This window comes from Bufo gargarizans, chromosome 10 (assembly GCF_014858855.1).
Source record: "Bufo gargarizans isolate SCDJY-AF-19 chromosome 10, ASM1485885v1, whole genome shotgun sequence".
In the NCBI taxonomy this organism is placed as follows: domain Eukaryota; kingdom Metazoa; phylum Chordata; class Amphibia; order Anura; family Bufonidae; genus Bufo; species Bufo gargarizans.
In genome coordinates, this window is record NC_058089.1 from 51506727 (window position 1) to 51578815 (window position 72089).

Sequence of the window (72089 nt, forward strand, 5' to 3'; positions counted from 1 at the left end):
TTTGGATTATAAATACTCCCCCCCTCCGTGAGGGAAAATGGCAGTGCGTCTTAATGCAGCATGGCCCAGAAAAAGACCAGGAAGCGGTGAGTGAGTGGCAGCGTCGTCCGGAGCAAGCGAGGGTTTGATCGGAGTCTGATGGGGGTCTGATCGGACTCTGATGGGGGGTCTGATCTGAGGTTGATGGAGGCTGGGGGTCTGATAGGTGGCTGATGGAGGTTGAGGGGTCTAATCTGAGGATGATAGAGCTTGGGTGTCTAATGGGGGTCTAATGAGGGTCTGATCTGAAGCATGATAAAAAATATTTTGTTTCCTATTTTCCTCCTCCAAATTCTAGGTGCGTCTTATAGTCCAGTGCATCTTATACAGTGCTGCCTATAATTATTTATACCCCTGGCAAATTTTGACTTAAAGTTACTTTTATTCAACCAGCAAGGAATTTTTTGATGGGAAATGACATAGGTTTCTCCCAAAAGATAATAAGACGATGTACAAGAGGTATTATTGTGGGAAAAAAACATTTCTCAGCTTTTATTTACATTTGAGCAAAAAATACAAGATGTTCCACACTGTGGAAAATCTCAGAGGACGTGGTCGGAAGCCAAAAGTGACACCTGTGCTGGCCAGGAGGATAGTTAGAGAGGTGAAAAGGAATCCAAGGATCACCACCAAGGCCATCCTGGTGAATCTGGGCTCTGCTGGTGGCAATGTCTCAAGGCAGATAATCCGACGCACACTGCACACTGCAGACCAAGGAGGACGCCACTTATCCAGATAAGGCACACAAAAGCTCGCTTGACCTTTGCAAAAGCTCATCTGGACAAAGAAGAAGACTTCTGGTCTTCTGTGTTATGGTCAGATGAAACAAAAATTGAATTGTTTGGTCACAATGATGTTTCCTTCATTTGATGTAAAACAAGGAGAAGCCTTCAACCCAAAGAACACCATCCCCACTGTCAAACATGGTGGTGGGAACCTAATGCTTTGGGGGTGTTTTTCAGCCAATGGACCAGAGAACCTAATCACAGTAAACGGCACCATGAAAAAAGAGCAATACATGAGGATTCTCAACGACAACATCAGGCAGTCTGCAGAGAAACTTGGCCTTGGGCACCAGTGGACATTTCAGCATGACAATGACCCAAAACACAGTAAAAGTGGTGAAGAAATGGTTAGCAGACAACAACATTAACGTTTTGGAGTGGCCCAGCCAGAGTCCAGACTTGAATCCAATTGAGAATCTGTGGAGGGAGCTAAAGATCAGGGTGATGGCAAGAAGACCCTCCAACCTAAAAGATTTGGAGCTCATTGCTAAACATATATGGGCAAAAATACCTGTGGAGACCTGCAGAAAGCTGGTCTGCAATTATAGGAAGTGTTTGATTGCTGTAATAGCCAATAAAGGCTTTTCTATTGATTATTGAGAAGGGTATAAATAATTTTGGACTGGACACTTTGGGCTAAAATGTAACTAAAAGCTGAGAAATGTTTTTTTTCCGCAATAATGCCTCTTGTACATCGTCTTGTTATCTTTTGGGAGACACCTATGTCATTTCCCGTCCAAAAATTACTTGCTGGTTGAAAAAAAGTTACTTTAAGTCAACATTTGCCAGGGGTATGAATATGGGCAGCACTGTAGTCTGTAAAATATAGTATATTCACTGAAAAAGTGAGCTTCCTTCTGCATCAAAGGTAGATTCCGAGCTTGGTCTCTGCACTCACTCACTGATCTTTCTACAGTCAGACATATTCACAGAAGTGAGTTTCCGGCTGCATCAAAATTCAGATTCCATGCTTAGACTCCGCATTCACCACTGGACTTGACATTCACTGGACTTTTCACAGTCAGACGTATTCACTGAAGAAGTGAGTTTACTGCTGCACTAAAGGCAGATTCCAGGCTTGGTCTCTGCATTCACCACTGGACTTAAATTACTGCATAGCCAGCAGATGTATTCACCTAGGAAGTGGGCTTCCTGCTGTATCAAAGTCAATCTGACTCGACCTGTCTCGGTCTTTGCGCTGACCGATGGCTTTGACATTCAGTGGACTTTCCACAGTCAGACATATTCACAGAAGAAGTGATTTTCTTGCTGCATCAAAATGGAGATACCAGGCTTGGCCTCTGCATTCACCACTGAACTTGACATTCACCAGATCTTCTGCAGTCAGACCTATTCACAGAAGAGGGGAGTTTCCTGCTGCATCAAAAGGCAGATTCCAGGCTTGGTCTCTGCATTTGCTAATGTCTTCTGCCGTCCTCTATGACAACTGCCTCCCATTTTACTCTACCGACCAGGGGAAGGACAGTCCTTTAGCCATGGTTCCTTAGAGGTTACCTCCACCTGTTTTTTATCCCGAGTGCTGAAGGTGCTGAGTCAATGGCCCATCACCATCAGGACCACATTTAAGACTAGTGCCTTGACTTCTAATGAGAACATCTAAAATTAACACCTTGCAGGTAAAAAAGTCAGTGCACAGTACATGAAGTAGCAGTGTGTCTGAGCCACCATGTAGATCTTCACGTTACTTAAAATGGTATTGCAGCTTCATATTGATGGCCTGCCCTCAGGACATCATCAGTGGGGGTCCAACTTACAGAAACCCTGCTGATCAGCAGTTTGAAGAGGTCATATTCGTCCTATTCACTGGAATAGGAGGAAGCTATCATTACCCACTGCTACTATGTTGTTACGATACATTGAAGAGGAGCAGCAGACCCTTCAAACAGTTGATCAGCAAGGGTGCTGAGAGTTGGACCCACATGGATATCATATTGACAGCCTATTCTGAGGATAGGCTATCAATATTGTGAAGCCAGAATATGCCTTTAATAGAGAAAAGGTGGTGAACCTCAGGTTTATAGTTACAGGCGGTGCAATATTGTAATAATAAAATTGCGTAATTTGTCTATCATAATTTATCATAAGTTTATAATATGTATTAATCAAAACTGTGCATTGACATGCCTGTAATTAGTGTCTGGTAAAGCCATGTGCCATGTGCTGGCCTATCGTACCTCCTCATGGCTCTGCAATAGTGATGAGCAAATCGCTCCGTCTCATCAGTAAGAGTTCTTCACCTGTGAGGGGTTGTCCCCGCTGGAGAAGAAGCTTCCCCTGCCACTTGATTGACAGGGTCTTACCCAGCCCTGACAATCTTCCGTCAGAAGAGGATGCATCCCTGGACAGCTAAAAAAAAGTTCCCTTTAAGACCGTATAAGGGCTCATGCACACAAACGTATTTTCTTTGCGTGTCTGTTCCGTTTTTTTTGCAGAACTATTCATTTCAATAGGTCCGCAAAAAAAATAAACGAAGGTACTCCGTGTGCATTCCAATGTCCATATTTCCGTTCCGCAAAAAAAAAAAGAACATGTCCTATTATTGTCCGCGTTATGGACAAGGATAGGACTGTTCTATTAGGGGCCAGCTGTTCCGTTCCACAAAATACAGAATGCACACGGACGTCATCTGTATTTTTTGCGGACCGCAAAATGCATACGGTCGTGTGAACAAGCCCTAAGTCTGTACTAGACCATGTTCACAAGTGGAATTTCAGAGCATACTCCACACTAAACTCTGTCCCATTGATGTCCGTGAGGACCCACTCTGCTTCACTTTTGGGGGCCCCTATCTATCTATCTATCTATCTATCTATCTATCTAATAGCTATGTATCTAGGGGTGGGATTCAAATTTTTTACAACAGGCTCCCTACTCAATGGTGGACACGTGGCGTCACCACACATGTTTACATATAAATACACCATATATACCCTACACACACATACCACCCAACTTTCAAAAAGCCTAAGGAGCTAAACTATGGAACAGAAGCGCTCATCTTCCGCTGCCACTGTAATTTTAACAACCGGATCGGGGGAACCTGAGGGAATTGTCTGAATCCCATGCCTGTATCTATCTATCTATCTATCTATCTATCTATCTATCCATCCATATAAACAGCATGCCTTTGGTTTCAATAGGAAATATGCGCCATAGTTCACACAGCATGTATTTTCAAATACACATCAAGAGTTGCCAACTCTTCCAAATTTTCAGAGCCAGTCCAGGCAAATTCGGGTTGTCCAGCCACAATGATGGGCATTCCTGGGCAGGTTTGGAGAACTCCTAAGGCAGGGCTTACGTGCCCTGAATTTACCAACCAAAATGTTGGTAAGTTTGCGTGTCAAGTTCCAAAAACCTTCTTGGTAGTATTGTAGAGGCTGAGAATTGTGATATCCGGCATTCAAGAGAAATCCACTTTCATTTTTACTTTTTTCAGTTTCATTTCTTTTTTAAAATGTTTTTAGTCACATGCTTTCACGTGTACTGTATTTTCAACCTCCCATTCAATGGGAAAATTAGCGCATCTTACATCTGCCGGCATTAGGTAGGCTTAGGAAAGCTAATTTGAATATCTTTCCCAGAAATCCAGAGGAGCATTGCCTGGCCTACAATACTCTGCACACATACTAGTCACTGTAATGAGAAAGAGTACCCCCCAGGCAACACTTATCTATTGCCCAGAAACCATGAGTAGCATACTATACTCTCTCTCATCTATCAAGGGGTTTTCTGAGATTTTTTAACTGATTACCTATCCTCTGGATAGTTCATCAGTACCTGATCGTGGGGGTCCAACGGCAATCAGCTGTTAGAGAAGGCACCAGCGCTCACGGTCTTCTAGCAGCTTTGGCTAGGCCATGTGACGTCACAGTCAATGGTCCCGTGGCCTAGGTAAGGGATGCACAGTGTTTTCTGGTTGGGGGCCACATTGTCAGACTGAACCAACGACAAAGGGCCAAACCCTGGCCTAGGCGCAGCTCGGGCCCATTCAGCTATCCATAGGATAGCTCATCAGTAGGAATGAGCGAACTTCCTTTTTCAAGTTCGGCGTACAAGGGTCGGGTTATCCAAGAGTTACGTTCTGGATTCCGCTACCATGGACCATAACTTAACCTTAACGGAATTCTTAAGTAACCCGAACCTTTAAAGGGGGTTGTCTCATTATGGACAATGGGGGAATATCGCTAGGATCGACCGCTGGGACCCGCATCTATATTGAGAACGGACCCCCGCAAGTGAAGGAGGGCGCACTGCGCAGCCGCCCTCCATTCATTTTCTATGGGGCCGGAGAAAATTGATGAGCGCTGGCTCAGCTATTTCCATCAGCCCCAAAGAAATGAATGGGAGCGGGGGCCGCATTCACTTCTATGGGGAGCCGGCTCGGTGGTGGCCGGACTGGAACCACCACCTTGCGGGGCCCCGTTCTCGATATAAGTGCGGGTCCCAGTGGTGGGACCTGCACCTAGAATACAATGGGGGCATATCCTAGGGATATGCCCTATTGTCTATGGTGAGACAACCCCTTTAACGCCAAACTTGAAAACAGAAGTTCGCTCAACACTTCTCATCAGTAGCGTTGAGCGAACTTGTGTTTTAGGTTCGGCGTCTAAAGTTCGGGTTATCGAAGAATCGCGTTATGGATTCTAAATTCCGTGATGGTCAGTGGTAGCGGAATCCATAACGCGATTCTTCAATAACCCGAACTTTAGACGCCGAACTTAGAACACAAGTTCGCTCAACACAAGTTATGGATTCTAAATTCCGTTATGGTCCGTGGTAGCGGAATCCATAACGTGAATCCATGATAATCCGAACTTTAGACGCCGAACTTAGAACACAAGTTCGCTCAACACTACTCATTAGTTAAAAAAATAAAACATTTTTTTAGAAAACCCTTTTCATTAGCATACGTCTTTGGTGAGGCTTTTTGTTGTGGAGCGCGCGCGCCAAAAAAACCCCAAAAAACTGTAGGAGCGTTTTAGGCTCTTGGAATAGGTTTCAAACTTAGCCGCGCGACCATTGACGTCAATAGCAGGTGGAAAATAGACATGAAATACACAAAAAAAAAAAAATATTTATTTGGCAGAGATTTCTGGGTGGCTAGAATGAGTAGAAGCCACCATAGGTGAACATCCCCTGTAAGATATGTGCAGACACTGGCAGGCAGACAGCATCCAGGCTGAATACATAAGGAGGGCTGTGGTGGAGGGCAGCACAATGCAGCATTTCAGCAGAGGTCCCCTGACTGGTGGGAGGGTTCCCCGGGCCTATAGGGTGATCCCCCGGCCCCTGGCAGTGACGTGGCGCCGGCCACATTCATATGCAGAGCTCCATTGTGGAGGAGCAGCAGCCAGCCTCCCGCTCATCGCATGGGGGAGGGTCTGCAGCCAGCCTCATTCTTCCTGGCAGAGGCCAGCAGACATGCTGAGGTGAGGGAGGCTGCAGCCAGGGAGGCTCATCCTGTGCAGCACGGCCTCGCTCCCCCTGGATGCATGCATGCCCCGGCCCTGCCTCCTCTGCAGCATCCCCTGCCCGTCTGGATCCCGGGCTTGGTGTGCCTTCACACGGCAATGTCTTCACTGCAGCAGCTCTGGCAGCACAGGGACATCCTCATCACTTTCGTGCTGCCTCTTCTGCTCCTGCCCCTGCCACTGGTAGCCCAGACCAAGGTAAAGTGACTGTGGGGGAGGGGTGCTGGGTGGATGCTGCTGTCTCCTCAGCTGAACCCTGGGCTACTATCATTAAAGTTTCCCAGCTGATGGGGGGAGGGGAACACAATGTAGCCTGGCAGGTAGCAACTGTGTCCCCATGTAACAAAGGGTCCTGCTGGGACTTGATGTAAAATGGTATTTTCAGGCCTGGAATATGGGGGGGGGGGGGGGATTTATTACCCATGATGTGTAGTCCCCCAGCACGGTGCCCGCTGCTGCGCATCGCCGGGTCGCTCAGCGTTAGAGAAGTGGTGGAAAAGTTGGATACAATGGAGGTGTACGGCACGAGCAGAAGGCCAGGCTTCCTTTTACTTACGCTTGTTAAATATGGCGCTGTTTTATACGCGGAGGCGCAAGTAAATGGCAAGCGTGGGTATGACCGATAGCGAGGGTGGCCTGAATGGCACACCGGCAACTCGTACCTTGGCGCACGCTGAAGGGATCATTTTTACGAACAGTTTTATGCCTATTATTGGCGTAAGGACTCGTACATGTACTTTTTTTTTTTTTTTTTTTTTTTTAATGTCCATTCTGTGTGTTTTTTTTTCTTGTTTTTTTGCTATGGGTCCGCAAAAAATACGGAATCACGTGTGCATTACGTTTCTGTGTGTCGACAAAAAAAAGATAGAACTTGTCCGTTTTGTGGACAAGGATACTGTGGGTACGCCAAAAAAAACGGGTGTAATAAGGATGTCACATGGATGTCCTCTGTATTTTTTGAGGACCGCAAAATACATACGGTTGTGTGCATGAGCCCTAAAATTGTCACTGACCTTTTAATTGCCCACGCGACCATTCGTGGCACAGTGGTTTTTACGCCATGTTCGTCACACAGGAGCGTTAGAAAGGAATAGCAACAGCCAGGCTGGGGCCGGAAGTCCGGCTCTGGCAAATGGCTACTCCAGGGAAAAAAAAGTGTCAAAATTGCAGAAAAAACGAGATTTTCCGGCATGCCCACAGACTACCGAAGATGCGTCTAATTTCTGACGAGGCGCACGACCCGCATCGTCTATGAGCCGCGCTGTCATAAAAGGAAAGTGAAAGACTGTGAAAAAAAATAAAAATTACTTAGCACGTCCGCCTGTAGCTTCCCCCCAGGAGGATGTCCGCTCTTTAAAAATGAGCCCCCATTTGGAAAAGTGATTTGTCCTGATGATCAATGTTAAGGGTGGGTTCACACATGGCGGATATGGTGCGGATTCCCCACCGTGGATTCTCGTGGGGCAAATCCGCAGTGTTTTACAGTACCAGCAAAGTGGTCAAGACTTTTTAAAAATCTCATACACTGCGTAAAAAAATTAATAAATCTGCACCGTAAATTGATTTGCGGATCGCCATCTTGGATTTCACCTTTTGCAACAATGGGAGAGGGGGATATCCAATACAGCAAAAAAAAATAAAAACGCATGTAATTCAAGTCGCAGATTTTGCTGTTGTATTTTATGTTCCATGTGGATGTTTGTGTTCCCCCCCCCCCCCCATAATAAATAAATAAATATATATATATATATATATATATATATATATATAATAAAAGAATTCCGCAGCACATCCACGTAGTAAAGAAAATGAAAAAACTTTATTCACCAAGCATGCTTGGTGAATAAAGTTTTTTCATTTTCTTTACTACGTGGATGTGCTGCGGAATTCTTTTATTTTATATCGTTGGAGGTGGATCGCCTACTCAGCCGCTGGCACTCCGAGTATACTACACAGACAGTGGTGCTGCCCACATTCCTTTTTTATATATATATATATTAGGCCTGCACAAATATATCGCCAATTGCAAATAATCGCCATATCGCAATCGCCAATTGGACGACCCCAAAATGCTGCAATTATATTACCATATTTTTCGCTTTATAAGACAAACTCCACCCCCCCCCCCCCAAAAGTGGGGGGGAGGGGGAATGGCAGTGCGCCTTATAAAGCGATGGTTGACTTTTTACGTGGTTGACACGGATGTATCGCCGGCCGCTATGCTGCACAGCGTGGCTGGTGATACATCAGTTACAGTGCGGGGAGGGAGGAGGGGCTGGAGGCAAGTCGTTATTTTAATGAACAAATGTTTTTTTATTTATTCTATTTTATTTATCTGTTCTGTGCAGCGCTATTAAGAAAATGGCAAGTTTTGTATTTTGTACTTTTGCAGTAATGCAAATATGTTATTTAATTTAGTAAAAGATGTTTTATTTTGAAAAACACTGTACATTTTAGTTCTTGAGTTAAGCATAAGTACATTTCAGCATTATCGGTAATTTGTGTGTGCTTTTGCCTTGAAAATCCAAGCAAATAGACCTCTAGCACAATTCCCTTTAAAATATCGCATACCGTTATCGCAATTTTTAGGGCCCTAATCGCACAAAATTCCCATATCGTGCAGCCCTAATATATATATTTATTTTTTCTAGGGGATGGGGGGGGGGGTAACGGTACGGATTTGAAATCAGTGTCATTTCAGATTTGGTCATACAAAAATTGCTGAACGCAACGATTTTTATCCGGCCGAAACCCGGCAACATCCTGTTAAGGCCTCTTGCACACAACCGTGTCCCCCCCCCCCCGTGGCCGTATTGCATCCCGCATACAGCGGGTCCGCAATACACAGGACACTGGCATTCTGCATCACGGATGCAGACCCATTCACTTCAATGGGTCCGCATATCCAGAGATACGGAACGGAAGTACTACGGAGTGCTTCTGTGGTGGTCCTTTCCGCAAAAAGATAGAACTTGTCCTATCTTTTTGTGGAACGGACGGATCGCGGACCCCATTCAAGTGAATGAGTTCGTGATCCGCATCACGAACTCATTCGTGATCTGCCAGATTTCTGACGCCTGTGTAAATGTAGCCTTAGGCCTCATGCACACGACAGTTTTTTTTCACGGCCCGCAAAAACTGGGTCCGTGATCCGTGACCGTTTTTTCATCCGTGGGTCTTCCTTGATTTTTGGAGGATCCACGGACATGAAAAAAAAGTCGTTTTGGCGTCCGCCTGGCCGTGCGGAGCCAAACGGATCCGTCCTGAATTACAATGCAAGTCAATGGGGACGGATCCGTTTGATGTTGACACAATATGGTGCCATTTCAAACGGATCCGTCCCCATTGACTTTCAATGTAAAGTCTGGAGTTCTTTTATACCATCGGATTGGAGTTTTCTCCAATCCGATGGTATATTTTAACTTGAAGCGTCCCCATCACCATGGGAACGCCTCTATGTTAGAATATACTGTCGGATATGAGCTACTTCGTGAACCTCAGATCCGACAGTATATTCTAACACAGAGGCGTTCCCATGGTGATGGGGACGCTTCAGGTTAGAATACACTACAAACTTTGTACAAGACTGCCCCCTGCTGCCTGGCAGCACCCGATCTCTTACTGGGGGATATGATAGCACAATTAACCCCTTTAGGTGCGGCACCTAAAGGGGTTAATTGTACTATCATATTCCCCTGTAGGAGATCAGGGCTGCCAGGCAGCAGGGGGCAGCCCCCCCCCCCCCAGTTTGAATATCGTTGGTGGCACAGTGTGCCAACCACCATCGGCCCCCCTCCCTCCCTCTATTGTATTAAATCGTTGGTGGCACAGTGTGCCAACCACCATCGGCCCCCCTCCCTCCCTCTATTGTATTAAATCGTTGGTGGCACAGTGTGCCAACCACCATCGGCCCCCCTCCCTCCCTCTATTGTATTAAATCGTTGGTGGCACAGTGTGCCAACCACCATCGCCCCCCCCCCTCCCTCTATAGCAGTAACATTGGTGGCAGTGTGCGGTCTCAACAGTAGAAGATTCATACTTACCTGCTTGCTGCTGCGATGTCTGTGTCCGGCCGGGAGCTCCTCCTACTGGTAAGTGAAAGGTCTGTGTGGCGCATTGCTAAAGAACTGTCACTTACCAGTAGGAGGAGCTCCCGGCCGTTCACAGACATCGCAGCAGCAAGCAGGTAAGTATGAATCTTCTACTGTTGAGACCGCACACTGCCACCAATGTTACTGCTATAGAGGGAGAGGGGGGTGGCGGGGGGGGGCCGATGGTGGTTGGCACACTGTGCCACCAACGACTTAATACAATAGAGGGAGGGAGGGGGGCCGATGGTGGTTGGCACACTGTGCCACCAACGATTTAATACAATAGAGGGAGGGAGGGGGGGGGGCGATGGTGGTTGGCACACTGTGCCACCAACGATATTCAAACTGGGGAGGGGGGGGGTCTGCCCCCTGCTGCCTGGCAGCCCTGATCTCTTACAGGGGAATATGATAGTAAAATTAACCCCTTTAGGTGCCACACCTGAAGGGGTTAATTGTGCTATCATATCCCCCTGTAAGAGATCGGGTGCTGCCAGGCAGCAGGGGGCAGTCTTGTACAAAGTTTGCAGTGTATTCTAACTAGAAGCGTCCCCATCACCATGGGAACGCTTCTGTGTTAGAATATACTGTCGGATCTGAGTTTTCACGAAGTGAAAACTTAGATCAGAAAAAGCTTTTATGCAGACGGATCTTCGGATCCGTCTGTATGAAAGCAACCTACGGCCACGGATCACGGACACGGATGCCAATCTTGTGTGCATCCGTGTTCTTTCACGGACCCATTGACTTGAATGGGCCCGTGAACCGTTGGCCGTGAAAAAAATAGGACAGGTTATATTTTTTTCACGGCCTCGAAACACGGGTCACGGGCGCGGTGTAAAAACGGTGCACAAGCCGAGTTTTCTACGGCCCCATTGAAAGTCAATGGAGCCGCAGAAAAAAACGGAAAACGGCACAACGGCCACGGGTGCACACAACGGTCGTGTGCATGAGGCCTTACGTGCCTCATGACGCCGTGTTCTCCTGCCTCTGTGCTCCACTCTGTCCATGGATATAAACTTCCGGTTTAATGCAACTGCAGCCAATTGCTGGCTGCAGCGTTGATCTTCTCTACTTGTATCACATGATAGTTTGTCATGAGGCAGCTTCAGGAAGAGGGTGGCCAGGTTCACATCACTGTTTATATATATTTTTTTCACTTTTCTTAATAAATTACACCCAATGTGTTTTGCTGCTTTATTGCCAATCCTTATGAATGTGCCTTTAGGCTACCTCCACATGTTGCAGGTTTTTGTGTGGAAAAACTGCTGCATAAGACCTCATGCACTCGACTGTGCTCGTCTTGTGGTCTGCAATATATGCAGTTTTTTTTTTTGTTTGTTTTGGTGGACCCATTGACTTCAAAGTGTCTGTGGTCTGCATTTACAGACATATTCTATCTTTTTGTAAAACGGACATACGGATGCAGAAAGTACACGGATCATCCGTGTGTTTTTCGAATCCATGTGTCAGTTCCACATGTCCTATGCTTGGCCGCAAGATGCGGACTACGGACTTCTATGGGTGCGCAAAAAACAATGCGGATGCCACACGGACCGTATCTGTATTTTGTGGATCCGCAATTTACAATTGTGTGTTTGAGGCCTAATACAGTACATTAAATTAAATTAAATGCAAACTATTGTCCTTTTGTCGCAGTCGGCATAGAAAGTCAAGCGAGGCTGTCTGCCCTCCCAAAAGTCCAAACCAGGACAGGAAGTAGAACACGTAGAGCGACTTCAAAAGATTGAGGGTCTTTTTTACGCCAGTCTTAGTTTCCCTGCCTGAGGATTTGGCTAAAATCTAACGAGGCGTGTGCCTCATCATAAATTAGGCGTACCTCCTTGAGTCCATGTTCCCGGAGTGAAAACTACTCCAGCCCCTGACTGGCTTAGTTTTCAATTCTCTTTATGCCTGGCGTAAAAGCTGGTAAAAAAAATTGCTGCCCCCGCCACTCCAAAGTGGCAAGAATAAATATATATATATATATATATATATATATATATATATATATATATATATATATATATATATATAGAAAACCACCCACCCGTTTTCTTCTTCTCTTTTTTTTAAATTTTTTTTAAAGATCCATATTCTTACATCAAAAATGTTGATGGTAGCTTCCCTTAAAAATTAAATTCTCATGAATGAGAAGCCCTTTAAAGGGAACCTGTCATCAACTTTATGCTGAGCTCACTGACAGCAGCATAAAATAGTGACAGACATGCTGATCTCAGCGGTGTCACTCATGAGCTACATCATAATCATTGCAGCCCGGGCCTGGAAAAGAGTCCAGTCTACCTGAGAAGAGTCCTGGTTATTCCTGATCTCCCGCTCTCGCCCATCTGCTGATGATTGGCAGTTGTCTCCTAGAGGGAAAGAGAGAAATCTAGGTAGAAGACTGTCAGCCATCAGCAGGAGAGCAGGAATCCATGAATAACCAGGACTCTTCTCAGGTAGATTTGACTCTTTTCCAGGCCCAGTCTGCAATGATTATGATGCTGGTTCTCAGCAACCACTTACTGTTAGCTCGTAAGTGACACATCGCTGAAATGTGCATTTCTGTCACTACTCTATACTGCCCTCAGTACGGTCAGTATAAAGTTCATGACAGGTTCCCTTTTAATCTTTTATTGTTGAGAAACTAAACTAAAGGCCCCCATGCCTTTTGCAAAAATGAAGCAGGTTTTTATAAAATGAAGCAGAATTCTCTGCAAATGTAATGTAAAATTTAACTTTTATTTATTAAGTTATTTTGTCCGTGCAAAGTGGAATACATTATTTTGCGCTCGGTCACGTCGTACAGTCAGGCAGTACTCTGATGCAACGTGTACAGTCATCCCGTCTGGGCAGAAACCTTATACGCAGAAGGAACGTCTTCCTCCCCGGACACAATGAGGGGTCTGTTCTGGTCTCTATGACCCCAGTGTTCGGCGGCAGCTGAAGGGCCCACGTTCATGCGAGTACAGTGAAGGCCTCAGACTGGAGCAGGGTTAAAATTAGCGTGCGGAAAACATTAGAAATCCGTGGTGTGACTTTCAGGAAGTTCGCTCGCTCGTGGTTACTCATCGCTCAGTCAAGACTTACAGTCGGCGCTTGGTTTCACTGATCACTGAATCATTCATTCGCTTCGACAAATCAGTCTAGTATGAGATTATATATATATATATATATAATTTTTTCCCCCATAGCTATAAAAGTCTTTCTCACCTTCAGCTGACTCACAGCTGTGACATACGGAGCTCTGGTCATGTTCATTGTCTGGAGTTTTAAGGGAATACTATATCTCCTTAGGGAGAGTGCCTAAACGGCGTGAGGAGTCCTTAGTACATTTCTATGTAATTTTTTTTAAAGATTTTATATAAAAACTAGCACACGGACATCATTGGTTGTGCACAGAGTCAGTTGTATTAAAGACTTGTCCCCCGCCCCTCCCGAAACAGCGCCACTCTAATCCACAGGCTGCGTCTGGTATTGTACTTTGGCTTTAGGCCTCCTGCACACGACCGTTTTTTATTATTTTTTTTCCCCCCGTTTGCTGACCGTTTTTTGCGTTCTGTATACGGAACCATTCATTTCAATGGTTCCGCCAAAAAAACAGAATGTACTCCGTATTCATTCCGTATTTCAGTTTTTCCGTTGCGTTTAAAGATGGAACATGTCCTATTATTGCCCGCAAATCCCGTTCCGTGGCTCCATTCAAGTCAATGGGTCCGCAAAAAAAAAGGAACACATACGGAAATGCATCCGTATGTTTTTCGTTTCCGTTTTGTTTTTTGCGGAACCATCTATTGAAAATGTTATGCCCAGCCCAATTTTATCTATGTAATTGCAGTATACTGTATATGCAAAACGGAACATAAACGGAAACAAAAAACTGAACAACGGATCCGTGAAAAACGGTCGTGTGCAGGAGGCCTAAGTCAAATGAATGGGGCTGAGCTGCAATACCAGGAACTGCCTATGCTATTAAAATATTTTTCCCGTATGGCAACAGGAAAAAAGTTAAAATGTATGACTTGCGTTTTATGGTCGCTTCACCTCTCTCAAAAAATTAAATAGTGATCAAAAAGTCGTACATGCCTCAAAATAGTATCATTAAAATCGGCCCACAAAAAATTTGCTCTCACTCGCCTCGCCTTTGTACATGTAACTACTGGAGAACAAAAGTAACAGATCAGTTTTATTGCATAGGAAATGTTGTGGCAGAATTTTTTTATTTTTTTTATTCCACCCCATTTGGATAATTTATATTTTTTATTTTATTTTTCACGCTTCCCACCACATTTTATGCAGCCATATATGGTGCCTTTAGAAAGTGCATCTTGTTGTGGAAAAAACAAGCCCTCATGTGGCCATGTGAATAAAAAATAAAAATAAAATATGGCTTTCGGAGGACTAAAAAAAAAAAAGTTAAACTCTATTACATTTTTCAATCAGGTTAATGAGATGGTTCAGTCTAGTACAGGGATCAGCAACCTTCGGCACTCCAGCTGTTGTGAAACTACAATTCCCAGCATGCTCCATTCATTTCTATGAGAGTTCTTAGAAGAGCAGAACACGTATGCATGCTGGGAGTTGTAGTTTCACAACAGCTGGAGTGCCGGAGGTTGCCTACCCCTGGTCTAGTACATTTCTCGGACGGTTAGGTCTAATTTGGTCAAGGAGACCCTTGTTTGGTTTCGGGAAGATTCAGCAATCCAGGTGACAGTAGCATTGATCGGTATTGACAGGACAGTGACAATCCACAGCCATCAGCTTAGCAGACGCGTTTCAGATCATACTAAGCACTATCCATAGCAATACCAGAGTTCAAAGGCTGCATTACTTTTCCTGTTTTGCTTTTTATTGCACAGATTCGACACGGAAATGATGGTAAGTGGACAGCTGACAGAAAGAGGGCCCATCAGCTTTCCTGCTACGTCAGTTGTATCCTAGGCTACTTTCACACTAGCGTTTTCTGCGGATCCATCATATTGAGATCCTATGATGGATCTCAATAGCGGAATTGAAAACGCTAGTGTGAAAGTAGCCTTAGGCCTCTTTCACACTACCGTATGGCTATTTCAGTGTTTTGCTGTCCGTTTTTCACAGATCCGTTTTTTTTTTTTTTTTTTTCCATATGGCATATATAGTAATTACATAGAAAAAATTTGGGTTGGGCATAACATTTTCAACAGATGGTTCCGCAAAAAACGGAACGGATATGGAAGACATACGGATGCATATTTTTTTTTTTTTGTTTTGCGGACCCATTGACTTGAATGGAGCCATGTGATTTGCGGGCAATAATAGGACATGTTCTATCTTTCAACGGAACGGATATATACGGAAACGGAATGCATACGGAGTACATTCCGTTTTTTTTTTGCGGAACCATTGAAATGAATGGGACCGTATACGGAACGCAAAAAAACGGCCTGCAAAACGGAAAAGAAAAACGGTAGTGTGAAAGAGGCCTTATTCTGGAACATCTTTTCTTGAACTTTGTTATTCCTAATGTAAATGTATAGGTCAGTTGTGGCCATGGGAGCGTGTCTAACACCCTTCCCTTTTTTTTTTTTTTTTTTCCATACATTTCCATGAGGTGCAATGCAGACTTCTAAGAAAAGATGCTTTAGAATTTTACAGTATAGAAATACATACATTTATTTAAAACCATTATTTTGGTATTTTTTATTTTAAGTTGTCATTTAAAGGGGTTATCTTATTTCATACGTATATAACTAGGGTATGCCACCTATGTCAGATAGCAGCGGGTCCCAGAGGTGGCAGCGCACATGGCCACCACCCATTCACTTCTATGGAGTTCGCTTGAACTCCCATAGAAGTGAATGGAGAGCATGCGCAGTGCCCGGTTCTGGACAAAGGAGCAGGTCCCAGAGGTAGGCCCGGCACCTATCTGATATTTTTGGCATATCCTAGCGATATGCCTCCAGCGTATGAGATAACACAACCCTTTTAAAGTGTGTGTGGTTTTAGTATTTTTATATTGATGGCCAAATCTTGGGCTAGACCATCAATATCAGATCTGCAGGGGTCCCGCACCCCGCCAGTCGGCTGTTCCCAAAGTTATTTCTGGCAGTCCCATAGACATGTATGGAGTAGCATTGCACATGCTCGATCAGCCGACCATTCATTTCTGGGGTCCCCCGCAGGGTACATGGCCCACGCTCTTGTGATTGAGGGGGCCTGGTGATTGTACCCCCACAATCTCTAGTTGCTATGTTTTATCATGTGTATAGAGGATGAACTTGGTGTAACAGAAGTCATTATGTTTTACCCTTTTTTTTTCTGTGTTTTTCAGGAGGCATCATGTGCTTATATATTACTGATCACAGCTACCTTCTGGATTTCGGAGGCCATTCCTCTGGGCTCCGCAGCGCTGGTTCCTGCATTTATGTTTCCACTGTTTGGTATCATGAAATCAAGTGAGGTGAGCGATTCCTTACTAGACTCCTGTCCCGGCCGCAATCGTGGCCTGATACATACGTAAAGGTGTTTCCTAAACAACAACTATTTTTGCTGTTTATACAGGGATGTCCCTTTTTATAATTTTGAAAATACCCATACTTTACTTATCGTGCACTGAGAGATATACAACACATCTCAAAATGCATTGTTTTCTGCCGGTTGCCGCTGGAAACAGTCAACAAGCCCAGACAGAGTTCCTATAATTCAATCTTCTGTGCTGCACTGCATTCTGGGAGTTGTTTTTTTTTTTTTTTCTTTACATGAGCTTAGGCCTCTTGCACACGAACGTGTGTGTTTTATTTTTTTAACGGAACCATTTGTTTCAATGGGTCCTCAAAAAAAACGGAATGTACTCCATATGCATTCCGTTTCCATATTTCCGTTCCATTGAAAGATAGAACATGTCCTATTATTGCCCGCAAATCACTTTCCGTGGGTCCACAAAAAAATCGGAACACATACGGAATGTAATCTGTATGTCTTCCGTATCTGTTCAGTTTTTGCAGAACAATCTATTTAAAATTTTATGCCCAGCCCAATTTTTTTTCTTTGTAATTACTGTATATGGCATACAGAAAAAAGGAACAGAACGGATCGGTGAAAAACGGACCGCAAAACACTGAAAAAGCCATGCGGTTGTGTGCAATGGGCCTTGGGCCTCTTTCACACGACAGTGTCGGTTTTTCACCAATCCGTTCCTTTTTTTTTTTTTTTTTTTTTTTTTTTTTTTCCCGTATGGCATATACAGTAATTACATAGAAAAAATTGGGTTGGGCATAATATTTTCAATAGATGGTTCCGCTTTTTTTATTTTTATTTTTCCCAGACCTATTGAAATTAATGTTTCCGTATATGGAACGCAAAAAAATGGCCCGTAAACGAAAAAAAAAAAAGCCATGTGAAAGAGGCCTTGCTGTACAATTCCTGGTATAAAAACCAATCTTCCTAAAAGTTAGGCTACTTTCACACTAGCGTTCTGCTGTCCGCTCGTGAGCTCCGTTTGAAGGAGCTCACGAGCGGACCCAAACGCCTCCGTCCAGCCCTGATGCAGTCTGAATGGAGCGGATCCGCTCAGACTGCATCAGTCTGGCGGCGTTCAGCCTCCGCTCGCCTCCGCACGGACAGGCGGACAGCTGAACGCTGCTTGCAGCGTTCAGTTGTCCGCCTGGCCGTGCGGAGGCGAGCGGATCCGTTCAGACTTACAATGTAAGTCAATGGGAACGGATCCGCTTGAAGATGTCACCATATGGCTCAATCTTCAAGCGGATCCGTCCCCCATTGACTTTACATTGAAAGTCTGGACGGATCCGCTCAGGCTGCTTTCACACTTAGAATTTTTTCTAAGTTATTAATGCAGACGGATCCGTACTGAACGGAGCCTCCGTCTGCATTAATATGATCGGATCCGTTCAGAACGGATCCGATCAAGCGCAAGTGTGAAAGTAGCCTTACCCAAGCAAGCCCCTAATAGGGAATACAGCTGTGGAGTAGTAGTACGTGATGTAACTCTGGTCTATAGAAAAAGAAAAGCAATGTATTTGCCATCTCCTGAAGGAAGTCGCGTGTCGTGAGCTGGCTTGGTTGGTATATGAGGTGTGCGATCGGCTGTCTGCACACATATCCCCGCGCAGTGTGAACTGTCCTCATGCTGCTGTGATGAAAGTGTCCTAAGTGGACAAACTGCGGAGCACCACGTGAAATTGATGTGAGAGGAGAATGTCGGTTATGAGAGTGTGGACTGACGCGCTACAGTTGATCAGCTCACCTCCAAAATAAACCAAGGAGCTACCATACTTGTGTCTAATACAACAGTTCAGCGAACCCTACTGCGTATGGGGCTCTGGAGCAGATGGACGGTCACTGCATCTCTGCTCACAAAGCTGCATCGGTAGAAAAGCTTTCATGGCAGTATGGGCATCGGACCTCCACTGAGGGTTTCCTTCTCCGATGAGTTACATTTTCTGCTTCATGGAACGGATGGACGTTGGAAACATCGGAGAACAAACACCATTGCTGCAAGAACACAAGCTGGTGGGATCAGCGTTATGGCCTGCAGAATGTTTTCGTGGCATTCTCTGGGCCACTCGTCCACGTGGAGAACACTGATTTGGGTATGAATCCATCCTTGCAGATCACGTACACCCATACATGCTAATTGTCTTCCCTGGGGCAGATGGAATCTTCCAGCAAGACAATGAGACGTATCACACGGCTAGAAATGTCTGACATTGGTTGGGAGAGCACGAACAAGACTTCCAAGTACTGCCCTGGCCCCCTAATTCCCCAGACTTGAACCCAACTAAGCATCTGCAGGACCACCTGGATCACCATGTTCACACCATGGACCCTCCTGAAGCTGTGGGATGCACTTAAGTCATCATGGCTCCAGATACCTGTGACCACCTACCAGGACCTTGTTGGTCACTCCCAGCCCGTCTCGCGGTTACTCTGGATATTGGCTGGTGGTCATAATATTGTGATTCTACATTCATTGGCACAAAGTTTTTGGACCTGTGTTAGTGAAGGGTGGCCATCGTCTGGTTGTCTGTGGAGCACTAGCCTTTTAGACTTGAAGCTTCTTACTTTTAGTAGATGCTGTAGATTCTTTGATGTGCTTGATTATTAAAGGTTATATAATCCTCTTGCTCGGCTTTGTTTTTGCAGGTGGCATCTGAATACTTCAAAGACATCCATCTGCTGCTCTTTGGCGTTGTCTGTCTGGCATCCTCAATCCAGAAGTGGAATTTGCACAAACGCATAGCACTTTGGATGGTCCTGTCTGTGGGAAGCCAGCCTGGCTGGTAATGCGCTGTCATTTTCTTACTCTGAAGTGCTCTCTGCTTGCTCTGACACGTCAATATGTAGATGACAATTAGCCTCCGCACTCAGGGACTGCATTCCCCATGGTTCCTGAGTACCAGCAACACTTGTGCATAGAATCGCAGGGCAAAAATAGTATCCCACCTCTTATGTCAAGAGCAGGAACATAAAGGTCTTGTTTCAGATGTTTCTTAGGGCTCATGCACACTGCCGTTGCTCAGTTGTCCCGTGCATTGGGGACCGCAGTTTGCACGGGCAACATCCGTACGGATTCTGCAGACTGATCCAGACCCGTTCAACTTGAATGGGTCCATGGTCCGTCTGTACTGCAAAAAAACATGTTCTCTTTTTTTGCGGTGTGGAGGCACAGAGAGAGAACCCACGGAAACCTCATTCAAGTGAATAGGTCCGCATCCGTGATGTGGGGTGCACACAGCCGGGGCCCGTATATTGCAGACCCCAGTACGGGCACGGCCAAGCAACAGCCGTGTGCTTGAGCTCTTATGAAAGTCATTCGCCTTATATCTTAGAAATAGAGCATGGGGAATGGATCCAATTGGCATCCCTCTGTAGTTTACCCAATCAATACCCAGAATTTGCACATACAGGTCCTTCAAAAAAAATTAGCATATTGTGATAAATTTCATTATTTTCTGTAATGTACTGATAAACATTAGACTTTCATATATTTTAGATTCATTACACACCAACTGAAGTAGTTCAAGCCTTTTATTGTTTTAATATTGATGATTTTGGCATACAGCTCATGAAAACCCCAAATTCCTATCTAAAAAAAATTAGCATATCATGAAAAGGTTCTCTAAACGAGCTATTAACCTAATCATCTGAATCAACTAATTAACTCTAAACACCTGCAAAAGATTCCTGAGGCTTTTAAAAACTCCCAGCCTGGTTCATTACTCCAAACCGCAATCATGGGTAAGACTGCCGACCTGACTGCTGTCCAGAAGGCCATCATTGACACCCTCAAGCAAGAGGGTAAGACACAGAAAGAAATTTCTGAACGAATAGGCTGTTCCCAGAGTGCTGTATCAAGGCACCTCTGTGGGAAGGAAAAAGTGTGGCAGAAAACGCTGCACAACGAGAAGAGGTGACCGGACCCTGAGGAAGATTGTGGAGAAGGACCGATTCCAGACCTTGGAGGACCTGCGGAAGCAGTGGACTGAGTCTGGAGTAGAAACATCCAGAGCCACCGTGTACAGGCGTGTGCAGGAAATGGGCTACAGGTGCCGCATTCCCCAGGTCAAGCCACTTTTGAACCAGAAACAGCGGCAGAAGCGCCTGACCTGGGCTACAGAGAAGCAGCACTGGACTGTTGCATGTCATTCGGAAATCAAGGTGCCAGAGTCTGGAGGAAGACTGGGGAGAGGGAAATGCCAAAATGCCTGAAGTCCAGTGTCAAGTACCCACAGTCAGTGATGGTCTGGGCTGCCATGTCAGCTGCTGGTGTTGGTCCACTGTGTTTTATCAAGGGCAGGGTCAATGAGCTAGCTATCAGGAGATTTTGGAGCACTTTATGCTTCCATCTGCTGAAAAGCTTTATGGAGATGAAGATGTCATTTTTCAGCACGACCTGGCACCTGCTCACAGTGCCAACACCACTGGTAAATGGTTTACTGACCATGGTATTACTGTGCTCAATTGGCCTGCCAACTCTCCTGACCTGAACCCCATAGAGAATCTGTGGGATATTGGGAAGAGAAAGTTGAGAGACGCAAGACCCAACACTCTGGATGAGCTTAACCCTAAGTTCACACCTGAGCGTTTTACAGCGCGTTCAAACGCGCTGTAAAACGCTCAACACATGAAAACCAATGCTTCCCTATGGGAATGGTTCTCACCTGGGCGTTTTACAGCGCGTACGATCGCGCTGTAAAACGCCCGACGCATAATCAAGTACTTGAGCTTCTTTGGGGCGTTTTGACGCGCGTTTGTGGCCATAGGACACTGCAGTCAATCACACAAACGCGCGTTTACTATTACAAAAAACGTGCATAAAAACGCGCGTTTGAGAAACGCTCAGGTGTGAAAGCAGGGTAAGGCCGCTATCGAAGCATCCTGGGCCTCCATAACACCTCAGCAGTGCCACAGGCTGATTGCCTCCATGCCACGCCGCATTGAAGCAGTCATTTCTGCAAAAGGATTCCCGACCAAGTATTGAGTGCAGAACTGAACATCATTATTTGAAGGTTGACTTTTTTTGTATTAAAAACACTTTTCTTTTATTGGTCGGATGAAATATGCTAATTTTTTGAGATAGGAAATTTGGGTTTTCATGAGCTGTATGCCAAAATCATCAATATTAAAACAATAAAAGGCTTGAACTACTTCAGTTGTGTGTAATGAATCTAAAATATATGAAAGTCTAATGTTTATCAGTACATTACAGAAAATAACAATATGCTAATTATTTGAGAAGGACCTGTATGTATAGTATTAAAGGAGAAGTCCATCGACCATAATGATGGGAAACTATTAGGCTTATGTGTTTTTGTTCAATGTTGGATTCTAGGTTACATTCTCATCTCCTGTTGGCCGGACAAAAAACTGTTGCGTGCAATGGTTTTTGTCTGGCCGAAACCCGTTGTTTATGCAGAAAAGCATCCGGGGCACCTCCGGACCTAATTTAGTCAATGGTGATGTAGAGAATCTGGTACGGCCTGCTCGTCAGTGGGGATGAAGAACTGGATTTACACGAGTGATCACCTCCACTGTATGGGGACAAGTGACGGATACTGACATCGCTCGTCCTCATACCGATTCATTGTTTTCGGGCAACAGATCACTGTCCACAATGCATAATCTGCTGCCCAGAAACGACGATTGAGGTGTCTGCTCGAAAGATCATTTCACCCTATGAAAAAGTGCGTTGCTTGTTCATCAGGTGATCGGCAGCACATTTACATGGGCCTGCTATCGGGACAAGCGTTCGTTCCCCAAAATTGGGCCATGCAAGTCCAGCTTAAGATGAACTTTAAATGCCGTCCTCGCTTGTGGAGATACCATTGGTGATGTGTGTGTGGTATTGCGCCACCATGGATGTACAGGTCTCTATAGAGGCACGCTCAGGTGTTTTTTGGAACGCCTATAGAAACTAATGGAGAGAGCCACGCATGCGCAGCCTCACTGAAGGATGGAGGTCTGAGAACCACCGTTCGGGAGATAGGTGGGACCTGCATCTATCAGATATTGATGACCTATCCTGCGGATACCCATAATGCCTCACGCACCCGACCGTATGCCACTCGCAATTTGCCATGCCGCACATCCTGCACTATTGTAGAAATGAATATTCTAGTCTGCAATACGGACAAGAATAGGACATGTTCTATTTTGCAGAGCCAAGACATACGGTTGTGGACAGCACACGTTGTGACGTCCGCCTCTTTTGCTGCCCCCTAGAAATGAAGGGGTCGACAGAAAATGCGGATTGGATGCAGTCATGTTTATGAGTCTTGAATGTCTGGGATAGGAACAGCCCTTTACCATTTCCTACAAAAAACTGACTACATAGCCAGGTTTGTGGCTAAAATCTGACTAGGAGAGGCGCAAGTCTTAAAAATGGGGAGTAATCCTGGTCTTTCATAGAGTATGATCTAATCACTGGCTGTAATATTCCAGTTGGGGCAGGTGTTTAACATTGTAGTGTATTACACATATCCCAGACAGTGAAGGGGTTAAAGGGGCAACCAAATTCATTATATTGTTCCAGTGCATCTAAAAAGAAGCAACTTGGCAAATGGTTTTAATTAAGATTCACCCATCGTTTGGTGTCCGCAGCTTCGGTGCAGACCGATATACTTACATGGTAACAGACCAGCTCTGCAGGCGGATTCCACTGTCATCCGTCGGTTTCCTCTTCTTGCCAACGTTGCCATAGGTTGGCTAATTAGAGGTATGTCCTGAGTGCACTGGATAGAGGGTCTGACCTGCGACGGTCTGTGCACTTCTGTAGCTAAGCAAGGGAAACGATAGATCTCTAGTGTCATAGACATTGCATTCAAATCTGGACGCCAACTGGAACAGCCCTTGAAGTCTCCTGCACTTCAGTATTTTGACTTCCTGGCAGTGAAAATAATGTGACTATTATTATGTTTTCGTTTTTTTTAATCTCTTATGCCAGGAGTTATGTCTTCTCCTCCCGAGAACGAGCATTTAGTACCTTGACAGTAAAACTCATAATTTTTTTTAAATGCAGTCAGTGACATCTGTAACGGAAGTTAGATACCTATCATTCTGTGAAATCTCCTGTACCCGCTATCTGGCTTTAAACTTTAATGCAACAGAAATCTGATAATGAAGATGGTTCTGCTTTGAGGAGAAGACCTTTATGTAAAGTGCCCTTAAAGGGGTCCTCTCACTTCTGCAAATAGCATTTATCATGTAGAGAACGTTAATACAAGACACTTACTAATGTATTGTGATTGTCCATATTGCCTCCTTTGCTGGCTTCATCCATATTATTTTTTAATTTTTTTTTCCATGACATTATACACTTCTCATTTCCGGGGGCTATGACCACCCTGTAATCGAGCATCGGTGGTCGTGCTTGCACACTACAGGTAAAAGTGACGGTGTCTGTGGTGGCCGGGACTGTGGGAGCGGACATAACGCAATCGCAGCACCCGTCCTGACTACCTTTGTATCCGTGGTGCTCATGAAAACGAGTAGTGTCTACCGTGATGGAAAAATGAATGAAGCCAGCAAAGGAGGGAATATGGAGAATCGCAATACATTAGGGAGTGCCTGGTATTCACTTTCTCTACAGGATAAATGCCATTTGTGGAAGTGAGAGGACCCCTTTAAAGTGAACCTCCACCTTTTTGTGCCCCATCTTTTAAAGCATTTTGTACATTTTTAGTATGTCTTTGGCCTCATGCAGACGACCGTTGTTTTATTCCGTGTCCGTTGTGACGTTTTTCGTGTCCGTTAAAAACTCGGCTCATGCACCGTTTGCCATCCGCGTCCGTGATCCGTGGTTCCAGTCCGTCAAAAAAATATAACCTGTCCTATTATTTTCGCGGAAAACGGTTTGCGGACCCATTTAAGTCAATAGGACCGTTAAAAAATGCGGAGGCACACAAGATTGTCGTCCGCGTCCATTTTTTTCCTATCATTTGCATGGCAAACCTGTCTTAGACTTTTTTTTTTTTTTACTTTCCTTCATGTCTGGTGATCCTCCAAAAATAAAGGAAGACACACGGAAACAAAAACGGAAACGGATCACGGAACAATGGAACCCCATTTTGCGGAACGGAACACAACAACGGTCGTGTGCATGAGGCCTAAATAGCAGTCAGTGCTCAGTGTTTCTGACAGAACTTCCAATCCCCTGCGTAGATGTAAAATGATGGGTTTCTTCAGCCACCACTAAGGGGTGCTTTGGAGCAAACTGCAGTCGTATGAAATAGCTCCCTCTAGTGGTGGCACCTCATAAAAATGTTACACGAAGTCTGTCAGTCCCAAATTCACCTTTTAAAGTGTACACCCAGCCTGATGGGGCTGCCTGCCAGAACCAATACTGCAATCCAGAGAAAATCCTCTGTGGCTGGGCCCTATTCGCTCAGTGCACCATAGCTCTGGCCCTTTCCACTGCCATCCCTTTGACAGGGCTAGGCTTTCGCCTTCTCAGTGTGCCTCTGCCCACACGTCCCCAACCGGTAAGACTTTACTGCAGATTACTAGCAATTAATTTGTGAACTTCTATCAGGAATAACAGAGGGATGGCACAGCATAGTCAGAAGAGTAGATGCTCCAGAATTGTTACATGGGGATGCAAGTAGCTACTAAATCAGGCATGTCCAAACTGTGGCCCTCCAGCTGTTCCAAAACTACAACTCCCAGCATGCCTGTATAGCTTACAGCTATTAGGGCATGCTGGGAGTTGTAGTTTTGCAACAGCCAGAGGGCCGCAGTTTGGACATGCCTGTACTAAATGATAGTTGTCAGGAGAGGGGACGGGTGCCCTTTAAACGCCATGGATGCTACTTCCGTTACTGATGGGGGGGGGGGGGGGGTACTATTACATGGGTAAAGTGTGACTACACCAAAACGTAAACGTGGCTGCAGCAAACCTCCACATCCTGTTCTCTTGTGTGTCGCACTCTCTGAAAGTACCATGAAGCTGAGATATGTTACAGGTGACCTTGAGTGACCAGTGTCATACACAGCTCTGCGATGTGAGGACTCGAGGAGCCATGATCTGTGCCCTAGTCATAGACCCTTGTTACTGTCACATTGGGAGACTGAGCCGCTAGGTTAAAGGGGTTGTCTCATCTCGCAGTTACCAGGGCTAGGCTAAACCCCGATCACCAGGCTGGCACTGCGCTGTTTCAGTAGCGCCCATTGCAGTGCATGGGAGCTATGGAAAGAGTGTAGCACATTAAGCTACTCTGTACCGCCCATGGACTGCAATGGGGGCTACTGCCACCCTGCTTCCTGACCTCCTGGCGAGATGAGACGACCCCCTTTAATTAACGGTGACCTGATTGTGCTATACCTTAGTGGTGACCACTAGCCATGCAGGACTGTTCGGTATTTTCTGCTAATCCGGTATTGGAACTAGTTAAACCCAGTGCTCCATAAGCAAGAAATCAAAATGGCTGGGTTATAGGAATGAAGAAGGTTTTCATTTGCCATCTTGTGCTGATCAATTTAACCCTTTCTACCCCGGGCCAGTCTTCACCTTCCTGCCCAGGCCATTTTTTGCAAATCTGACATGTCACTTTATGTGGTAATCAGGGGCGGATTAAGTGCATGATAGGCCCGGGGCTGTCCACCCAACTTGGGCCCCCACCCTCCATTTTAGTTTATTTATTTTTTTGTATGAAGAGGCTGCGGTGCTTCATGGGCGCCACAGTCTCTTCTTAGGCCATATGACATCTTCAGACTAAAAAAAATACCCCAAATTAGATCCTAAACTGAAAAATCTGGTCGCCAAATTAAAAATACATATAATTGTAATAAAAAAGACATGGAGGAGAATACAGCACCACATACCTCTTACATCCAGTGACATCTCCTGTCATGTAGATCTTCTCTTTCCTCTTCTCCTCCATTTGACCCAGACCACCATGGCAAATTCTTTCAGCCGCATCTCGTCTCTACAGTTTGTAACACAGACACCGTTAGAATTCTAAATTTTTCCATCAACCTCCTCATCCTGGTGTCCCCACAGTGTCATCCTGCTGCCACCCCCAATACTGTGCCCGTTGTGCTCCCCAATGCCCCAGGAACTATACTGCTAAAAAAAAATAGTGACCCTAATAGACATAATTGGGGTAATTTATCAAACTGGTGTAAAGTAGAACTGGATTTCCAAAAGAGCTGTCAAATATGAAAGGTGGCATCTGATTGGCTGCTATGGGCAACTAAGCCAGTTTTGCATTACATCAGTTTGATAAATTAACCCAAATGTTCCTATAGTGTCCACAGCAGCTATAATGTCCCCTAGAGTGCCCCCCAGTAATAATAACACCCTATATTGTGCTCCAGGTAATAATCCCTGTATAGTGTCCCCAGAAATAATAGAATTGCCCCTACAGTGCCTCCCCAATAGCAACACCCCCCATATAGTAATTTCCACCACACTGCCCCCACATAGTAATCCCCCCATAGTAATTTGCCCCCACACAGTAATTTCCCCTAAACTGCCCCCATATAGTAGTTTGCCCCCACATAGTAATTTCCACCACACTGTTCCCACATAGCAATTTCCCCACACTGCCCCACATAGTAATTTGCCCCCACTTAGCAATTTTCCCACATAGCAATTTCCCCACACTGTCCCCACATAGAAATTACCCCACACTGTCCCCACATGGCAATTTCCCCCACACTGCCCCCACACACAATAGTTTCCCTCACACTGCCCCCACATAGTAATTTGCCCCCACACTGCCCCATATAGTAATTTGTGCCCACATAGCAATTTCCTCACACTGTCCCCACATGGCAATTACCCCCACACAATAGTTTTCCCCACACTGCCCCATATAGAAATTTGCCCCCACATAGTAGTCCCTCCCATAATAATTTGCCCCCACATTGCCCCATCTAGTAATTTTCCCCCACATAGTAGTCCCTCTCATAATAATTTGCCCCCACATAGTATTCCCTGCCATAATAATTTGCCCCCACACAGCAATTTGCCCCCACACTGCCCCATCTAGTAATTTGCCCCCCATAGTATTCCCTCCCATAATAATTTGGCCCCATACAGCCCCCACATTCCCCCCATGTACTCGATTTATCTTCCCTAATATGTCCTCCTGTGTCCCCCCCCCCCCCCCCCCCAAAGTAGGCACATGAAATAAAAAAAATGAACAAAAAATGAAAAGACAAATACTCACCTATGTCCAGGGCCAGGCGCTTGCTCGCAGAGGAGGGCGGGATGAGTCAGGCGCGTCACAGTGCTGCGTCCCGGCACAGGCCCGCGATGACGTCATCACGCACGCCTGCGCCGGGATTTCACTACCACATAGGCCTCAGGCCTACAAGGCCTGAAGCCTATGGCGGTGATCGGCGACTGGACAGGGAGCAATGCCGCAGTATGTGGGCGTTCGGGTCAGCGTTGGGGCCCCCCAGCGGTGCTGGGCCCGGGGCTGCCGACCCGAACGTCCCTATTGTAATCCACCACTGGTGGTAATAACTTTTGGAACACTTTTACTTATCCAGGCCATTCTGAGACTGTTTACTCGTGACACATTGTACTTCACAACCGTGGTAAATTTGAGTAAATTTCTTTTCCCTTTTTTATTTATAAAAAAAAATAAAAATTCTCTACATTTTAATTTCTCTACCTTTTTTGAAACAGCTGGTAATGCCTGAGAAAATATTTCCGTCATCATTCCCCATGTCCGCTTTATGTTGGCATCATTTTGTAAATGTTATTTTTTTTTTTTTTTTGTCTTGGGTAGGATCTCATTTTTTGCAGGATGAGATGGCAGTTTAATTGGTACCATTTTGGGGTACATAGGACTTTTTGATCGCTTGGTATTACACTTTTTGTGAGGGAAGGTGACCAAAAAATGGGTCTGATCCCCTGTACAATGCATTTCAATACTTCTGTATTGTAATGCATTGGCTTTAAGTGAAATACTCACTGTAATACACTTACAGCTTCCTGCGTTTTTTGTTTGCGGATCCGTGTTTTGTGGACCGCAAAATTCATACGGTCATGTGTATTAGCCCTAAGAGTAAGTTCACACACGCGTATTTGCAATCTGTATATGGCTCGGATTGTATGTACTGGAATCTGCTGCTAATGAATAGATGGCTGAATAATTTCTATCAGTATTTGAAATCCGCAGCATGTCCGAGTTTTGTGTGTATTTGTTTCCAAATATGCACATTGCTGTCTATGGGAGTACATTCATGCAGGGAGGAAAGAATACGCAAGTAAATCTGGATGAAATCCTGAAGCAATACTGATGGTATATCATCAGGAATCTGTGTATAATCCAGAGCCAGAAACTGACGCATTTCAATATGCTCGTGTGAATAGACCTTTTGTTGCAGGTTTTTCAGCCCAAGCCAGAAGTGGATCCATCCTTTCTTTAATATTTCCCATTTCTTTTTTAATCCAGAAATGGGAAATATTAAAGGAAGGATGGATCCACTTCTGACTTTAGCTCGAAAATTGTCCTCCAAAACTGCGCCCAAAAAGTCTGTGTGAATTTACCTGTAGAAAAAAACATTTTTTCTTTTTTTTTTCTTTTTTTTTCTTCTTAAAATTAAAAAAGAAATCATTAAATGCCCATTTCGGGAAAATGTTGTAGATCATCAAAAGCAAAGAACCTTTTTTATTTTTGCTAGGCTGGCGCCGCAGACGGAGAAAAAAATCTATTTCTATGCAGGTTTTGTGGATGTAAACACTGGCTTTGCACTTCACCCTCTGTAAATACCGGACATTTAAAGGGATTTACAGGGTTAGGGGAAAAAAGAAGGGTCTGCTACCCCCCCCCCCCCCTCCCCTTCAAAGCAACAGCACCAACATAGGCAGTGTCTGTGTCTGGTATTGCAGCCATATCCCATTCACTTGATTTGGGAACGAGCTGCAGTAAGACACAGGAGTGCAATTATAAAATATATATTATATTTGCAGTCCAGTGTCTTGCTGCAGTAAGACACTATGTTGGTGCTGTTGCTTTGGGGGGTAAGGGGTTAGCATCCCCCCCCCTTTTTTTTTTTTTTTTTTTTTTTTTTTTTTTCTTCCCTCTAACCTTGTAAATCTCTTTAAATGTCCAGGTATTTACAGAGGGCGAAGTGCAAAGCCAGTGTTTGCATCCACAAGACCTGCAGAGAAATATAGATTTTTCTCTGTCTGCGGCGCCAGCCTAGCAAAAATAAAAAAGGTTCTTTGCTTTTGATGATCTGCAACATTTTCCCGAAATGGGCATTTAATGATTTCTCAGGAGAGAGGAAAATGAAAAGCTTTTCAAATCTGCAATGTGTTTTGTGGCTCTGGGCATTTAATTGCAGTTCCATATGGCCCTATCTGTGGTAATCTGTGCAGGGGTCTCACGTGGGTGTCCACCAATAACCGGGGGTAAGACGTCACCTGCACCAGTGTCATGTTACAGGCTGATGATCCCAATGTGGGAACTGTACGCCGGCCTACTGCACACAGCATCGCTGCTTCTAGTGGGGAGATAAGCGGCTGCCCTGATGTTGTCTTATTCATCGTGCGAGCAATGGCACTTTTCTTAAAGCTTATAAAAGTGATTTTATTGTGATCCACTCATAGTTAAAGAGGACCTGTTATATTATTCCTAACAATCTGCAATGAAGGTCCAGCTGGGTGTTACCAGTTGGGGTTGTGTCCCTGCACAGTTTGACACTGGCAGCACTTATCAGATAATGTCAGACTGTGCAGGGAAACATCCACAACTGGTAACACCCAGCTGGACCTTCATTGCAAACTGCTAAAAATTCATTATTATTCCTGCTAGAAGTAATGAAACGACTGGCACACCATAGAGTCATAAGAATAAATGCTCCAGAATTGTTATTACAATTGCAAATTGCAGAGCCGCAAAACGCTGACACCAGCCATGTACATTCAGTATTTTGCAGACCGGACATGGCCGGCACTATGGAAGAAATGCCTATTCTTGTCCGTGGCTGCGGACAAGAATAGGATATGCTCTATATTTTTTGCGGGGCTGCGGAACGGAACTACGGATGCGGACAGCACATCTTTTGTGGCCCTATTGAAATGAATGGGTCCGCAAAATTGCGAAACGGATGCAGACCCATTCATGCGGACGTGTGCATAGACCCTAAAACAGACATATCAGGAGAGGTGACGGGTTGTCTTCAGGTGTTTTTGGCTATCCTCTTAACTGCGTATATGGGAGGTAAAGTAAAGATTAAGGGAGCAAAAAGTTAGATACGAAAGTACATTCAGATAAGATAAATTTAAAGGGGTTTTCCTCTAACATTAACTTTTTTCTGCAGAAAGGCCTCTGAAACAGAAGATTTATACTTGCCTGGTCCTCTCTGCCTCCACTCTCTCAATCATCCTGTCCCTGCACGGTTTACATCTGGCTGGCTATGGACATGGTCACATGCATCTGCCCAGCCAATCGCTGACTTCAGCAGTGATGTGGACACAAGCAGCATATCCCTGCTGAAGCCAGTCATTGGCTGGAGAGATGCCTGTGACTTTGCCCATGGGCAACCGGATGTAAACCATACAGAGAGTGGAGGCAGCACGGAGCGACGTGGAGCAGGTAAGTATGCATCTTCTGTTTCAGGGACCATGCTGCAGGAACTCGTTAAAAACAAACAAACAAAAAAAAAAACTGTTTTACCGGAAACTCCTTTAGGGCTCATTCACACGACTGTATGGCCGTGGTGCCCATATTGCAGTCTGCAATACATGGTCACTGTCCATGTGCACTCCATGCTGCGGATGCATACCTATTGACTTGAATGGGTCTGCGATCCACCAAAAATGGGAAAGGGCCGATCTTTTGCCAGCTGAGGCACGGATCAGAAGCCACGGAAACGCTCAAAAGCGCTTCCGTAGGTTTTCGGGTCTGTGCTTCTGTACCGCAAATGATAGGACATGTCCTATCTTTTTCCGGTATATTGCGGACCTATTCAAGTCAGTGGGTCCGCACCGCAATAAGGGGTTCATGCGACCGGTGTCCATGTATTGTTGGCCGCTATTTGCGGTCTGCAACGCTAGTGTGGCGACCATATGGTCGTGTGAATGACCCTTTGAGGGGATGCTTTTGTGTGACAGTGACGCATTCAGTAAAGACGCCTTAAAGAGAAGGAGGGAGGGGGTTCTCTAGATGGACAGACACATTTTGTAGGGGGCTCTCCGCCCTGATTAAAAGGGGGCATCCCACTATTATATTTATGTGCCATAGCAGAGCATATGCATAGGGGTTCTCTTTCCCAGAAAACCCCTTTAAGTCCACTTTGCATTGGTGTACCGGGCTGGTGCCACTGATTTTAAGAAGGATTGTAAGAACTATTCTTGCTCTCAAATACCGAAACCCTGACTGCAAAGTAAAGGGCTCCCTTCAAGTCACTGGGATTTTCTGGTATCCTTCTGAATAAACGGATCCAGCATGGATATTATGTATGGCTTTCACAAGCCCTGGTTCTCCTGTCTTTCCTAGACTTCGATCAGGACGACATTTTACGGCGATAAATATTCACACGTTCAGACGTTAATTAACGTGAAGTGCCGAGAGCCACCTGGGTATTGACGCGCTGTATATAGCCTATGCAGATGCGCTCCGCACTATGTATGCAGCATTAAATATTGATGCTGTGTACACGGCTCCTGCCTCCAGACGGGGGGGGGGGGGGGGGCGGTGACTAGCTTTTTGCTGTAGTCCTCCAGGCTGTTTCATCACTTAAGTGCAGGAACGCCATCTCTGACCACATCGTGGTAGTTTACGATTAATGTCAGAACACAGCGCCACAGGTCTCGCTGCAGTAAGAAGCTGACCCCATTTTATACAGAGGAGCGTAGTGAGCCGGAGAAGCTATAGATTGCACAGCTGGTAACCAGCATGTCGTATTTGTGCCCAGCACAGGTGAATAATGTGGTGCATAAAAAGCCTACCACTTTGAAATAAAGTGGAGCAGAACTTAAAGTTTTTTTTCCAAGACTTTGATATTGACGCCCTATCCTTAGAATATGTCCTCCATACCATAATGGCGGAGTCCGAATGGCGTTCACCCCCGATCCGCTGACGGCAGAGCACACCATGCACTGGAACCAGGCACAGCTCCATGTGCCGCGGCTCTTTGCAGCAGCTCAGCCCTATACAAGTAAATGGGGGCATAGCTGCAGTAACCAGACGCGGCCACTATACGGTATATGGCGCTGTGTGTTCTGCAATCGGCTGATTTGGGAAGGGGGGGGGGGGGTTGATGACCTAGTAGTCTAACGGTGTAAAATATGCCAGTTGATATCTGGTTAATACTGACTCTAATGGGTTGTCCAGGCTTAGAATAAAAGGTTCTGCCTTATTCACTTTCATGGGAATGAGCTGCGGTAGCAGGCTACTCAGACAAGAGTAGTGCTGTTATGGGGGGAAAATCAGACCCCTTTTTTTTTTTTTTTCTCTAAGCCTGGAGAGCCGCTTTTAGTTGTACTGAATAACTTCTTTAAAGATGTTGTCCTACGAAAAATATTCTATCGTTTTCAAACCAGCTCCTGGATCTGAATACTTTTTTTTTTAATTGCATGTAATTAAAAATTTAGCATAGCCACTAAGTTGTGCAATAAAATGTATCTGTCTAGCGCCACCTGCAGTTTGTTTTTCTTCTTATTTCTTTGTCCAGCTCACTGAGAAGGTCGCACATGCTCTGTTTTATCCTTCAACTGCCCCCTGAGCTGTGATAGGGAGAGCTGAGACACGCCCCCTGAGCTGTGATAGGGAGAGCTGAGACACGCCCCCTGAGCTGTGATAGGGAGAGCTGAGACACGCCCCCTGAGCTGTCAGCTCGATATAAATCTAGCAGAGCAATGAATGTGGAGATCTCTGGATCCATGTGAGGTACAGGGCTGGTTCTAGCTTTGTTATAAAGAAATTGTCATGTACTGTAGGATGTCTTATTTTTTTACATTAAACACCTTTTTAAGTACTGGTTTCTTGTTTTGTCTCTCAGGCTCTTACTGGGATTCATGAGCTGCACCTCTCTGTTGTCCATGTGGTTGAGTAATACTTCTACGGCAGCTATGGTGATGCCCATTGTGGATGCCGTTCTGTGCCAGCTCAACAGCGCTGAACCCGAGGAGAAAGCCTTAACCAATACTAGTCCAAGCCGGCCACCAAGCAATGAAAGTATGTGTAGAGAATCGGTGATATATGTGAATTAAATGGAGAAGTTGTCCAGATTCATGAAGAGACCTTTACTTACCTAGCAGGTCCTGCGCTGCTGTTTCGCTTCTTCTGGCTGGGCTATGTTAACCCGTCTGCAGTGGTGACGTCACGTTGCACAGCTGAGGTCAGTCAGTGGCTGCAGCAGTGACACCATGTCAACAACTCGTGACCACTGCAGCCAATGACTGACCTCATCTGTGCACTGCTTGAGGGCAGTGATTGGCTGCAGTGGTTGTGTGTTGTTGCATCGCTACTGCAGCCAGGTTAACATAGACCTACTAGGAGAAACAGAGCAGCCGCACTGGATCAGCAAGGTAAGTGTTAATTTTTATTTTATTCTTTTTTAATATATCATTCATGCCCTGAGTGTTGTCTCGTTTCTGCCTGAAAACTGACAACCCCTTTTACTGTTCCTGAAACTAAAGATTTCTGCATATAAAGTCAATAAAACATGCCAAGCAAAATGTCTTTAATCCATCATCAATAGGACCTGGCGGGTGCCAGATAATAAAATATTATGGATTATTTGAGGAGTATAGAAGGGTGTATATAAAGGACACCAGTAAGAGTAGAGGATCTAGCGATAGATGGCCTAGTTTATATATTTATATATAATGCAATATATGCCATGCTAACTTTTATAAAACGGAAAATGCTTCCTATTTGGAAGTCTTCTGCTCCAGGTCCTAACTATTTACATTTATATTGCTTTTCTTTAATAGAAATGCATGCTGAATTACCAGACTTTTTGGATTATTGGATGCCAGCTAAAGCAATTTCACAGTATATACTTAGATTTTTAAGTAGGGGTGTAACTCAGAGCAGTATTCTTATTAGACTCCACCCCCCACCTCTCCTGATGTGATCTGCATTGTATGTAGAGGGAAAGCTCTGATACCAATTTGTCTTATTGTAATATTTTATTGAAAATATACTTTTTTTAAATGTTATTTCTTGTCTATGTTTCCTATTCAGACACTACAAAGATTGATCTTGCATCTTTGCCTGAAAGGTAAGAGTCTAGGCGGAGGTATCTTCTGACATGTCAGAAGAATAGTTAAAGGGCTTGTGCCAAGAAAAATATACTACATTTTTCAAACCTGCACCTGGATCTGAATATTTTTGGGACTGCATGTAATTTAAAAAAATTTGTATAGTCGGTGAGCTATTCAATAAAATGTATCTGCTTAGCGCCACCTGCTGTTTGTTCTTTTTTTATTTTGTATTTCTTGTCCACCTCACTGAGGGGGTCGCACATGCTCAGGCTGGTTCTAGCTTTGTTAGAAACATATTGTCTTGTACTATGTAATGTCAGATTTTTCATTTTTTTTTTGCATCAATCATGCCATAACTCCTTTAACCACCTCCGGACCGCCTAACGCAGATCTGCGGTCCGGAGGTGGCAGCTGTGCGCTCAACGACGCATATACGCGTCATCTCGCGAGATTTCCTGTGAACGCGCGCACACAGGCGCGCGCGTTCACAGGAACGGAAGGTAAGAGAGTGGATCTCCAGCCTGCCAGCGGCGATCGTTCGCTGGCAGGCTGGAGATGTGATTTTTTTTTTAACCCCTAACAGGTATATTAGACGCTGTTTTGATAACAGCGTCTAATATACCTGCTACCTGGTCCTTTGGTGTCCCTTTTGTTTGGATCGACCACCAGAGGACACAGGGTAGCTCAGTAATAAGTAGCACCAAACACCACTACACTACACCCCCCCCCCCCCCCTGTCACTTATTAACCCCTTATGAACCCCTGATCACTTCAGTATACACTCCCTGATCACCCCCCCCCCCCCCGGTCATTGATCACCCCCCTGTCATTGATCACCCCCCTGTAAGGCTCCATTCAGACATTTTTTTTTGGCCCAAGTTAGCGGAAATTTTTATTTATTTTTTTGTTTTCTTACTAAGTCTCATATTCCACTAACTTGTGTCAAAAAATAAAATCTCACATGAACTCACCATACCCCTCACGGAATCCAAATGCGTACATTTTTTTTAGACATTTATATTCCAGACTTCTTCTCACGCTTTAGGGCCCCTAAAATGCCAGGGCAGTATAAATACCCCACATGTGACCCCATTTCGGAAAGAAGACACCCCAAGGTATTCCGTGAGCGGCATATTGAGTCCATGAAAGATTTAAATTTTTGTCCTAAGTTAGCGGAAAGGGAGACTTTGTGAGAAAATACAAAAAAAATCAATTTCCGCTAACTTGTGCCAAAAAATAAATAAATTCTAGGAACTCGCCATGCCCCTCACGGAATACCTTGGGGTGTCTTCTTTCCAAAATGTGGTCACATGTGGGGTATGTATACTGCCCTGGCATTTTAGGGGCCCGAAAGCGTGAGAAGAAGTCTGGGATCCAAATGTCTAAAAATGCCCTCCTAAAAGGAATTTGGGCCGCTTTGCGCATCTAGGCTTCAAAAAAGTGTCACACATCTGGTATCGCCGTACTCAGGAGAAGTTGGGGAATGTGTTTTGGGGTGTCATTTTACATATACCCATGCTGGGTGAGATAAATATCTTGGTCAAATGCCAACTTTGTATAAAAAAATGGGAAAAGTTGTTGTCTTTTGCCAAGATATTTCTCTCACCCAGCATGGGTATATGTAAAATGACACCCCAAAACACATTCCCCAACTTCTCCTGAGTACGGCGATACCAGATGTGTGACACTTTTTTGCAGCCTAGGTGGGCAAAGGGGCACATATTCCAAAGAGCACCTTTCGGATTTCGCAGGCCATTTTTTTTTTACAGATTTTGATTGCAAACTTCTTCTCACGCATTTGGGCCCCTAGAATGCCAGGGCAGTATAACTACCCCACAAGTGACCCCATTTTGGAAAGAAGACACCCCAACGTATTTTGTGATGGGCATAGTGAGTTCATGGAAGTTTTTATTTTTTGTCACAAGTTAGTGGAATATGAGACTTTGTAAGAAAATAAAAAATAAAAAATCATAATTTTCCGCTAACTTGTGACAAAAAATAAAAAGTTCTATGAACTCACTATGCCCATCAGTGAATACCTTTAGGGTGTCTACTTTCCGAAATGGGGTCATTTGTGGGGTGTTTGTACTGTCTGGCCATTGTAGAACCTCAGGAAACATGACAGGTGCTCAGAAAGTCAGAGCTGCTTCAAAAAGCGGAAATTTAAATTTTTGTACCATAGTTTGTAAACGCTATAACTTTTACCCAAACCATTTTTTTGACCCAAACATATTTTTTTTTTATCAAAGACATGTAGAACAATAAATTTAGCGAAAAATTTATATATGGATGTCGTTTTTTTTGCAAAATTTTACAACTGAAAGTGAAAAATTTCATTTTTTTGCAAAATAATCGTTAAATTTCGATTAATAACAAAAAAAGTAAAAATGTCAGCAGCAATGAAATACCACCAAATGAAAGCTCTATTAGTGAGAAGAAAAGGAGGTAAAATTCATTTGGGTGGTAAGTTGCATGACCGAGCAATAAACGGTGAAAGTAGTGTAGTGCAGAAGTGTAAAAAGTGGCCTGGTCATTAAGGGGGTTTCAGCTAGCGGGGCTGAAGTGGTTAAAGATGACCTGTCACCAGTGTCTGTTTTTGTAAATAATTGTGTTCAACATGAAATGACAATTTTGTAGTCGGACTAAAAGTCCTGCATGTCCGACTTTTTAGTCCGGCGGCCTCTCACCGCGAACTGCCGTACTGCGCTGGAGCTTCGTCCCCGTCCCCATTATAGTCAATAGGGACGGAGCGGTGGTCCTGGCGGCACGGCGAAATAGCGGAAGGACGGATCCGACAGGGTGAACAGCCTGTCTGATCCGTCCTGCCGCGAGTGTGAAAGTAGCCTTATGTTTGGACAATCAGAAAACCTTTTGTTGCCCTAATGATATTGATCTAGGTGTGCAGGTCCACCCAAGCCATCCAACAGATGCAAAATAACTTTGAGGTTTACTGGTTCTCAGTCAGATGAGAGCAGGTTTGGAATATCTCATAGTGCACAAGGCTGCATTGTAAGGTATGCTGGCTGTTATCTGTCTCATGGATAGATTAATGTCTTGCACATACCTGGCTTTTTGCATATAGCCTTTGTGTGGTTGTTTATTGTATGTCATACATAATAGGAGTCTAAGACGCATCCAGCTATCCTCTTAATGCTGTTTCCAAACCATTTTGATGGGGTTTCCATCAATTTCTAACCTTTTTCTTGTGAACCAGACACTCTCCTCCTTTCTTTAGAGCAGGGGGTGCCTGGTTTGATGCTGAGGTCTCCCATTGACTTTCATTGTATTAAATTGTACTCGAGCACCCGAAGTATTCGGATCTGCCGAGCATAGCGATTCTTGAGCCGAACAGCAGTTCGGCCGAGCATGCTCGCTGAACACTACTGGTTAGAGCTTAAAGGGCATCTGCCAGCAGATTTGCACCTATGAAACTGGCTGACCCGTTACATGTGCACTTGGCAGTTGAAGGCATCTGTGTTCATATGTGACCGCATTGCTGAGAAAAACAATGTTTTAATGTTTTTAGGACTTGTCTGGACATATTTTTGCTTTCTAGTTTTTGCCACACTTACTTTTGTTAGATTTGCATGAAATCTACAGATACAATTGAAGCAGAACAAGCATTTCGTTGCCTGTAATTTCTTCAGCTGTAATTCTGCACTGGTGAGGGGGAACGGGAAGCAGCCTGAACATCCTCTAGGAAAATGAGATTGACATTTGAATTTCCAATTTTATTTATTTTTTACCTTTTTTGTTTCAGCAATAATATTCTGGATAATGGAATTGCGAACACTGAAGAAAATGAGGTTTGTTGGATCCGTGCAGCCTCGCTCGGCCATTCTCATTCCTGTCTCATGTGCTCCCCTCAGAGGGTTATGTAACCTCGTCGGGGGGAAAGTTACTGTCTTGTTTTTCATTTTTCTCATCAAAGTAGATTTAGGTTTCGAAATACCGTCCCCGCCAAATGAGGTTTTATTCATATCCCGTAGTGTATCATTTGTACTTCAGTATCTAATACCATAAACTGTTGTTTTTTCATAATTTGTAGGAAATGTGCAGTGTTCTGCTTTCATTTCTGTCTGCATTGGATTGGTCACTTTCATAGTAGATTTTCAGAATACCATGACATCAATTGATGGCTTTGTGGCCCTTTAACCACTTCCGACAGACAGTTTTTGTTTTTTCCTTTTTTATCCCTGCCTTCCAAAAGCTATTATATTATTATTATTATTATTATTATTATTTTATTTTTTTATACTGCTTTGTACTCATTTATGAGGTAAATATCATTTATTTTTTTCAGTTGGTCTTTATTAAAAATATGGAGCCCTTTTCTCTGTACAGAGCTGGGATGCTCTTTTAATAGGATGTGAATTTTCTCTCTTCCGTCAGGCAGGGAGCTGAAGGGCTCCTTATCTCTGCTCTTTGACCTTATAACCGCTCATTAAAACCTATTCTAATTTTTAGAAAATTTATTTTTGTAATAAACTATATACAAATATCCGTACACTGCTGACAAGTCAGTACACTATTTGAGTACAGATTCCACTGGGGCTGCAGTGAGTAATATAGAGGCTAGAGCTCACATCACTGCCTCTGCCTGTTCCAGCTTATCTCACTAAGGGCTGTTTCACACGAGCGGATGCCGTGCGTGTCATCCGCAGCATGAATGACAGCCAAGCCTCGCACTGGACAGCAGAGACATGGATCATTAACATGATTGATAATGCTCCGTGCCTCTCTGCTCTTTTTACTACAAAATCACAGGGAGCTAAAGTTGTCACTGTGATTTTGTAGTAAAAAGATCAGAGAGGCACGAAGCATTATCAATCATGTTAATCTGTGTCTCTGCTGTCCAGTGCGGGGCTTGGCTGTCATTTACGCTGCGGATGACATGCATGGATTCCGCTCGTGTGAAACAGCCCTAAGGGTTCATGCACACAGCCGTTGCCCGGCCATGCCTGTATTGCGGCCCACAATCCAATTCACTTGACATGTTCTATTTATTTATTTTTTTGCGGTGCGCACAGATCATGGACCCATTCAAGTTGAATAGGTCTGCATTGGTCTTTGGCAGCCGCACGGATGGTTCCTGTGCATTGGGGACCGCAAATTGCAGTCCCCAATGCACGGAACGGCCGGCACATGAGCCCTAAGAGCTCTGCAGTAAGATGACAGCCCTGAGCAGGGGTGCACCTAGCCTTTCTGCTGCCTGAGGCGAAAATTGAAATTGCGCCTCGCCGCCCAATGCCAATTCCTTTACCTAACCTCTTCCCCCTCGGCTGCCCCTCTTTTGCCCCTACCTGGTGCTGCCTGAGGCTATTGCCTCATTGGTGGTGCACCCTTAGGCCTAAGAGCTTTCAGTAGATTCCCTGACTGCGATGACAACCAGTCTGCAGATTATCTAGAAAGGGGAAATCTAAGGGTTTAAATGACCAGGATCAGAGTTATCTCCAATCCTGATCACTACACGCGAGTGTCAGCTGTATAACATAGTGGGCACCTACTGAACCCAATCTGTATATCCCCTTCTGGCTTCTGCCGTGTGTATATGTATATATTTAGTGGATATTGGTAAGGGGTCAAAGGGAACCTGTGATGTTGAATATATTCTCCAATCTGAGGAAGCATGTTATAGAGCAGGTGAAGCTGAGCAGATCGATATATAGTATTGTGGGAAAACCTTAATTACAGCTTGAAATGTATTGATCTAGACCTCTGCTTCTTCTTTGAGACCGCCCACTGGACTCCTACTCAATGACTGACACCCTTCCCTGTATGGGCTCGCATCCTGAGTTCACTGTGTCGAAGTCCCTGATTAGGACAGTCCACGGGACTGACCCATTTCCCATAAAACTATATCGATCTGCTCAGCTTCTCCTGCTTTATAACGCGCTGCCTGCAGAATGGCCTGCATTTTAATGTGACACGTTCTCATTAAAGGGGACCTGTCCTTTCTCCTGACGAGTCTGTTTTAGTAAATGGGTTTCTTTTAGTTTTTTTCCTCCAAAAAATTTCAATCTGCATCTTTCCTTAGAACTTTTTTTCTTTTTTCCATTTCTGTTATTCCTCCTTTTTAAATGCATTTCTGAATTGACAACTGATATCTGATTAAAAATGACTGTTTTACAGGAGGAGCCAGCATTTGAAAGCCGGAGATATTCCAAACAGGTAACTTGTCCTATGTAGGTGCTTCAGTCTCAAAATGTCCATCTGTTCTGGTGGAACCTGTAGAAATAGACCGTCTTGATGACAACCTTTTTAAAGAGATCGCACAATGTAGGCAGATAAAGTCCTGCAAAAAAAGTGTACACAGGACCATACGGCCGCTATATACAGTATATTTGTGCTTGTCAAAGCTATGGTAGGTTCTACAATCATCAAGGGTCATATGGGTATCATTGACGATATCTCCAGTGCATCTGGAGTAAGACACTGTATAGTCATTTATTGGCTTGCACTTGGGCTCTGGGTGGTGATTTTTGGAGTGTTTGTGTCCTCAGTATTTCCATAGACTAATATCTCCACCCGCTGTTTACTGCCAGGCAGTTAACTTCACCCAATATTTGCTCATACTTTCCCTATTACACCCTGTCTGACAGTTCTTGCAGGACTGACCTCAGGGACGCTATTCATCCTCCGTATAATGGTGTAAACCTCCCTGTGTTGCATGTCCTGAAGATTTTTCCATTGCCACCAGACAAAACAAAAAATTTGAGCCCATAGTTGCTTGACTTGAAACAGATGTGCCAACCTCTCCTGGCATTTTTGAAACAGCTGGTGAGAGATTAGAGGGGCATAGCACGGCCCGACGAGATCAGCTGGAAGCTGGGATTTAATAAGGGAGGGCGAATGCGTGGCAATACCATTTTATGTAGCAAAAGGTGCTGTGCAAAATCTCTAGAAGCCGATACAAGTAGATGAACATGTACTGTAGACTGATATAAACTTCTGTCAGAATAACCTCCCAGATAACCCCATCCGCATCCCTTGCCACTTTGCAAAAGTGGTGAGAAATAAGAAAATCTGCAAATTATTGCAGGACCTGCACCATAATTCGTGACTCTTACAGTGCATTTGGGGAGCAAATCAATTTATAACCCCTCATTAATTGAAGTTTTCATGAGTTGGGGCAGGGTCTGTATGGATATATATTTTAATGCATTTTTAATTTATTTTTTTGCACGGGGGTTTTGCAGACCAAATCTGGGCGTTTCTACAGGACGAAACGTGATCACATGATGTGCAAAGCTTTTTCGCTGGGAATTGCGTATTCTTCCACCATTGGAGGGATGGCCACTCTCACAGGGACCTCCACTAATCTCATATTTATTGAACAGTTTGAAACGTAAGTAGCATTTCATATATTTCAAGTACAATGTAACAGACTTGTCTGCAGTACAATTCATATGTTTCTTAAAGACACTTAACATTAAAGGCTATGTACACCGTTGGCACTTTTTTTATTGCATTTCACTCGCTTTGAGCTAAAATAATTTTTCCATTTGGTCTTTATAAAAAATGTTGAGCGCCTTTCTCTGTACAGCCTTGAGATTTTCTAGTAGCTGCTCTGTTTTTTTTCTTGTGTTCCATCAGGCAGCTCAGCTGACGTCAGGCCTTCTAAACCCTCGTTATAGCTCAATTCTAACCTCCTGATAAGAATGTGGCTTAGGGCTGTATTACTCTGACGGATTTCTGACCAGTCATTGCTTCGATGGCCAATTACACACAGATCTTTTGTTATACACACCAACTATTGGTCTAATTGGACAGAAATTGGTCAGATACTCTGTTGATGTAATAATACAGCCTGAAAAGTGTTTATGACCTTTCAGTAATTTAGAGATGAGTTTTATTAGTGGAAATACTGATTCACACAGCTAGACAAACAGTTAAATCTTTGTGGCAGAACAGTAGAATATTTATTTTTTAATAAAGACCAATTGCAAAAAATGATTTTTAGCCCAAGGTGTGTAAGATGCAATCAAAACAATTTCCCCCGAAGATGTACATATCCTTTAAGCACTAGTGGGGGCATAAAATGAGGGGGAAAAAAAGCATTCTGTCCTCTGTTACTCCTTGTGTTACATCTATCATGGCTTCAGATGGGAGACACTGGTGACTGTTGTCACTGGCTGTGCCTGCCCACTCTATTCCCCTGAAGGGGTTGTCCACTTTGGTTCTGGCTTTCTGACAGACTCCTGTAAGTTGCTGGACCTGCAGAGGGAAGCATATTTACCTGCTCCCTGCCGCCAGGTTTCTACTGTCGTCTGCTGCCAGAGACATGATGGGGTCTGGCTGAAGGTCCCCATAAGGCCTCATGACCGTTGTGTGTTTTGTGGTCCGCAAAACACGGATGGCGTCCGTGTGCGTTCCACAATTTTGCAGAACGGCACGGACCGTTTTTAATATAACTGCCTATTCTTGTCCGCAAAGCGTGGACAAGAATAGGACATGTTATATTTTTTAATTTTTTTGGGCGGACCACGGAACGGAGCAACGGATGTGGACAGCACGCGGAGTGCTGTCCGCATCTTTTGCGGCCCCATTGAAGTGAATGGGTCCACATCCGAGCCGCAAAAACTGTGGCTCTGATGTGGACCAAAACAACGGCCGTGTGCATGAGGCCTAAAGGTGAACAAGCCCTTTACCCTGCTTTCACACCTGAGCGTTTTTGTCGCGCGTTTTTATGCGCGTTTTTTGTAATAGTAAACGCGCGTTTGTGTGATTGACTGCAGTGTCCTATGGCCACAAACGCGCGTCAAAACGCCCCAAAGAAGCTCAAGTACTTGATTATGCGTCGGGCGTTTTACAGCGCGATCGTACGCGCTGTAAAACACCCAGGTGAGAACCATTCCCATAGGGAAGCATTGGTTTTCATGTGTTTAGCGTTTTACAGCGCGTTTGAACGCGCTGTAAAACGCTCAGGTGTGAACTTAGGGTTAAGGTGTGTCGACCAGACTTGCACTGTGCTGGCGTCTAATCCACAGTGTAGGGAGCTTGTCAGAATTCCATTCCCTTTAGACCTCATGCACACGGCCGTTGTTTTTTGGTCCGAATCAGAGCCGCAGTTTTTGCGGCTCGGAGGCGGACCCATTCACTTAAACGGGGCCGCAAAAGATGCAGCTGTCCGCATCTGTTGCTCCGTTACGTGGTCCGCAAAAAAAAATATAACCTTTCCTATTCTTGTCCGCGTTTTGCAGAGACAAGAATAGGCAGGTATATCAATGGCTGTCCGTGCCGTTCCGCGAATTGTGGAACGCACACGGACGCCATCCGTGTTTTGCGGATCCAAAATTTGCGGAAGGCAAAACTAACAACGGTCGTGTGCATGGAGCCTTATATTGCCATTGCATAAAAGCATGTAGGAAAGAAGTGCACCAAATGGTGCATTTTTTTTGTGTGGATTTTGTTGCAAAAACGCTATTGATTTGATGCAGATTCTACACTTTTTACATTACAAAGGGTGAAACTCATATTAAAAATTTGCAGCATAACTTGACATGTTGGAGATTTAAAATGCCCCACGGGTCAGTTTCCACTGTGGATTTTTTATATATTTTTTTTTTTTTTCCCCTGTGGGTGAGTGAGAATTATTAAAAACGTTACTTTGCTGCTACGGTACAACGCTGTGGGTTTGCTGCATGATAATCCTCAATTCAAAATCTGCAGCATTTAATTGGAGATAGTCGCGCATGGTTCATATGCCACAGATTTGCCATTGTGGATTCTCGTGCGCAAATCCGTCAACACCAGCAAAGCGGATGAGAAAAATAGATCTGTGGTGCAGATTTGAAATCTGCACCATGTCAATTTAGGCTGTGGCTCTCCACTGTGGATTTCACCCTTTTGCAGTGGAGAGGGTGAAATCCACAGCCATTTTTGCCACGAATCCGTGTCACATTCGCAGCAGACTTTTCCACTGTATTTCCCGTACTCTAAAGGTTGTCTGATTCAAATATCCTATAGGGCATTCTAAGTTAATAGAAGGAAGTGCCTTATTCTCCATCTACTAGCTGTAGCAGAGGATGGTGGACCCCGCCTGCCCATGTGTTACATAGACATTCCGTTGATTTTAAAGGAGTTCTCCGAAATCTAAAATAAAATGTAGCTGTGGATGGGCATGTGCTGAAACACAATAAAACACCCTGGGATCAGCTTGTATTTGAGACACCCTTCAAATAAAAAAAGCCTTGTCCCAGTATTAGGATCACTGTATCTTGCATAGGATTTCTGCATTTCTTGCACTCTGTAGTGTTGTTATAATGTGCAGATTAGACTTGGTCATTCTTTTCTGTATTTCTCTCCAGACGATACCCCGGATGTCAGTTTGTAAATTTTGGATCCTGGATTGCGTTCTCTTTCCCCATTGCCTTCATTATCTTAATATTTTCCTGGATGTGGATTAACTGGCTTTTTCTGGGCTTTAGGTAACTATTGATGCATATTCAATTTATACGGTGCAAGTATAAGTCAGCGGGGTTTGTAGCATGTCATTTACGGCCTCCTTGAGTTTCCGTTTATAGTGAAAATCAATATGTGAACGGGTATCTCCGAAGGAAAAAGAACCATCTCTCCAGCACCACCTGATGGAAGTGGCTCCCGATGACTCAAAATCTAACTTTTTAACAAGTCTTGGGCCATGCCAAGGGAACATAGCCAAGCCAAATATCCATCTGTAGACCGCTGTTTCAGGGTGCTTGCCCCTCATCAATATGGAGTAGAATTCTGGCTGCCTCAGTGCGATGCCTTGGATGCGGCTTCAGTGTCGGGTACTGGTTCTCCTTAAAGAGACCAGTCCTGTACGGAGACTTACAGGAAGTGCTCCATGGTTTAGAGGCTCAGGGGGTCATTTACTAACCTGAAATACATCTAAATATGGTGTATTTCAGGCGCAGATAGCAGCGCAACTAACCTATCTGCAACTTTAAAATTATGGGCGGAAGAGGGGACAGGCCGGCAGGCCCGTTTTTATATGCCGAAGTTATGGAGAGGCCTGCGCCTCTTCATAACTTTGGCGGATCTGCCGCCAGTTTAGGGCATTATTCAGACCGGCGGCATAAACGCCAGTCTTATAAATGTGGCCCTTAGAGCTTATGCACCCGACCATATATTTGTTTTTCCTGCATCTGATCCGCATTTTTTTTGCAAATCAGACCGATTCACTTCAATGGGGCTGCAAAAGAGCCATATGTCCGTTCCATGGCACCCGGAAAAAAAAAAAAAGTGTCCTATTTATGTCTGTATTACGGACAAGGATAGGAAAGTCCTATATTCTATAGAGCAGTGTTTCCCAACCAGTGTGCCTCCAGCTGTTGCAAAACTACAACTCCCAGCATGCCCGGACAGCCTTTGGCTGTGCGGGCATGCTGGGAGTTGTAGTTTTGCAACAGCTGGAGGCACACTGGTTGGGAAACACTGCTATAGAGGGCAGGATGTGCCATTCTGCTAAATGCAGAACGTGCACGGCCGATATCCGTGTTTTGCGGATCTGCTATTTGTGGACCGCAAAACCGCCTACAGCCGTGTGCATAAGCCCTTATTGGCAGTGCTCCATGGGAAAACAATATGCAAAGAGGTATCTCCCAAGAAAAGAGAACCATCTCGCTGGCTAGAGCCAGTACTCCACCTAAGCTGCGTCCAAGGCATCACACTTGGCCAGAATCCTACTCTGTACTGATGAGGGGCAGGCACCCCAAAACAGCCAAGCCAAATATTCATCCATAGTTGGCTATGTTCCTTTGTCGTGTTCCAAGGCTTGCTAAAAAGATCTACTTGGCAGGAACGGCTTCAGCTCCGCTGTGCCTTCATGAATTATATTGTCGCCCTGATTCTTGCCAATGCAAATGTATGGCTTGGATGAAACTTCCCTGGCCATAGCTTATTGCCAGGGGCTCTTGGAGATAGATGCACTCCTGATCCCCGGGGCGGCTGAAGGTCTTTGTATGAGCAAAAGTCTTTTATCTCTTGTCACCAGTGTTTTTATATCTGTCTACATCTGGGCGGTTAGTGGTGACTGAAGGCTGATACCAACAATTATCTGTTTGCACATCTACAGGCCACATGTGATAAAAATGGTATATTTGTCTTCTTAAAGAGGACCTTTTAGCAACTACTTTCATCCCCCATTGTAAAAATAATTCTGGAGCATCTTATGACTCGTATGAAGTGCCATTCCTTTATTATTCCTTCTAGAAGTTATAAATCGGTGCTGCCAGTATCAGACGGTGCAGGGACACCCCCACCCATCTGGACCTTCATTGCACACTGCTAGCAATTCATTTATTAATTCAATAATTCCTTCCTAAGTTATGGTAGGAGTAATAAAGGAGCGGTACAACATAGTCACCAAAATAGATGCTTCAGATTTTTTTGTTACCAGGGAACATGTCAGGAGAGGTTCCAGGTCCGCGTTAATTCTGTTTTGTATAGAATTTTATTTTGTGATTATAATACTAAGTTGTGCTGTAAGAATGTACTCCTTACAGCTGAGCATTGCAAATTACTGTATAATAACAGATCTAAGCTCCAGATCTGGACCGTCCATGTCGGGGAGCGCTGCTGATACCTGCCACAGTGCCTTCACTAATATGCTGAATGACACTCTGCAGGAGTGCGGATACGTCCCATTGTCACCTGCTGATGTATCCTTCGTTGGGATTTGTTACTAAGGCCTCATGCACACGGCCATTCAGTTTTTTGTGGGCTGCAAAAAACGGAAGCCACCCAAGTGCCTTCCGCAATTTACGGAACGGGCGGACCATTGTAGAAATGCCTATTCTTGTCCGCAAAACGGACAAGAATAGGACATGTTATATTTTATTTGCGGGGCCATGGAACGGAGCAACTCTGTGTACTGTCCGCATCTTTTGCGGCCCCATTGAAGTGAATGGGTCCACACCAGAGCCGCAAAAACTGTGGCTCGGATGCGGACCCGAACAACGGTCGTGTGCATGAGGCCTAAGTGACAGCTGTTCCGGCCACTGGTGAAAAATTGTTCTTTCAAGAGTCTTCAAAAATAATGCTAAATTATATTGGGAAATTCCAGTTTTTTCCAGTGTCTTGCTGTACCCGTAGCCATATGTTGGATAGTACCTTAAGATAGGTCATCAATATCTGAATGGTGGGGGTCTGACTCCTGGCACCCCCCCCCCAGTTGGCTGTTTAAAGAGACCAAGGCACTCTGAGTGCTGCCTTCTTTTTTCTAGGCCATTGACGTCACCTTCATTGGTTACATGACCTAGGTGCAGGTCAAGTGAATCGGCCTGGGCTGCAGTACTGAGCATAGCCACTGTAGACTGAATGGCGCTGTGCTTGGTAAGCTGTGAGGAGGCCACGGTACTCACTGGAGTGCTGCAGCCTCCCGTGAAAGCTGATCGGTGGAGGTCCTTGGCGTCAGGTCGCCACCAGTCTGATATTTAATGACCTTTCCTGAGGAAAGGTCATCAATATCAAAATCTCTGACAACCCCTTTAATTTTGCTTTTGGCCACTAACCCAGAATATATTGTTATGTATAGGATTAGGGCGCTTCTTTTGTTGCATAATGGGGGTCTATAGATTAATATTCAGTAAGTTCCCTGTGTTTTGGCAAAGTAACTGTAGAGAATTTGCAGGAGAAAATGGGGTTTTATACACTTTATAGTAAGAAAATAAAATTAATTTAAAGTGAGCAAAGCAAGTGTTGAACCAAAAATCTGATGGGTACCCTTGTAACTATCATTTATACGAGACCTTGTGCATACTTGCCAACAGTTTTTATTTTGCTGGGACAATCCTGCGAATTGGGGGTGCCAAATGCACTTTTTTGCGGGTGTTGCTGGGTGGTCCTAAGCACAAGGCTTAAATGCCCCAATTTTATTACTTTTTTTGTCTTTTTTAAAGGGCATCTGTCAGCAGATTTGTACCTATGACACTGGTGACCTGTTACATGTACACTTGGCAGCTGAAGGCATCTGTGTTGGTCCCATGTTCATATGTGCCCGCATTGCTGAGAAAAATGTTTTAATATATGCAAATAAGTCTCTTAAGAGCAATGGGGGCGTTGCCGTTACACTTAGAGGCTCAGCTTTCTCTGCAACTGCCGGCATCCTCTGCACTTTGACAGGGCCTGGCAGTGAAAACATGTGAAAGTGCAGAGGGCGCAGCAGTTGCAGAGAGAGCAGAGGCTCTAGGTGTAATGGCAACGCCCCCGTTGCTCCTAGAGGCTCATTTGCATATACAACATCATTTTTCTCAGCAATGCGGACACATAGGAACATGGGACCAGCACAGATGCCTTCAGCTGCCAAGCACACATGTAACAGGTCAGCCAGTGTCGTAGGTGCAAAACTGCTGACAGATGCCCTTTAAGTGCACATCTGGTAAGTGGTAAAAGAATAAATGTACAGGTATTTTACAGGAGCCGAATAGTTCTGGGATAATCCTAGTGAATTACACATCCACATTATGATGGGCATAATAGGTTTATTTAACCCCGTCCAGAAGTGGGTGTTCGTGGGTGGGTCTGTGATGGGGGGGGGGGGGGGAGGGGGTGGCTTAAATGCCCTGATTTATCAACACAAATGTTTAAGTATGTCATTACTACCCTCAAGAAACAAGCAGAAGGACTTGCCATGATGAAATCTAAACTTGTATAACTCTGAGCAGAAATACGTTTCTTTACATTCTACCCCCACGTTCATGTTGCAGCCTAAAGGAAATGCGGTGTTGGCGAAAATCCAAGTCTCCAAGCCATGAGGATTCAAGAAACATTTTGAGACAAGAATATGAAAAACTTGGCCCCTTGAGGTATTTAGTTATAGCAGATATACCCTATATACATAATCGCGCAGTATATTACTTTTCACTGCACCAAAATGTACGGTACAATTGTTATCTATCTGCAGGGTTATATTTACAGCTACCAGAGGATGAAGGAGACTGACTGGGAACTTTACTTATAGCTGACGTACGGAGGAAAACTGACTGGGGGCTGCCAGAGGGGGAAGGAGATTGATTTGGGGCTAAATTTACAGCTACCAGAGGGAGGAAGAAGACTGATTAGGGGCTGTATTTACAGCTACCAGAGGGGGGAGGAGACAGTAATTTGGGGCAGGTAGGAGCGTTAGACACACAAAGGCCGTGCAGTGTATTGATGGAGTTGTAGGTGCAAACAGAGAAATGGGCTTTGTGACACCGTCCAGCCTGCCCACAATTGCACTGATTAGTAGTGCTGAGGGGGATGCACAAGGAAAAAGGATGAAAAGGGAAATGGTGCAAAATGGCTTAAAATTATGGTAGCAGAATTTTGGACCTTTTTTTTAAGCACTTGATTTGTGGCATAGACCTTTTGGTTCTAAATTGCAGATTTGGAACTGTGTGTCAGAAAAACAGCACACATATGAAAGAAATTATTCAGCACAGAATTGTATTATCATAGTGTTCTGTTGTGCTTATCTGGGCACCTTACCATGGTCCGGCATGCACAGTAAATGAGCAGGATGCAGATCGTGTAGTCAATAATTGATAGGATGACCTCTTTCACAATAGCTTTCTTCATATTGTACCGTTTTATAGCTCTGCTATAGGACTGACGGAAGCCTTTAATGAGCGCTACATTTCTACATTTTTTCATATGGCATTGAATTGACAGATTTAAAATATTATCCATCCTATTTTACAGAAGAATGTAGTGGATTGTGGTCCCCAGTCCGGCACCTGCTGAATATATGAAAGGGGCTATTTTACAACCTATTGCATATCTGTATTTTTATCTTGCAGTTACCAGGAGGTGGTGACCCTTATGATCTTCCTGTTAATGGCCTTGTCCTGGTTCACACGGGACCCTGGATTTATCCCAGGTTGGGATTCACTGTTTGGACTGTGAGTTGTGCTAGGTGGATACAATTATATGCATATTATTATGTCATTTAACTGCTGTATCTGTTAAGGTCGGCCATTGACATAGCAATATTTCTGACCAAGAGGAATCTGAAGGGACTTTCTTTTGAAAAACGTGCCTGATCGTTCTTTCCCCCGATATCTGACTATTTGTAATGGATAACCTATGCTCTGGAAGGGCATCAGCATCTGATCGGTGGAGGTCCGAGACCCGGGACCCCCACTGATCAGTTTGAGAAGGCATGCCACTTCTGTGAGCGCCGCAGCCTTCTCACAGCTTTCCCATCGGTCACGTGGCCTAGGAGCAGCTCAGCCCCATTCAAGTGAATGGGGCTGAGCTGCAATACCAAGCACAGCCATTATGCGATGTATGGCGCTGTGCTTGGTAAGCTGCAAGGAGGCAGGAGCCTTCTGAAACAGCTGATCGTTGGGGGTCCTTGGTGTCGGACTCCCACCGATCAGATACTGACCTATCCAGAAGGTCATCAATTAGAAATAGCCAGATAACCCCTTTAAAAGGCCCCCATACATACTGTTTATAGTCAGATGACCCCTCTAATTTTCAGCGCTGACTTGTATGGCTGGCTTTATGTAGGCCTTATGACCGCTGTTTTCTTTTTTTGCATGAAACGTGCTTTCAGAATGTAGCTGCACCTGCACAAACTGTAGATTTGTCTTTCCCTATTTACATGCATATTATAATCTATGATCTCTTAATGTTACCTATACCTGCTAATAGAAAATGTCCATTTAGGTGCCTGCTGTAGAAAAGCTGGCCATGCACTTTAAATGGCTGTCGGCTTGAACAGTTCTTCCTCCCAACTACCCTTTCCCCCACGCACACTCGGATCTGCTGAGCGTGCCTGTGCTCTCAGTGGGGAGAGGGTACCAAGATGGTAGCGTTTGCTGGGCGTTTCACACACGTTAGGTGGTCGTCTGGTCTTGCTAAAATCAGCGGGTTCAGGCGACCTAAGGGCCCTGCTACGCGGGCCAATTAATGGTGTAAAGACCATTACCATATACTGGTCAGCGATCGGCCTACAGCCATCTGTCGTCGGATCACGTCTTTGAGGTAGTCACTAAGATGAGTTCTTGTCAGCAGCACATCTCCCCATGTAGACGGATTGTGCTGCTGACCTAATGTGAAGGGTTGTGCGGCGGTGCTGAGCATCCATATGGACATGGCTCTTACCTGAGCACTGCGCTCTCTTCAAGCTTCTGAATGGTGGGGGTGATGAAAACCGGACCCACACCCGTCAGATATAGATCAAAGTCCCAATCAAATCCGTATAAAAATCCTGATCAGCCCATATGATTCTGGACAAATTCACAGCCAGGTCTCCATTGAACTGCATCTTACTTGCCAATGTTTTAGGTTTTTAAAATTGGTGCATTCAAAACCCTGCCCCCTGGAAATGCCAACTTCTGGGTGGGGTTAACGTTAACCTTGTCCATTTTCGGCCTGTGACGGCCTAAATTTGTCAGGACTGTCTCTGAAAATGGGGGACAGTCGGCAACTATGACTATGAAGACTGTGGTGGCAACAATTTGACAAATATGGATGGGTGTGTGTGTAGGGGGGGGGGGGCATGTCTTAACCCTAGTTCTCCTGGTAGGTGAGGGTCTCTATCAAGTGTTTATAGCATATCTCATGTTAAGAGAATACATTTTTGATGTTCTATAAATTGTGTAATTTCAGTCTCTTTGACAAATCTTGTTACATGTTATGGGTTTTTTTCTTTGCATGAACAGGAAAGGTTATAAATCGGATGCTACCTCGGCTATTCTCTTTGGCTTTTTATTATTTATTATACCCGGAAGAAAGCCCAGCTGGTGGTGCTGTAGATCAAAGGGTGAGTTTCCTTCTTTTAGGTATTAGAAGGTTCATTGTACTCTATACAGATCTGCCCGTCTGCACTGAAGCAGCCATGTGTTATAGGGCACAATGCGTGCAGATACCAGAGAGCAGGGCATTGCGGGCGCTCAGATGACCTTTACACAGTCAGAGCTCGGCTCAAACCCATTTCCGTGTTTTCTCTGCACAGCCGCTCGTCCTATCAATTTGTTTTATAAATTGTCCTTCAGACGTATCATTAAATGGAACCGGTAACGTCGAACATGGTGCAAAGCTGAAGGCACCATGTTATAGAGCAGGAGGAGCGGAGCAGATTGATATATACTGTAGATCAGGGATGCTCAACCTGCGGCCCTCCAGACACCTCCCATCATGCCCTTAGAGCTGTAGGCCTCCCAGGCATGCTGGGAATTGTAGTTTTGCAACAGCTGGAGGGCCGTAGATTATTTGGAAAAGATTCAGTAAAACTTGCGTTTTATTAATTTTACATTCCTGCTCATTCTGGGCTTTGAAGTCCAAGAGACGGTCCGATCAGTGATTGACTGTGTATACAGAGAGCTGTCAATCACTGATGGGACCGCCTCCTGGACTTTAAATCCCGGAATGAGCAGGAATGTAAATGTATGAATTATACTGAATCTTTTCCCATAAATCTATATAGCCATCTGCTCAGCTCCTCCTGCTCTATAGCATGCTGCCTGCAGATTACACTCCATTTTCATGGTGAAACGTTCCCTTTACGTGTGTCCACCTAACAGCACACCTACAACTAGCAAGTCCCATTCTATGGTTTTAATGTAGAGTACATTAGGCTGGACCAACTGACAATCTAACATGTATGGGGAGATCTTGACTGTCCTGTGACGACAGAGGAGAGATGGCGGGGCACGTTAAATTTCAATGCCCGATTCTGGTGTTCTCCCACCAGAGGTATCTGGTGGCAGCTTTCCGCTCTCTTCCCCTACTGAAAACACTTACACACTCAGTCGTATGGGGGAGTCGGGAAAGCCGTCAGCCTACCGATTTATTCAGGCGATAAATATCAAAGGTGTCCGTGCAGTTCTTCCTAGTCAAAATGGCCAGGCATAGACTCTGGGCTTGTGTACGAGATGCGCTCGGACCCTGTACTCTGTGTGCTTGTGTTAGGCACCATATTCTTCCCTAGAAGCTTTTATGGAGAATACACAGATACAGCATGGGCCCATAGGTTTCTGTTTGTTAGAGAGTGTCCTAATATACTTGTGATTGCCATGTCCGTATTTGTGTTAGCGGGTGGCATGTAGGACTCGCTGTGAAATGTGCAGAGCGGACAAATTTTATTTTATTTTTTTTAATTTGAAACTTACATGTAGTTTTTGTTTTCCAAATCTGTGCTGCCATTTATAGAAAAGCCTCGAGTGTCACCGGCGGCAGAATCGACGCCAATGATCACATGGAAGGAGTTTGAAGAATGCATTCCCTGGCATATCGTCATTCTGGTCGGAGGTGGTTTTGCGCTCGCTAAGGGATGTGAGGTAAGTGAACAGAGGTGATCGTGCTCTTACTCTTTCCTCCAGAAACAATTAATTTATTAAGCTTAATGTGACAATATTGTGTTTTAAATTTTTTGGCAGAAACCTGCATACATGCTTTGCATCACATTTTTTTTTTAATTGTTTTTAAGTGCTTATTTACATGACTGTTTTTCTCTTCTGTGTGCTGTCCTTTTTTAAAAAAAAGAAAAGAAAAAGGGACCTCACATCGACCCACACAAGTCAATGGAGCTATTTTTATTTTTATTTTTTTTCTTCACTGATACGTGTTCCCTTCTGAGAAACTTGGTGCATCTCCTAATCTGATCTATTTTTCTTGATAATAATTTCCCATTAAAGTATGGGAGCGAGATAAAAAACCCATAATACTGCAGTGAAGAGCTGACCCCAGTGCAGGTGTGGGGTGTCAGACAGGCACCGATTGGATATTCATGACCTATTCCGAGGATAGGTCATCAATATCAGGAGCCTGGAAACCCCCTTTAAAATGCACCAAGATATACCAAAATTTTGGCACAAGTCAAGCAATAGGTGGCTTACAGACAAGTGTCAGCTGTGCACCAAAATGATCATCCAGCTTAGACCACTGTGCATTTTAAGGCTCATTCAGACGACTGTCTATTTGTGTCCGCATCTGTTCCACAATTTTGCGAAACTGGTGCGTACCCATTCATTTGAACGGGGCCGCAAAAGATGCAGACACCACACCGCGTGCTGTCCACATCCATACTTCAGTTCTGCGGCCCCGCAAACAAGAGAGAACATTTCTATCATGGGGCTGGACGTTCTGCTCTGCAAAAATGCCAGTATCCTCGTTTTGCGGATTCCCAACTTGCGGACAAATCGGATACGGTCATCTGAATAGATACAGTTGTGTTAGTCCAAGTTTCCTAAATCTTAGACAGGATTAGAAAACCTGCCCTAATATAATATCCATGTGATCCGATGTGTTGTGGACCATTTCTAATAGCCTTTTCCTTCTGTAGGTGTCTGGTCTGTCGGTGTGGGTCGGGCACAAGATGGAACCACTGAGCAGCTTGCCAGTCTGGGTGATTGTACTGATTGTCTGCCTGTTGGTGACCTCTGTGACAGAGGTGGCAAGTAACCCGGCCACCATCACCATATTTCAGCCCATCTTGTCTTCACTGGTAAGAGCGTCCATTAGGAGTCGTCGTCAGAATTTTAAGCTTGGTAGAAAAAAAGGGCGAGGCAGGTTCCTCATTTAGGGTCCTAAACTTTTAGACACACGGGAGAGCAGCAGTAGAGTGCCTTACTCTGAGGCTGGGTTCACACCTGAGCGTTTTACAGCGCGTTCCTACGCGCTGTAAAACGCTCAACAAGGAGAAACCAATGATTCCCTATGGGAATGGTTCTCATCTGGGCGTTTTTACAGCGCGTACGATCGCGCTGTAAAACGCCCGACTCCCCAAGAAGTACATGAGCTTCTTTGGGGCGTCTTTTCGCGCGTTCCCGTACATAGACTTTCGGGAACGCGCGACAACGGGCGTTCGCTTGTCTCTGTATGCGCGATTGGAAACGCCGGTACAATCGCGCATACAGAGCGCTCCTTTCAGAACGCTCAGGTCTGAACCCAGTGTAAAGGGCCAGCACATCCATGCATTTAACAGCCAGCCCATTGATATCATTGGAAACTGTGTAATACATAGTTTCTCCTTTGGTAGTACTGTAGGAGAGCTTATAAGGGGTTATCCAAGAGTATAAAAATGTCCCCCATATGCCGGGCCCCTCACAATGAATATACTTACCCTTCCTCCTGCTCCCTATGTTGCTCCTGGTCCCCGCACCGCCGCTGCAGCTTCTTTTAGTGCACGGATGAGAGAGCAGCCAATGGCAGGCGGGGACGGAGACGAGCCTCCCTAGCATCGGAGCGAGAGAAGCTGCGGTGCGGGGACTAGGAGCGGCGCAGGGTAAGTAGATTCATTCTGCGGGGCCTGGCATATGGCGGACATTATTATACTCTTGTTTAACCCCTTTAATCTAATTTTACTATTAAATAAAGTGGAAAAAACCTACCAAGCGGCTTTTCTTGCACCTATTGGATTGTCCCCTCTATAGATGTATATACATGTATAAAGATAAGTGTATATATTTCTGTATACCTGTGGTACAGAACTGGCAGGTTTAAAGGGTAACTCCTGTAAAACGTAGGCACACTAAGTTTGTAATGCAAATAATCCTTTGTTTTAATTCCTAATGATGATTTCTCTTTGTTAAAGGCTGAAGGAATAGGAGTAAACCCACTCCTGGTCATCATCCCAGCGACTATAAGTGCCTCCTGTGCGTTCCTTTTGCCTGTTGCCAATCCACCAAACGCCATTGTGTTTTCATACGGTCACCTGACTGTGTCGGACATGGTGAGTAGATGCTTGTCTGTTGTCTCCCCCTAGTGGTTGAACTAGAGCATTTTCGTCTTTATTTTCCCACAATTTCCAGTAGATCATTTATGTGTTTTTTCTTGAATTCTCCTCATCCACAGATGAAGGCAGGACTGGGGACAAACCTAATCAGCATGATAACATTGTGGTTTGGACTTTACACTTGGGGGTTTCCCATGTTTGACCTGAACACTTTCCCGGACTGGGCATCTCACAACATATCGGCAGTGGCGACGCCGTGATCGACTTCTACGGCTCCGTTTCTCGCGTGAAGAAGGCAGATTCTGATTGACTTCTGGGGATGAATCCAAGCAATCTGCGTTCTCTGAATGTTCTTAGTCTGAGTATTATCTGCTAGCTGGGGTGGGAATTGGCTGAAGACATGGAGCATGCAGGTTGCTTTGTGGTTTAGTTAACACAGTAAAGCATTATAGATGGATTAGATGGAGGTTTTTTATAAAGTATCACTGAAATCTTAATGAACCTTTTTATCATTCACAAAACAAAAGACAAATTGGCTGTGATGCACGCAGCCTGGCACTAAAGAACAGCATCGTCCTTCCAAAAATACATGAGGCCTGTTCACTTCTTATAAGGGCTCGTTCACACGAATGTATTGTGTTCCGCATGCGCTCCGTATACAGAACCATTCATTTCAATAGGTCCGCAAAAGATGCGGACAGCACTCTGTGTGCTGTCCGCTGCTCCCGTCCTGTCCTATTCTTGTCTGTTTTGCAGACAAGAATAGGCATTTCTATAATGGGCCTCCTGGTCCGTTTCACAAATTGCAGAAGGCACACGGGCGGCATCCGCAATTTACGGACCGCAAAAAGCGCCACGGTCGTGTGAATGAGCCCTAACTAGTGATGGAGCCACCCATACTTCCAGGATTGCCTTACTTCATTTATGGTGGGACAATCCCTTTAACACCTATCCACAGGATAGATAAGTATGTGATCAGTGTGGGTGTGACTGCTGTGGCCCCCACCGATCACAAGAACTGGGGCCCTATTACCCTTCGAGTAAAAGGAGAGACAGTAAATTACACGTGCTGCTTCATCCCTCTAAGGGACCGCCAAAGAGAAGCAGAGTACAGCGCCCTCCAGCAGTCCAGCCGAGATGAATGCGGCAGGTGCTACTGGTTCTCATTGAAGAGACTTGCCTACAGCAATGCTCCATGGGTAAATCAGTATGCAAATGCGTTAGCTTCCTTCTGGAGGAGAACTATCTTATACCGTCCAGATCAAAGACTCCACCAATAGGAAGATGGGTGTCTCTGGTTTGGCTGGTATGGTTGGAACTAATGTGAATGCTTTTTTTTTTTTTCTTCCTCCTTCTGTTCTTCACACTTGGTAGCCACTTCTATCTATATGTATCCTATATCGACCAATCGCACCCCAGTTCTGCCCAAAATCAGAAGCGTATTGAGGTCTGCAGATCTTGGGTGAAGGATTGCGGATTTATGCTTCTCTCTAGTGCCAGGCTGCAGTAAGGCTAAGTGCCCCATGGTGATGAATTGACACAATCAGAAATCTTGGGATTGTTGCATGACTTTCTCCTCCCATAAGGAAACGTTTAAAGGGATTGGCCCATCCGGGACACTAGGAGATGCCGCCAATGTCAGATAGGTGCCGGTCCCACCTTTTGCAACCCGATCCTATCTACAGAACGAGACCCATGAATTGAACAGAGAGCAGCCGCACATGTGCAATTCCCCTTGGTTCACCTCTATCAGAGCTGCGAACATATTTCCAGCAGTCCCATGGTGGTGAATGGACGGGTGACCATGCCTGCAAGGTGTGCTCTCCATTCAACGCTATGGGACTTCCAAAAACAGCAGAGCGCGGCCATTCAGCTATTTTAGGAACCCCCTATAGTGATGAATAGCGAGCATGCCGCCGTTGCACGGTGGGCTCTCCTTCACTTCAGGGTCCCGTTCTCCAGAAAGATGTGGGTCCCACACCGATATGACATTGATGCCGTACCCTAGCGATGTGCTGTCAGTGCCCCAGATGGCCCAGATGTAGACATGGAGCCATAGCCTATGTGTGTGTATACGCAGTCATGGTATTACTCACCCCAGGATAACGCACTATTAGTACATAACCTTCATCATTGGAAATGCCATCTGCAAAACCTTTCTGTGTCAGTGAAAACTGCTTAATGTTTTACTCTACTGGGAAAATAGATTGATTGAAGTAAACCTTATCTTCACTCTTTACAGAGCCGTTACCTTTGGTGCTATAGAACTTAACAGAAAAAAAGAAGAGCGGGAAAAAAAAAACCTTTTAGATTTTGCTAATGAACTAGTTTTCCTTGTTTTGGTACCTATTCGCTGTACAGTGCAGGACTCACTGGTGGCGGGTATCTCTATTTATGTTCAGTGGGGGAGAGGTTAACACTATAGTAATGAGGTAGGTAGATAATTACTACTGGGAATTACAATATCCCTCTATGGGACAGGAGCATGACACACTTGAAGCTGTTCCCCTGATAATAAAGCTTTGATATGCTCTTGTTGAACTGGCATTAATCGCTGTCTGTGATCCGCAGCCGTATGCCCAGATCCATTGTACGTTCCTTTGGCATGTGCTGGACAATGCTTTTATTTCTTTTTTTATTTGCACAGTAGGATAAAATAACTTGCATTATCACAGGTCAGTTGCACAAAGCTCATGTTCTGTTTTTGGGAGGTTTTGTACTATAAATTATGTATCTTAACATGGAGAGACTGATCCGAGACTCTCAAGTGTTTAATAATAATTTTGAATAAAATGCAATGATTGTATTAATTTTGGACTTTTTGGCCTCCTTTATTGTCGTGTGTGACAAAAATAATCTGCTTAGGCCAAGAGTCAAGAAATAATTTCTCTCTAGGCATACAACCTCGATAATACGAGAGCCATCACAGCGATCAGCTGATCACTGCTGGTCTGGATCCCTACATTCCTATACCTTTCTCCTGCAGCGGCCTCTGCAGGGGAAATGAAGTATTACATGTGGCCAGTTAAAAAGGACCTGTCGCCACAAAATGCGAAGCGATCTGCGGGCAGCAGGTTATAGAGCTGAGCAGATTCATATACAATTTTGTAGGAAAAGTGTCAGAAAACTTGTAATTTATACAATTTTAAATCTCTGCTTTTTCTGACTCCAGTTGTGCACGGGGAGGTGTTATCAGTGACTGAGAGCTATCTCTGTATACACACTTGCACATACAATGCTCTCAATCACTTATAACACCTCCCCTGTGTACAATAATCAGTGATTGAGAGCGGTGTATGTGCAAGTGTGTATACAGAGAGATCTGTCGGTCACTGATAACGCCTTCCTGTGTAAAACTGAAGTCAGAAAAAGCAGAGATTTAAATGTATAAATAATACGTTTCACTGACACTTTTCCCACTAAGCTATATATCAATCTGCTCAGTTCCTCCAGCTCTATAACAGGCTGCCTGCAGATTGCACTGCATTTGACATGTCCTCTTGAAATGAATTGCAACATGTAGATTATATAGATGGGCCAGGTCTGCCTTGTTAGCAGCTTGACACTTTGGCTCATGGAAGGTGGTCCCAAAGAAAAAGACCCCATTTTATTACAATAGGCCACATATGAAGAGGTTGTCTGGATTAGGGTTGGACGATGTCAAAAATTATTCCCAGGATAACGATATTAAGAAATTTACCGCAATAACTATATATATATTGCAATAAATGCCCATTTAGAAGAAAAAAAACACTTGGGGCCACAAGGAGACGTTACACTGTATGGGAACAGCCACAAGGAGACGTTATACTGTATGGGGGCAGCCACAAGGAGACGTTACACTGTATGGGGGCAGCCACAAGGAGACGTTACACTGTATGGGGGCAGCCACAAGGAGACGTTACACTGTATGAGAACAGCCACAAAGAGACGTTACACTGTATGGGGGCAGCCACAAGGAGACGTTATACTGTATGGGGACAGCCACAAGGAGACGTTACACTGTATGAGAACAGCCACAAAGAGACGTTACACTGTATGGGGGCATCCGCAAGGAGACGTTATACTGTATGGGGACATCCGCTTGGAGACGTTACACTGTATGGGGGCAGCCACAAGGAGACGTTATATTGTATGGGGACATCCGCAAGGAGACGTTACACTGTATGGGGGCAGCCACAAGGAGACGTTACACTGTATGGGGGCAGCCGGGCAGCCACAAGGAGACGTTACACTGTATGAGAACAGCCACAAGGAGACGTTACACTGTATGGGGGCAGCCGCAAGGAGACGTTACACTGTATGGGGGCAGCCACAAGGAGACGTTACACTGTATGGGGGCAGCCGCAAGGAGACGTTACACTGTATGGGGGCAGCCACAAGGAGACGTTACACTGTATGGGGGCAGCCACAAGGAGACGTTACACTGTATGGGGGCAGCCACAAGGAGACGTTACACTGTATGGGGGCAGCCACAAGGAGACGTTACACTGTATGGGGACAGCCCCAAGGAGACGTTATACTGTATGGGGGCAGACACAAGGAGACGTTACACTGTATGGGGGCAGCCGGGCAGCCACAAGGAGACGTTACACTGTATGAGAACAGCCACAAGGAGACGTTACACTGTATGGGGGCAGCCGCAAGGAGACGTTACACTGTATGGGGGCAGCCACAAGGAGACGTTACACTGTATGGGGGCAGCCACAAGGAGACGTTACACTGTATGGGGGCAGCCACAAGGAGACGTTACACTGTATGGGGGCAGCCACAAGGAGACGTTACACTGTATGGGGACAGCCCCAAGGAGACGTTATACTGTATGGGGGCAGCCACAAGGAGACGTTATACTGTATGGGGGCAGCCACAAGGAGACGTTACACTGTATGGGGGCAGCCACAAGGAGACGTTACACTGTATGGGGGCAGCCACAAGGAGACGTTACACTGTATGGGGGCAGCCACAAGGAGACGTTACACTGTATGGGGGCAGCCACAAGGAGACGTTACACTGTATGGGGACAGCCACAAGGAGACGTTATACTGTATGGGGGCAGCCACAAGGAGACGTTACACTGTATGGGGGCAGCCACAAGGAGACGTTACACTGTATGGGGGCAGCCACAAGGAGACGTTACACTGTATGGGGGCAGCCACATGGAGACGTTACACTGTATGGGGGCAGCCCCAAGGAGACGTTATACTGTATGGGGGCAGCCCCAAGGAGACGTTATACTGTATGGGGACAGCCCCAAGGAGACGTTATACTGTATGGGGACAGCCCCAAGGAGACGTTATACTGTATGGGGACAGCCACAAGGAGACGTTACACTGTATGGGGGCAGCCACAAGGAGACGTTATACTGTATGGGGACAGCCACAAGGAGACGTTACACTGTATGGGGGCAGCCACAAGGAGACGTTACACTGTATGAGAACAGCCACATGGAGACGTTACACTGTATGGGGGCAGCCACATGGAGACGTTACACTGTATGGGGGCAGCCACAAGGAGACGTTATACTGTATGGGGGCAGCCACAAGGAGACGTTACACTGTATGAGAGCAGCCACATGGAGACGTTACACTGTATGGGGGCAGCCACATGGAGACGTTACACTGTATGGGGGCAGCCACAAGGAGACGTTATACTGTATGGGGACAGCCCCAAGGAGACGTTATACTGTATGGGGACAGCCCCAAGGAGACGTTATACTGTATGGGGACAGCCACAAGGAGACGTTACACTGTATGGAGACAGCCAGACAGCCACAAGGAGACGTTAATTGTTATACTTGTATATGTCCTATTTTTCACCATTTCGGGTATCTGTAACTAGTCGATTGACTTCTAGTACCAACAAAAACATTACAGGGTTAATTCTGTACCAGAACGAGTAGTTTATAGTAATCTTGTGTATCATCTCCTACTAGAAGGTGTATTGCAGGCTGTAAGCAATAGTGTTGGTGGCGCTCCTGTCCTGCGCTGCGCAGCCTCGCCTGTCATCTGATTCCGACGTCAGTGGGCGGAGCCTGCATGGAGGAGCCGGGGTAGCCGCTGCGGGCAGCAATTGGTATAGAATCACATGCTGGGGCGGGCGGCCGCGGATGCAGATTTTGAAGCGGTCAGCGCACATGACCACTTCTATGACGTCACAAAATACCGCGGTAATTAGGATACGGCCATATCGCCGTTTTTTTTAATAACGCGGTATATCGTGATATCGGTATATCGCCCAACCCTAGTCTGGATAAGATCTCCTAAAAAGATGCTTACCAAAATAAATCAAGAAGGATTAAGGTTTATTGCTATCTCTAGGATATGCCACTGCTTTATAATGTATGGGACAACATGTCGATCCTGACAATGAAGTTGTTGTAGTGCTGTTTCCCCTTCACTGTTGACTCACAATGGCGCACCGCTCTATTGGGGGCAGGCTGCAATTCCATAGACAGACAAGTGACCAGATGCACCAATGTGTCGGGGGACCTGAAAAAAGAGACTTGGTGCTAGACCAGCGCTGCAGCCCCTTCATTGTCGGGTTTGGTGGGGAAGATACAGGTAAGATCATCACTGATCATAAAGTGATCATCTGTACTACCATATGCTGTCACTTTACAAAACTGGAATAACTCTTTAAACTGAAAGGTAAAAAATATGACTAGTCTCTAAATACCCATACTAGACTATAGTCACACCTGCACTTTCCCTTTCTGCTATTGAGAAATGTTTGGTGTATGTCTGGATGCAGAGACCCCTACCACTTGATAGAATGAAGGGGCAGAAGAGCTTAGCCATTTGCTATGGCTTCATACTTCTAGGTGGACATGCCAGCACCTTATGCATGTCTACAATCCTGATCATGCCACCCAAAATTGCAGTTCTTGAACTGTGACCTCATTTGTCATGCACATGCTCGTATGTCCTCAGCTGAAATCTGCAGGTCTAGATGGTTGTAGACTATATCCACTCAGCTCTAGGACGTAGACTCCACCAAATTGTCAAAAACTGTATATTCTATAAATAAGAATCTGTGTCTATCTATAGTAGTAAAGTGGGACACTCTTGTCCTCTAGTTTTTGAGAATAAGTTGGCCAACCCAACATTATTGACATCTACTGTAAGGAGAAGATGGTGATCCAATAACCTAGGCAGTGGACATTCATGGTGACTTGCCTACAAAGTGGTATTATTCTGTAACTTGGTCCAATCCGATCAACAAGATGTCTTTGGGAAGTTTTATGCCTGGAAGCAAACCAATCACTTCGGTATAGTTGCCAGGATTTATATTGCTCAAGTACTTTTCCCATCATAGACATTCATAGTATATATGGATCGGATAGGATACAACTGCCTGATCAGTGGGTTTCACCCTCTGGGACTTTAACAGATCCCTAGAACCAAGGGGCCCAGCTTTAGGTAAAGCACTACAGAGTCTTTGGACCTTCTATATAGTGTTACTCTGGATCCAAAGCTTTGTAGTAATGGGGCTGTGCTTTGTCTGGTAAAAACCAATGGGGACACAACCACTTTGTTCTTAGGATCCAAGCTGCTGAATCCCCATTAATCGGGGATTGATGGCAAATCGTAGAATGGGGACAGCATTGGGCCATATGACAGCGTGAAAACTTTTTCTTCCTATTTGTGTCTCTGTACGGGAGGAGGATTGCTGTAATTGACATTGGATCGAAACCGTACAAACTTAAAGGGGATTTCAATTTTTAGAGGCTGTTCTGGCTAACCCCCTTCCAACATGGCATGCTTACCTGCTCCCCACTGCTGGTTTCCGCCTTCTTCACTCCCCCGACACTTCTGCAGCATTTTGGTCCCCACAATGATGTGACGCAAGAGGGACACTTCACTTCTAGAGACAGTGATTGGCTGAAGCGGGGGAGCAAAGGAGCCTTTGGACTTTGCGAAGCATTAACCTCGGCTCATCAGAGCCAATACATTCTAATACTGTACGGGGCTCCTGCTCCGTACTGTATTGGAACAAAGTTTTAAGCGAATCGACTTCGGATGTTTCATACTAAATCAATTCGCTCATTCCTAGTTATAATCCCATATTACCAATTAGGGTATGAGTTTGGGGTGGGTGGCTTTTTTTCTAGTAAAAAAACAAAAAAGAGCAATTGGATATCTGTTCACTCCCTGTGCCTAATCAGGCCACTCGACTCCAGCATCTGGATCTCAAAGCTTTTTGGTCCTGGTGAATATACTGTACATGTATGGACGCAAGTGGCTGTGCAAATCTTGAATTAAATTTTTTATTTTTTAGAAAATTTTGTGCATTTCAGGCTCAGGTCAGACTTTGTCACAACCTTTAAATATGTTTTTTTTTAAAAAAAAATTTAAGTATTACATTTCATGAAAAATATCATGCAAAACATCCATTAGTACAAAGTGTTGGGTGGTGTTTTCACAATGTGCCAGATGACTACTTTCTGCAAATATATGTATATAGGGCAGTGTTGGCGAACCTATGGCACGGGTGCCAGAGGCGCACTCAGAGTCCACTCTGTGGGCACCCGCGCCCTGGAAAAAAGTATATGGTGTACCAATATGCCTTACACTTTTCCTGCTATTCATCAGTGCAGGGTGCACTATGAACGGCACAGGCAGCGCATTGACTGTAGGCAGGTAATTATAGCTAAATTATAACGTACATGGAAGATATACTGTATTGGTATTCAGGTTAAAGGGGTTGTCTCATCATAGACAATGGTGGCATATCGCTAGGATATGCTCCCATTGTCTTATAGGGGCATCTATAAGACACCGCTGGGACCCGCACCTATATAAAGGAGTCCCGCAAGGTGGTGTCTGGAGGACTCCGGTCCGGCCACCACCAAGCCGGCTCCCCATAGAAGTGAATGTGAGCGTACCACGCATGCGCCACCCCTGCTCCCAATTATTTCTATGGGACCGATGGAAAAAGCAGAGCCAGCTCTCGTCTATTTTTGCCGGCCCCATAGAAAATGAATGGAGGGCGGCTGCCCATGCGCAGTGCGCCCTCGTTCACTTGCACCTATTAGACAATGGGGGCATATCCTAGCAATATGCCCCCATTGTCCATGAAGAGACAACCCCTTTAAATTGCTATGTTGGCACTTTGCGATAAATAAGTGGGTTTTGGGTTGCAATTTGGGCACTCGGTCTCTAAAAGGTTCACCATCACTGATATAGGGTATAATATCACTTGTTTTTCTGTAATATTAAAAGTGAATAAACTGTACTTGCCGTGAAAGAGTAAAGTGAAAATGGCAGAATTGTGACATCTATGCATCTTGGAAATAACACATGTAAGCATTGACCTTTTTCTTCAATGCTTATGATCTTTAAAATGTTATCATAAACATTAACCCCCTAAAGGTCAATCCTGAGTAACTCATGATAGTTTCTGAAAATAAAGTTGTTAAAACAAGATCTTCACAAAGCGCAATTCCCCAAATTGTTCACAAGAGGGCAGTAAAGAGACTTAAGTAAAAAATCCCAAAGAGAATTTCAGCCATAGGCAAATTCTATACCCAAAACGCCAACAAATCACTGTGCGGCTTGTTAACGGAGAAGACCTTTTAATATTTGTGCTCTTCCTTTTTTCCTAGCGATATGCCCCCATTGTCTAAGATGGGATAACCCCTTTAAGTGCTGGAAGATTATATTTTTTCCCTTGCTGTTTGAACATTAGCAGGAATCAGTGACTGATTTCAGCAGTCTGTCACTTATGTCTTAAAGTTGTTTGAAAGAATTTGAGAGCATGATTCCAGGCGCTGATTGACAGGTTTCTCTGTAGGCACTGTGATAGGGAGAAACCTGTCAATCAACGACTGCAGAGTGTGGTGGAGTGCACATTTCATGACTATAAGTGGATACCTTGCTGGTAAGTTTAACATGTAAGTTCTTAAAACTTAACACATCAATGACCAGCATAAAGGATCTGACTGGTTACCCTTAAGGCCGTATTCACACTACAGTCCCTGACAAAAGTCTTGTCGCTTCTCTATTTTGTAGAAGCTCCTGCTAATAACCTGACTTTTAATTAATCAATTGGTGTTAGAAATAGTTCATATGAAAAGCTAAAGCCCTCCCAAATGATGTTTAATGCACTGAAATAAATTAGTTTCACTGAAAAAAAATTAGTTTCACAGAGAGGTCAAATTTTGGCAAGACAAAAGTTTTGTCGCCTATACAGAAATTGAACAACTTTACTGCAAATCCAAAAATATGTCAGCAAATTAAGTAGTGGTGCTGTGAGATGCAAATTTAATATCTTGTATGACTTCCATGAGCTTCCATGGACAGCATCCATGCGGTTTGGCAAGGATTCATACAATATATTGATGAAGTCATCAGGAGTCTTGCATGCCTCCCAGAGTTCATCAATATTCTTTCGTCTTCCATGCTTCCTCTTTCATCCTACACCACATATGCTCAATGATGTTCATGTCTGGTGACTGGGCTGGCCCATCCTGGAGCATCTTGATCTTCTTTGCCTTACGCTGGGTTCACACCTAGGCGTTTCTCAAACGCGCGTTTCTATGCGCGTTTTTGTCGCGCGTTTTAGGCGCGTTTTTTTTAATAGTGAACGCGCGTTTGACGCGCGTTTGTGTGATTGACAGCAGTGTTGTCCAAAGAGTCTATGGCCCAAACGCGCGTCAAACGCGCCAAAAAAAGCTCCTGTACTTGTTTGAGGTCTATGTGTCTCTCCTCTGAACTTGAGGCTGAGACACATTGAAGGTGTCTGCCACATCAGCAGTGGATCTGGTCTTCAGCCTCTTGATAATCAACACTTTTTAGTCTCCGGGTGAATCTTAGGCATGTTTGCAGAGGTCTAGTTGCCGTTGATGTGAAGGTCTAGTGTACTGGGGTTCTTTTTATACACACCTGAGACCTAATTGATCCATTATTAGTCACAGGTGAAGCTCATATGACAAGGCGACAACACTTATGTCTTGGCAAAAATGGGCTTTACCAAGCTGTGAATATTAGAATACTTTTTGTCAGTTTTGTACTGAAACATTATTACAAAAACTGTTGGGATTCTTGTAACAAAATCTTGATTAGAAATATATTTTAGCGGCACTTCAGGTCAATTTGTACACAAGCGACAAGACTTTTGTCAGGGACTGTACTGCGTGCCGCCTGTGCAGACCGCCAACCGCGGATCTGTAAAACACAGGCACGGGCCATGTGCACTCCGCATCGTGGTGCGGCCCCTTGACTTCAATGGGTTAACGATCTGCAAGATTTGGTGAAAGATAGGGCATGTTCTATCCTTTTGCTTCGCAGAGGCACCGACCCGGAAGCCTACGGAAGGGCTTTTGCTGCATCTTGTGTATTGCAGATCCAGTCAATGGGTCCGCACCGCTATGCGGATTGTATACAGCCGGTGTCTTTTTTTTTTTTTTTTTTTTTTAAGATCTGTGGTCCGCAACAAGGGCACGGCATCCCCGCGGTTGTGTGTAAGCGGCCTAACAGAGTGGTCAAAGAGAACAACTTAAAGGGCCGTTCTGTACATAGCAGCTTATTGATCATGCAGTAATGTGTTTATTACCAGAGTAATATATGAGTTTATGAGAATGATACACAGCCACAGGAAACCGCCATATGATGTTTATGTAACGCTAATATTTTATCAGAGGATGGTTTATTCTTCTGGGGAAAGTTTATCATGATTTTGATAAGGGTCCCTAGAGAAATGGAATATACATTGTGCATATTTCCTGTAACTCCTTTGATGGTGCGGATTACTATGCTTTCCATATTGTGAGATATAAATATTGCAGAAAATGTACTGTAGGCAGGGAAAAGATCTGGCAAGGATAACGACTGGGGTCTGAAATCCCAAGTGGCCAAATCTGTATATAAGGTATAGGAGAAAACAGAGAATATTCCTTATGACTTCCATATAGCTGGTTCTATGGTACTCTCAGAAGTGGTGTCTGGGCTTTATGAAGTGTGGTGTGGATCTGTAATACAGCCAATACAGGATAACATAGAAATCATGGATTTTTTTTAAATATTAACAGGGTTTTCTAAGATTTTTTTTTAACTCTGGATAGGTCATCAGTATCTGATCGGTGGGGATATGACACCCGGGACCCTCGCTGATCAGCTGTTCGAGAAGTAGCACCGCAGCGTTCTCTCAGCTCACCCAGCACAGCACCATACATTGTACAGCGACTGTGCTTGGTATCAGAAGATAGGTCATCAGTTAAAGGGGTTGTCCGGGTTCATACCCTTATTTTCACCCCAGCAGCCCCCCTGAGGCTAGCATCAGACCATCTCATGCTCCGATGCGCTCCCATGCCCTGCTCTAAATCGCGCAGGGCACGGGCTCTTTTGTTTTCAATAACACACTGCCGGGGGCGGTAACTTCCCCCCGGCAGTGTGTTCGGTGACGTCACTGGCTCTGAGGGGCGGGCTTTAGCTCTGCCCTAGCCGTTTTACTGGCTAGGGCAGCGCTAAATCCCGCCCAACAGTGCCGGTGACGTCACCGGGGTTCCTGTCAGCCCCATGGAGAGCCCCGGTACGTCACCGGAACTCCTAAAAATGCCTTCACTTTAATGGGTCCGCGATCTAGCCGTTCCGCAAAAAGGTAGGACATGTTCTATGTTTTTGCGGAACGGAAGTACGGGACGAAACCTCACGGAAATACTGTAATCAGTGGGTGTCCCAATGGCCAGATACTTTTTCCCTTTGCTGTGGATTCATGACTTGACACAACTCCTATAATGCCTATCCAGCAGATCTAGGCCAAAAAAGAGATGTATGCTCAGGCGCACCTGCAAGGGCATGTACAAAAGTTCCTTAGTCTCTGTTCACATCTGCATAATGGTTTCAGTCTGGAGCACTATTTTTCCCATCAAATATGGCGAAATGTGTGACGGAAGTATCAGCATAAGGGCTCATTCACACAACCGTGCCGTGTTTTGCGGTCCGCAAAACACGGATGCCCCCCGTGTGCCTTCTGCAATTTGCGGAACAGAACAGGAGGACCAAAACAGACAAGAATAGGACATGACTCATAATTTTTGCGGGGCCACGGAACAGAGCAACGGATATGGACACAGCACACTGAGTGCTGTCTGCATCTTTTGAGGCCCCATTGCAGTGAATGGGTCCGCATCCGAGCCACTTTTTTTGCGGCTCGGGTGCGGACCCATTCACTTCAATGGGGCCGCAAAAGATGCGGACAACACTCCGTGTGCTGTCCGCATCTGTTGCTCCGTGGACCAAAACCAAGGTCGTGTCAATGAGCCCTAAGCCTTATCAAGTGGGGTTTCCCATCCGCATGTTATTCTGACACCCCTGGGTCACAGCTCTAGAGGCACTTTTAACCTAAATACTAAACCTCATTGCATCAATGACGTCACCCGGAGACAACGGACAGACAGGAAATATTTCTATCAAAAGTCACCCACTTTTTGCCGCAAGGGTAAATGATGCCCACTTCTCATTCTGCCAAACACTAGTCTGGATACATGTTTTGACTCATTAGCAGCATCTTCAAGGATCCTCGCTAGGCCAAAGGCAACAGTACAGGTACACCTACAGGTAGCACTTAAAGGGAACCTATCGCAATAAAAATGCAACACAATCTGCAGGCATCATGTCATAGAGCAGGAGGAGCGGAGCAGATTGATATACAGTTTTGACAGTTTTGTGGGAAAATGTTCAGTAAAACTTGTGTTTCATTAATTTACATTCCTGCTCATTCTGAGCTTTGAAGCCCAGGAGGCGGTCCTATCAGTGATTGACAGCTCTCTCTGTATACACAGTCATAGAGGGAAGCCTGTCAATCACTGATGGGACCGCCTCCTGCACTTCAAAGCCCAGAATAAACATGGATATAAATCAGTTATACTAAATCTTTTCCCATAAAACTGTATATCAATCTGCTCAGCTCCTTCTGCTCTATAACATACTGCCTTCAACCCATACTCCATGTTCCATGTGGCAGCTTACCTTTAAATCAGGGATGCCCAACCTGCGGCCCTCCAGCGGTTGCGAAACTACAACTCCCAGCATGCCTGGACAGCCTACAACTATCAGCCTACAGCAGAGCATGGTGGGAGTTATAGTTTTACAACAGCTGGAAGGCCTTTCTTTAAATCAATTACAACGCCATTTAACCACTTCAGCCCCGCTAGCTGAAACCCCCTTCATGACCAGAGCACTTTTTACACTTCGGCACTACACTACTTTCACCGTTTATCGCTCGGTCATGCAACTTACCACCCAAATGAATTTTACCTCCTTTTCTTCTCACTAATAGAGCTTTCATTTGGTGGTATTTTATTGCTGCTGACATTTTTACTTTTTTTGTTATTAATCGAAATGTAACGATTTTTTTGCAAAAAAATGACATTTTTCACTTTCAGCTGTAAAATTTTGCAAAAAAAACGACATCCATATATAAATTTTTCGCTAAATTTATAGTTCTACATGTCTTTGATAAAAAAAAAATGTTTGGGCAAAAAAAAATGGTTTGGGTAAAAGTTATAGCGTTTACAAACTATGGTACAAAAATGTGAATTTCCGCTTTTTGAAGCAGCTCTGACTTTCTGAGCACCTGTCATGATTCCTGAGGATAGACACCCTAAGGTATTCGCTGATGGGCATAGTGAGTTCGTAGAACTTTTTATTTTTTGTCACTGCGAGAGAAATATCTTGGCAAAAGATAACTTTTCCCATTTTTTTATACAAAGTTGGCATTTGACCAAGATATTTTTCTCACCCAGCATGCGTATATGTAAAATGACACCCCAAAACACATTGCCCAGCTTCTCCTGAGTACGGCGATACCAGATGTGTGACACTTTTTTGCAGCCTAGATGCGCAAAGGGGCCCAAATTCCTTTTAGGAGGGCATTTTTAGACATTTGGATCCCAGACTTCTTCTCACACTTTCGGGCCCCTAAAAAGCCAGGGCAGTATAAATACCCCACATGTGACCCCACTTTGGAAAGAAGACACCCCAAGGTATTCAATGAGGGGCATGGCGAGTTCCTAGAAATTTTTTTTTTTTGCATAAGTTAGCGGATATTGATTTTTTTTGTTTTTTTCTCACAAAGTCTCACTTTCCGCTAACTTAGGACAAAAATTTCAATCTTTCATGGACTCGCCATGTCCCTCACGGAATACCTTGGGGTGTCTTCTTTCCGAAATGGGGTCACATGTGGGGTATTTATACTGCCCTGGCTTTTTAGGGGCCCTAAAGCGTGAGAAGAAGTCTGGAATATAAATGTCTAAAAATGTTTACGCATTTGGATTCCGTGAGGGGTATGGCGAGTTCATGTGAGATTTTATTTTTTGACACAAGTTAGTGGAATATGAGACTTAGTAAGAAAAAACAAAAACAAACA

The 72089-nt window shown here is 44.8% G+C and overlaps 1 protein-coding gene across 1 annotated transcript; it reads left to right on the plus strand.

Annotated features, from left to right (window-relative positions):
- The first annotated feature begins 6115 nt into the window (after positions 1-6115).
- On the plus strand, positions 6116-57438 carry LOC122920482 (solute carrier family 13 member 1-like). The gene is made up of 16 exons (XM_044270011.1): positions 6116-6517; positions 16718-16846; positions 19549-19685; positions 33868-34043; positions 35058-35094; positions 38838-38883; positions 41210-41248; positions 42277-42425; positions 45388-45507; positions 49768-49866; positions 50839-50940; positions 52711-52811; positions 54200-54327; positions 55332-55493; positions 56583-56720; positions 56843-57438. Exons 1-16 carry the CDS (start codon positions 6218-6220, stop codon positions 56981-56983), a joined length of 2004 nt encoding a protein of 667 aa, XP_044125946.1. The 5' UTR covers positions 6116-6217; the 3' UTR covers positions 56984-57438.
- The last annotated feature ends 14651 nt before the right edge of the window (positions 57439-72089 follow it).

Bases quoted from the DNA above. Each gene is read 5' to 3' on its own strand.
- LOC122920482 (XM_044270011.1), top strand. From the start codon at position 6,218: ATGGGGGAGGGTCTGCAGCCAGCCTCATTCTTCCTGGCAGAGGCCAGC. The intron at 19,686-33,867 runs GTAATGCGCTGT...TTTGTCTCTCAG, and splicing joins GTGGGAAGCCAGCCTGGCTG to GCTCTTACTGGGATTCATGA. The intron at 41,249-42,276 runs GTAACTTGTCCT...GGGGTTTTGCAG, and splicing joins GCCGGAGATATTCCAAACAG to ACCAAATCTGGGCGTTTCTA.